Raw genomic sequence first — 72,089 nt, 5'->3', positions numbered from 1 at the left:
CTGTCCCAAGCATTTCTTCAGCAAGAGGGGGAAAAGGTCACCAATAAAAGCAAATCTGAAATTTTATGATAGCAAAGTTACACTACACAAATCAGCAACCACAGGATTTTGCCCAAGAAGACAGCAGAGCTGCATCAGGTCAAAATCCAATATCCCAGGCCTACGCAGCACATGCTAGCCAGTATGGCCAAGGGTATCTGAGACACAAGGAGCAGTTATAGTTGAAGGGTGTGGGAGTAAGCAGGAGAAACACAGAATTAAAATAAAAAGCATTTCTAACAGATGAAAGAGCAAAGATCTTCTCACTGCAAACCATAGACTGTTTATCTCCTTATAATAGAGGACTAATCAGATTTTGAGGAACCTGACCTCACCACAGCGACTAGAATGAACACAGCAATGAAGCACACTTGGTTTTGCACGTTGCTTTTTCAGAAAGCTGACTTTGGCTTCTGCTCAGTTGCCAAGGTATGGGAATTCAAGCATATCACATTTTACTGTATCAGAGCAGTTAATTAATGAGGCTGAAAACAGATGTTGGAAGACCTTCAACACAGTACTAAAGCAAGCTGCAAGGATCTACGGGAGCTACTCCTAAACCTGCAGTTTGCAGAGGGAGAGCTTTGCATCTTGGAACAGTAGCACCACAGCTCCAACATTACTAGAACTAACAACAGAGAAAGGGATATCCCATAAAGCCAAAGTCTACAGCAGCCATCAAGCAAAGGACGTCTTTAAAACACTACTACTTGAATAAAATTATGCGCTGGAGAACAGTTCGTGTGAAATGGCGATTTACAGCTTTGCCATTCGCTTCACATAACAGTTCTGTGACATTTTTAAGGGTGCAATAATGTACAATGATCTTTTTGAGATGCAATCCACATATATTCAAGCTCATCTGTGGCTTTTAAATCTCACTTGCAGGGAGGAGAGGCAGTAGTGAGCTGCACAGTTACAAGCACAGAGTAACCATAGGCATTTTCCAAGATGTAGCTGTTTGCAGGCAGGGGGAAGCTTTGGGCTGTGCTCCTATGGAGCTACAAGGAGGACACTTCTGGAGCAAAGCCTCTGGCAGTGGTAGAAGCTATCTGGACAGAGAGAGGCACATTTGAAACACACCATGTTTATAAAGTCCATTTCTTACCAACTTTAATACTGTTTGACATGTCCCTCAGCTCCATCAGTGTGTTTGCCTCCACAAATACCTCTGCAAAGGTTTTAAAATAAATTCTGACCCCTTGGAATTTGCTGAGAATGCTTTAGCAAAGAAACCAATGATGTTGCTGCATGACAATTAAATTTTAAAAAAAGGGCTAAGAAGGTCTGCAGAGCTGACTGTTGATCCATTTCTTCTTTGACTGCAGTTTTTGGATTTTTGCCACTGAATCTGAAGAAGACCAGAGCTCAGCCATTTGACTTCTGAACACTCTACCTTAAGTTTACCATCATTCCCTCCTCAATTCTGGTGCAGAGGATAAACATCTCTTTTAAATCAGCACCAGACAGTTCTCTAAAATCGGAAATTAATTAAATTCTTGCAAGTAGTATGCTTTCCCCTGAAAACAATGAATTTACAATTTACTTTGTTTCTTTTTTCTTTCCTCTTATAGTTAACCTTTTTCTTTCATGCTCCCAAACCAACAGGCTGAGTTTTCCCCATGGGCTATTGATGGTATTAAAGTGGACTGTTCAGCAGCTGTGCCCTACTGCCTGCCCTATTGATTGGTTTCTCACATGGCACTTAGGTTTATTGATATTTTGGATTCATTTTGTCCTGATTTTTGTCAATCTTCACATTTTCACAGTCAGGTTCCATTTTGCTTGAGGAATGTATGCAATTAGTCCAGCTCTTAAAAGCCAAGTTCTTTTACTAATGATTTAGCCAGTGGCTTTATCTGCCCAGCTTCTTTTCCTTTTGTAGTGTTACTTCGGTGGTTTTTTTTTTTTCGTTCATGTATTAAGATAGGAACCGTGTATTTTCTGCTGATTTCTGAATACAGGCAGCTTGGTAGCAAACTATCTCCAAACTAGTTTTTGTTCTTTTTGTGGATCTCAGTCTTCCATTCTTGTTTCACAATGTTTTAGAACTATTTTTACATTTGTTAGACATTTTAACATCCATGAATTTTGAAATCCTTTGCTGGCATTAACTGACATAGCATTAATGTTGTTACAAAGTAATGGTGCTTTACTTCAGCCAAAGATTAGTTTCTTTTCCTTTAAGAAAACTAGAAAATAAATGTATTTAAGTTTGAACTGTTACTCATTTAAAATTCTTACTGAAGAGCAGAAAACAGATCCAATGAAAATATTTGTCCCTAAGATTTCAGGGACTGTTGAAATTGTGCAGTCTCTGGAACATCATCAAAAGACAAAGTACGAAATGGGTTTACTGATCACTGATAAATATTATGTCATAAAATGTTTCCAAGTTTCGCACATGTTGATTATTAAAATTATCCAAAATCAATGGAAAAGATTATATACTTATTTTCACTATTCATATGATGTTCTATCTGGCTTGGTTTGGAAGAATTAAGATACTGTTTATCTTAAAGTTTGTTTTCTCAATATAAGAATTGACCTCATTTATAAGCCTTATTTTCCATTCCTTTTATGACCTTTTTCCAGGATGCTACTTCAAGTACTATATTTCTTTACATTTTTCATATAACCTTGCTGTTCAGTTTTATGAGACTATACCTACTGTTCATTTACAAATTTATGGTAAAAAGGTGCTTTGTAATATCAAAGTTTTTAAATCAGTATGAATGTCACTTGTAGATTAAAGCAAAACAAAACCAACTCTACCTTTCTACTATATTAAATGTCTGCAAAAGGATACGTTACTTTAAATTCACTCAAGGAACAGGGGAAACCACAACAGTGCCAATGCGTAACCAAGACATAAGAATCATTTTCTCATGTTCTTAATAAAATTTGTAATCAAATCTAATTTACAACAGACAAATAATAACCTGCCTCACTGCAGGCTTTGTTAGAAAGCGTCTTGGTACTTCACAGAGAGGTTCACTGCAAAAAGGAAGGCCTTATTTTCTTAAGTAAGATCAGAAACCTCAGTGTAACTTTTCTAATTTTGAATACTGATGGAGCAAAATCCCCCATGAAGTTAATGGAAATTTTACCTCTGACTTGGTCAGATATTAATCCTAGTATCTGCAACATTTCAGGGTCTGAGGAAGAAGAACCAAGAATTTTTTATTTATGAAAGATAATCTTGAAGAAACTAAAGACTTTGTAATTTGCACCATAGAGTCATTAAACATATTTTTAAAAGCCCTACATTTAAGCAAGATTATAAATTAGGGAAAACATCAGCCTTTATAACAGCACACAAAGGTTTTCACTTGAAAAGAAGAGATTTACAACAGCCTATGTGCACACTCACTTAGTAGGAATTAATACTCTTATACTAGAGTTGGCCACAACAAAAAAAAAAAAAAATAGAGGTTTAGTAATGTCAAGATTTTTTTTTTTTAATCTTGCAGCTTTTACAAATATGTCTTCATTTCAAATAAGTGTTTAGGTACATAATCATATTATTTTCACTATCATCCTCCACATTTCTTACAAAACTCTTCATCTGCTTTTAAAGTAAACAAATTCTTCAGCGTAGGCACTGCTCAATATCTGGCATAATGAAACCCTAATTGTAAAGGAGGCCTCTGGGCTCTCCTGTAAAACAAATTAAAATATATTTCAGAAAGTAACTTATCTTCAGGTGTTCCTCAAAAGTAAAGGACAGTAATACAATTTCTTTAAAAAAAGATACACGTTTCTGGAAAATAGGTCCATCTATAAGTTACATTGAGTTGCTTCGATTTTTAGCTGAGTTGGAACCAAGACCGTGTCTGCCTTTTGTTTACACAGCAGTATTAGAACAGGAGGATAAATGAGGGGTTCTTGGCTGGCTGAGGATTATAGAAATAACAGAAAGACCTCATAAAAACAGATAGCATCCTGCTTCATATTTGCAGCTCCAAAAAGCTAAAGTTTGGCAGGCACACACTATGGTTCAAGCTTCCTTATTTGGGAAGAAAAAAGCAGTAATACTAAAAAGGTTGAGAGAGAAGCAGAGTTCTCTGAAAAGACTTAAATTCAGATAAGCTAAACTAGGCATATATTAACCGGGCAAGCATCAGACTGATGGTTTGATAACCACTACTATTTCCAACAGAAGGTTTTGGACTCTGAAATTGTTTCCAGTCAATTTTTATTAGACAGCAATATTTAATTTCTGAACAAAGAGTGTTCAATCTTCCTTCCCCTTTGAAGCCTGGAGTGTTATGGCTGCACACAAACAGGGAATTAGAGAACCTCCTGTTCCCTTTGGTCAGCAGCATCTCACTTGCAAGCCAGGAAGGAGGCAGTGCCAGCTGCTGGTCAATAAGCAGCTGCATTTTTCTGGCAAGCTCTACACTCTAAAAATGCACCTAATGTGCAAACAATAAGGGCCAGTGTTCAATCTGTGTCAGGCTGGAAAACTACCTGCCATTTAATAAAATCAGGTCCTCAGAGAAACCATGAGATTGAAAAGGGCCTCTAAAAAGTCATCTGGAGTGTTTCTTTGCCATGAGGTAACATCGGTTATACCCATGCCATTCCTGACCAACAGTTGCTTAATCTGTTCTCGAAGGCCTCCCATGACAGATGATCTCCAGGGCTGTCTACTCCAGTGACTCACCACCCTGTTAGGTTTCCTAAAGTCTAATCCAAGTCGTCTTTGCTGCAGTTTCAGCCCATAGGACTTATTGTCCTCCTACCCCATGCAAATGTGGGGAAAAGTCACCTTCTGCCATTGCAGTAGCCCTTTAATAGACAATGACTATATTGGTGATCCCAGTATTCTCTAGACTAAGCAGTTTCAACTCCTTTGACCTTTTTTTCATAGCTCACAATTTCTAGACTCGTGGTCATTTTTGTTGCCCTCATCTGGAACCCCTCAATGGGCACACTTCTACTTGAGGTGCAAAAACCCCAAACCTGACACACTATTCTAGTCAAGACGTTATCATGCTTAGCAGAAGAGGAATACCTCTCCTGTCTTACATGGTCTAGTCTTGCTGTTATGGCCCAGTGTGAAAAGTCCCTTTTTGCAGCAACAGTTGCAACAAAACAGTATTAATACAAACCAGTCCTCTTCAGACAACAGGAACAGCATATGAACTCAGACACACACAGTTGTATACAAACATATAGGTGCTACATTCTCACACTACCAGGAGACATCTGTAGTAAAAATACTCCATATTCACTTTTCCAACCCAAGTCTTCCCACTGGTCACAAGACACATCTATTAGCCAGCTGCAAGGATGCCACCCTGGGATCTGATCCAATCTATTCTAGTAGTAGCTCAAATACTGTAAACACTGCATGGCATTACAATGAAGACAAGGCTTCACTGCATGTGGGAGCCGACATTTTCAGGAACAACTTGTCTTTTGCATAATTATATGCTTATGAATATAAATCTTTTGTGGGTCAACTCAACTTTCTACATTTGAGATCTCTAATTGAGTTCCAGGTGGATTTTGTAAAATTCTCACCAAATGATTAAAAAAATCCCAAATCAAATACATCTTTTCTGGTAAGAGCATCTTAGACATTAAAACCTAAACTCAAATGGAAATTGAAGATAAAGATATTCCTCAAAAATCCTCCCTACTGCAAATATTTCTGTAGTTGTCATGGGAGTCATGGAATTTAGAAAGCTTGGAAAAAAAGATAGTGTATCATATTTAGACTATATTCTGTTGTGCTCAAGAGGATCTACAGGGATGCCAACACCTTGCAGATCTCAGATACATTGCAAAATACCGTATCTTCACAATATAACCATTGGCTTCTTATCGCCACATTTCTTTGCTACAGCCCCACTATCTCTTGTTTGGTGTCTTCAGGAGATACAGGGAGGCTGAAAAGGATCAGCAAAGCTCTGGAAAATCTCTGAAGCTGGGAGACTGGGTAAGACAGACCAGGTTCTTGCAGCAGTTTATTTATGTAAGTTTGGCTGCTGGGAGCAGCTTGCACACAAACAACAGGAGTGACTTAAGCCCTGACTACTTTTTATATTCATATGACATTCAAGAAAAGCTAGAACTTGAAGACCGATTTCCCCACTCCCCCTCACCCCCCAGAGCAGAAGATGTCCTGAAGAGACAAATAGCCCATGGAGTGTCCCTTTTGGAGTCCACAGTCCTTCTGGTTAAGCTGGACTTGCTGAAGTAGCTGGTGGAAAGAACCAGTTAAATCTGCCCCTAAATTCCAGTTAACTCAACCTGTGGTTTTGGTTCAGCAAAAAAATCTCTAAGTGTTACTGTAGAAAATGGTAGCAACAAAAGAAAAATCTGGAACAGATTTTCTGAAGCGTTTCTAACGCATCTAACCTTTTCTTCCATAAAACTGGTAAGCATATTTCTTACACACAAAGAAACAAGCATATGCATACAAATTTTTATATGTAACTTGAAGGAGAAAAGAAATATGTAGTTCCCTAATTGTTTTCAAAAGCCACAAATGATCCTAAATACCTTTATAAACAGATCTGACTGAATGCCTTCGTAAGGTCAAAGTTCAGTTGTGTACCCAAGCAAATTTACTGTGTCATAAAACTTGAGATCAAAAAGTATTTAGAATGATAAACCAGAAGATTAGAAAGAAGAGTAAGGATTACAGCTCATGATAAAGGGTATAGTAATGCATCAAATGGAAGAGTCCAGCATTTATTTATTTCTAAAGAGCCTGGAAGCAATTATTAATTCTGAAGAGTTGTGGTTTTAATGAATGTGGAAAATTACCACATGTCAAAAAGGTCCAAATCCATGATTTAAGGATATTAATTAAACCAATCATTTGATTAGAATTGCTTTAAGCAAAAGCCTAAGCAGGAAATATTTGAGAAAAGCAAATGTAGAATCTGTAAAGTAAAAAAAAAAAAAAGAAAGAAAGAAAGAAAGGGAAAAAAAAAAAAAAGTTGCACTGTGAAACATGCCTTACTAATAAACAAATAGAACAGTAGAGGTCTGGAGAAGCTCCCGCCAGTAAGTTACATCATTTACTGCCATGTTTGACTAAATTTCAAACGGACTTTCAGTGCAGAATGTTCTTTGTATAACACTAGCAAGCCAATCGTGGGCTCCAAATAAAAGGAAAGGATTCATCATTTACCATGCCTTCTGCAGCTTTCTTTTCATTACAACAAAAGGCTGTTTCAATTAGAGCTGTGCAGATTCTCTGTGCTGAGTTTGGTTCAAAGTGGGTTTATGCAATGCCAGCACCTCCAGGGATTAGCTTCCCTGCAGGCCAAAGCTCTCCCTGTGCTGGGACTGCAATTTGTTTTGGGTCAAGCTGTGCTTGCCATCTCTCCCCTTGGCTCTCTTGAGTGTGCTAGATCTCTGTGATGGGCCTGATCTGACCTCTTTTCAGCAAGTTAAACTCTGCAGCCTACCACCCTTCAGACTGGATCTTGAGGCTCTTGCACGACACCAGAAACGCACCCCCTTGGCAGCTCTTTTCGCCCCTCTCCTGATGGGGCCCTGCAGTTCCGCTACATGTGTTTGGTTCTGTGGTTAACCACGCTCTCCTATCTTCCACCTTCTCCATTTTCCAGCCACGTTAACAGAAGACACCCAAATGCAATTGTTACCCTCCCGGTCCTTCTTAATAGAAAAGTTAAAGGGATCCTAACAGTTTCTCTTATATAGACAGACACATTGACTCAAATATATCCAGCCTGTTTAGAAAAGCACATACAATACACCAAAGCTTTGCATACCTCATGATATCTCCTGCAGCACAGACAAATGAGCTGACTCAGGCATGAAATGGATTGGAAGAGGAATGCAGACTCGAAGCAAATATGTAGAGATTTGAAACCATAACACTGTGCATTGTTAGCAGTCATCTTCATTCTTGGAATTAATTCAATATACTTGCCTCAGCCTAGGAGCCAAGACGTGACACTATTAATATATTGCATTTCCTAATAGCCAGAAAGCATAAAATACTTTCAACAAATTGATTTAATGCCCAAATCTCACTTACAATTAAGTACAGTATTCTATAGCTGACTGGCAAAAATTAAATAGGATCCAACCTAGACAGCAAATGCCTGTAAACAGCTAAGTACTTAGAGAGCAACAAGGTAGTAATTCTGCCCATTGCTGTTTAAATACAATAAACATAGCTGAAGGAAATGCACAAGATGGCAAGCTTTATCAGGGAGCTCACAACTGTCAAGTAGGCACTAAAAATTTCTGTTCAATACTCTGAATAACACAGGCACCTCTAGAGAGTATTTCCAAAAAATCAAACTACTTTGCCATAAGTATGTTGGTCTGTAAATATAACAGTATAAAGTATTATGAGACACCTATTACATTATGTCAGACTCTGACAGCTAGATCTAATAGGCTGCAAGAGCTAACATTGTTTATGTTCTTGTATATAATATCTTTTCCACCAAAACCAAACCTTCTTCACTTTCTATTGTTAATAATGTAAAGTATTTAACAAACTTCATGCCCAGCACCAAAGCTCACACCAATGCATTCAAAGATATATTGTGTTGTATAAGACTACTGAGACTATTTTCTTTTTTCGCTTATTTTGGGATCTCATAGCACACCCTATATTTAGGCTAAATCTTTCAGTCTTAAAAGCTTCCTCTGAGCTTTGCCTGAGAAGGTCCAACATTATTTTCATTAAGCACTTGAAATTGTTTGCAAAGGATGAGTAGAAGGCACCATTTTTGGAGATGAGTGATGTGCCTAAAACAATGATCTCCCCTGCCACATGCATTCCACAGAAAGATGCTGGTAACATCTCAGAATAAAAAGATGGCCCTAACTATGGGAAGGAGCTGGACTCGCACCACTGTGGCATGCTGCAGCTGCAGCCCCAGCACTCAAGACTGCCAAGGAATTCTTTTTTTTCTCTTCTAAAATACCTAGCAGCTCAAAGAGAATTTCTAAAAGTAATTTCCACTGTCTAGGAGGTTAAACCAAAAGCTGAGAAATAGTAGATTTACAATTACCTATATGTCCTTATAGAAATATGTTATGATACTGTCTGATTAGAGGACTATGCACAAATTTTCTCAGCAAGATGTTTGTCACATAAGGAGAGTAGGATTGATGCATAAATTGGCAAATTGAGATAGCAAGAGCAGTTCTGGAGTTGGAATTCCTGAACTTTTGAGGGCTCAGTTTGCAAACTAAGTAGTATTTAAAAAAAAAAGTCCCACACTGCTGCTAATCTACAGTATCATTTTAGTAACATCAGTGCTATTCCAGTAGTGCAAAATTCAATGTTAAAGCAAACATGACTATTTAAAATATATTGTACATAATTAAAGACCTAGGTTGATATTTATATGACCCCATGCAGCATTATCCTGGTTTAGATGTTATTTTCCCCCAGTCATGGTCCTTACTACTTAAGGGATGGTGATGCCCACAGATTGGCAGCATGGGGCATCTTTGTTAACAGTGTTTGCAAAATTGCTTGTGGAAGACATGGGAAATATTCATGAATAAGACTTCTACAGTTCATTTGTAGGTCTTCTTTAGATACGGAGATACGCTAGTTTATCCTTCTTGCTTGTTTATCTTTGGGTTTAGTAGGCAAGATGGGAACTATGGCACTTATTCTGCATGTATCAGCTGGAAGTGGGCTATAGCTTGGACCCAAGGGGAAATTGTCATGGAACTCAGAGAGTTCCTCAGCAAACCTTCCTGTTTGCTTCAGTACTTTATTCCACCCAGAACTAGGAGGTTAGAAACAAAAGGGGCCTGTTGCAGAACACATACAGAGGAAACACATTATTGTTAAAAAAAGAAGTTATAATGAGAAAGTAGCAGCAACATGCTTGCAGGTTCTATCTAAAACTCTAAGATGCTTTAAGGTACTTTAAGACATACACTGAAAGACAACACACAGAAAGCTATTCCCATTCCAACAAAATGCTGCGGCCAAACTATTAAATAGATATACTGAACCTTGAAGAAAAGCAGTGATTAAAGCATCAAGGGAAATTATTTACACCAGCATTTTGCAATGGAAAAATATTCTGAACAAAAAAAGAGCTGAACTGAAGAAAAATGAAGAGTTTAAGAACGGCACTTAAATTTGCTTGATCCTGACTCTTCTCAGCTATATTCAGAATTGAGAGAGAATGACAATTCATACTCTTCCATACTAAAAACAACTGAAAATATCCCATTCCCCCATCTCTGGAAAATGACCAAGTCTTTCCCTTTAAAGGGCTAAAGACATTTAGGAAGAGACAGTCTTTCTTACAGCAAAGTCCTAATTGAAAGAACATGGCATGACCTGAAGCAAAATGTTAATTAAAACCACTCTGCATTTCTTTTCCAAGCAAAGTCCTTTTGTCTGACTTTTATAGATTAATTTGACACACTCTCTTCCCTTGCCTGGAAAGTTCTGGGGTTTTTTTGTTTATACTGTACAAAGCATGAAATTATTGTCCTTAATGCTTTGTTCTTTCCAATTGCATGAAATTTAGCAACATTTTGAAAAATATTTGTAAGATGATGAAGGCCAGAGTTGACATATGAAAAACATATGGATACGTCCATTTGCATAATGGACAAAAACCATACCCAGTATACATGAAAACTGGCACTGTAGTGGCTAATTCATATTTTGTTCTCAATGTACCTGTACTGTCAGTTAACACAACACACCTGCATGCTTCTGATGGAAAATCAGATGCAGAAGCACTACTTGTATAAACCCCTCCATCATCATCCAACAAAAATATGTTCCACTGCTTGCAACACACAAGAAAGTCAGCTTTATTTTGCAAGGCTTTAAAGAAAACTTAACTCTAAATTTAGTGTTCTAATACTACTCCCTTTCTCTCTTAGGCCATATAGCCTCTTTTCTCTCCTTTTCAACTGCAGATTGGGAGTCTGAAAGGATGTCATACCCTAACAGGCAATGCCACTGAAAATGAGATCCATTCTAACCCTGTTTTCTTCTAACCTCTCAGGTTCAAACAGAAGATTACCATTGTTTAGAGCACAGAACATTATCTCCTTACTCTCTGCCATCCAGAAAGCTTCCCTGTGTCTAATTTCAAGGGCACTTTCAAACAAGTCAGCAGTAAAAACATCCAAAATACATAAATTGCAAAGAGATATTCTTTTTTTTCCTGGAGGACAAGGTGGTGAGACTTGAACAGACCATTTTATACTCAGTAAAACTTCTATGCTTTCCCTTTTAATACATTGCCGACCAAAAGAAACACAGACTGAAAAGACCAAGTGATTGAGGTATTAACCCCAAATTTCCAGGAATATAACAAAACCACAGCAATAACAAAACTAAAAAATATCTGAGGAGAAAGGAATATGCTCTTGCACAATCTTATTAGATTTACTAGATTATCAAAGATATTTCTAAACATAAATTACATAGCATAGAAAAAAATCAAGTGGCTGAAGAAAGAGCATGCACCTTACCACTTCTATCTCTCCAGGAGGGAAAAAAAAAGTGCTTCTCCCATGATCCATCCTGAGCCCAGGTAGCAGCAATCACCTCCCAGGTAGTGCCTTCAGCTGAGGCAGGGGGAATGCAGTAGCTTAAATAAGAATCTGGTAGTAAATTAAATGTTTCTCTGTGGAGGAAAAAAGGGAGTTGGGGGAGGATCAAGGAGTTACCATCTAGGAAAACCTTTGCTTGGAGAGTTTAGAGTTTGGCTAATGGATTATCTTTAAAATACTTTGATATACTTAAATAGCTTTTAAATAAATGAAAGCTGTAAAATGCTTATTGTGCTTACACTGCTTGGCTAGAAATTGCACTAGTTTGCATATTTTGAATAAAAATGACATGAATGGTTACCTCTGAGGAATTAATTTCTCAGGCTTAATCTAAACTAGTTAAAATGGAGAAAATAACTAACCTACTTGTGAATGTTTTGTCACACCTATCACTGTGAATTCTGGTTCATCTATAGTTTACTGCCATGATATAATAGAAAGAATCCAGAGTAAAACATTTTCTTGGGCTATCCCTGTTTTCAATTTTGGCTCAGAAAAATGAATATGAGTTTAATTGAACATGTCCCTTATAATTTCTCCCTTCATAAAAATTCCAAAATTAATCATAACATTTCGAAATCAAATAGCATTCTGAAGTGCGGATATGTAATCAAGTAGTTGAGATGTAAGTTAAGAATGGAAGCAATTTTAATTTTACAAATGACAGAAGTGAATTAATAACTAAGAAAGAGACATGGAAATCTGTAATTATTTTTTTTTTCTCTTCAGACTGAATAATTTCCAAGACCTAAATAGAATTTCTTACCATATTTACTTTCAGCTGTTCCTTTCTTAAGTCTTCTACATATATCCTAACTAAGAGTTACTATTAGTCTGGTTAAATTATGTTTTATCCTTAGGCAAAATTTTTGGAGGCCTAATTTTTTGGAGATAATTAGTAGACAGAACATCTATCATAGTCATTAGAGAAAAGTTTCACCAGAATCTCTGTTAAGTCTAACTGATTTTTGGCCAGAGTGATGGTAACAATTATGAAAGCATTTTTTATGTCAGGGATTTTACTCAGGGTGACCAAAAATACTTAGATTCCCTGCTCAGGACACCTTCTGTCCTCCTTTTACATCCTTGAAAACAAAAGCTTTATTGAAAATGGGACCATTAGCAATCTGCTTGTGAATGAACTTCATTTGTATTTTGCTGGGTTAACTATTACAACAGCTTCTTCCCCGTACCATCATTCACGATACTTAGCACCAGGTCAGTTCTTTGCCTCCCTGCCTTTTTTTTTTTTTTTTTTTTTACAAGGAAAGAGGAAGCTGGAGGGACAATCTTCTATTGTTGTCCTACAGTCGATCTCTTTCTTGCTTATTCCACAACTCCAAGAAGTGAAACGTAATGAGAAAGTATAAAGATAAAAATTATTTAAAAGTTAGATACTATTAAAAAAAAAATGGAGTAAATACAAATTATTTCCTAAGCTATTAGCATTCCCATCTAACATCAAATTACAACAGCCTTTTTACAAAACAAATCTGCAAACTGTGCCATTTTTCCATAATTAATTTGCAACTAATCATTTCTAAACACCACACAGATTTTCTGTTCTGAGCCTGTGAAATGGCTGGAAAAACACTTTAATTTTCAGAAAGAAAACTCACCTTATAAAATTAAACAGTTAATGTATCTTTTGGGGGCATGAATCAGGCAGCATGACATAGAGCAGTTTATATGCTATATGGAATGTTATCTAGTGGCATAACCAAGTAATCCAACCAGTTACACTCAGCAAATGTACGTGTGCAACAGAGAGGTGCCAGACTGTACAGGAAGGTAACCCAAGAGTCAGCAAACTGCTCCCTGGAAGGCCTTTAAATCTCTGTTAAATATCTCAGCTGAGCTCTGCCTGCAGCTTGGGAAACTTTAAAATGGTCTTCTCCCCTCCTTCCTAAAGCCCCTAAACCTTAACACTGTGTAAGATAAAAAGGATCCTGGGCTCCAAAAAATGCCATCTGTGACATCTTAGAATATATGAATGGCCATACAATTTCAGATCAAGAGTCCACCTCACCCAGTATAATCTCTCAGCCTCCAAGCAGAAGCAGTTTAGGGCATTTTCTGAGCTTCCTGTGGTTTGCCTTCTCAGTTACCCCAACAGGTATCTCTTCCAAGTACCTGTTCAGTCTCCCTTAAAATCCGTGTTGTGGAAGTAAAAGGCATGCATTTTTTTGACAGAGTCCCACAGGACTACTAGCTGCTTGTTTTATCTAGTCAAGCATTTTTATAAAGTACAGCAATCTCTTTAATGCGGGGCTCAATATAGTACCTTGTCTGTAGGGCTGAAAGGCCAACAGACTGACAAGAGTGCCTTTACCTTCACCTTATATACATCAATGACTTAAAAATCTGTTCCTTCTTTCATGCTCTAATTGTCCCCTTCCAGTTGTGCGCTTCCATCCCTTTGCTCTGTTGTGACACCGTATCTTCAAACTCAACGAAACATTAATCCAGCCCATCCTCTTCACTCTTGTCACAAAGTCACTTAAAAATTCACTTTGGTCTTTAATCTTTGAGGTTGCTTTTTTTCTTTTTCTTTCTTCTTTCCTCCAAATCCCACATTTGGATCGTTTCCAAATCCTAATGTTTTTCCCTCCAAAAAGCTCCAGACCTCTACACTGTATCACTGTAAGTAAAACTTGATATCCAAAGTGCCGTGATTATGCAGCTTCATTGATGCAAATTCCTCTTGTCTGGCTTTCTTAACATCAGTGCTACTTGGTCCAGTACGAATAAAACAGAGCCACAAAGATGGTAGGAAGGGAGAACAGATAAACCACAGGAGCCACAGGTAGATTTGGAGGCCAAACATAAGGAAAACTCCTATTCAGCCCAGATACCCTGGGCTCTAACGTATGGCCAGCACAGATGGAGTCTTCAGGGACTGTTGCTGCCAAACTCCCATAGAGACTATATAATAGGAAATTTTCAGAGGCTTGTGATACAGCCGAGTTTCTGCAGATTCCTGACCCCAGGCTCTCCAGCTTCTCAAAAAGATTGTTATAAGATTTTTTTTTAACCATTGGTTAAACAATATGTTTTCCCTTAAATTTCTGCTTTGCCTACTGAAACTTTCCCCCCAAAATTAGCCTAAGGCTGATGCTAGCCATGGAAAACTCAGGTCCAATTTTTTCAAGTTATACACTACCATAAAAAAGGTCTCATAAAGGAATGCGTTAGGTAACTTTAATGACAGCCACCTCTGCCAGCTTCACCTGTAACAACTTTTAACATCTTCTGTTTTCTCAGCAGAGAACCACCTTGGTTTGTATTGTGTGACGTTCTACAAATGGTTCATGCACACACTTCTAAATTAACTACAAGCCAAGGTTTCAGTGCAAGTCTTTTCTGATCTATTGCTAAACAGTTTCTAAATCAAAATAAAATCAGTGAGTTTGTTGTAAATGCATTTTTAACTGAGCCTCATTGGTTGCACTCAGTTACTGAGGGCCCTTAGAATCATAGAAACATAGAATAGTTTGGGTTGAAAGGGATCTTTAAAGGTCAACTAGCCCAACCTGTGGGCTATATCAGCCCTGCAATGAGCAGAGATATCTTCAACTAGATCAGGTTGCTCAGAGCCCCATCCAACCTGACCTTGAATGTTTCCAGGGATGGGGCATCTACCACCTATCTGGGCAACCTGTTCCTGTGTTTCACCACCCTCATTGTAAAAAATTTCTACCTTATATCTGGTCTAATTCTACCCTCTTTTAGTTTAAAGCTGTTACCCCTTGTTCTGTCGCAACAGGCCCTGCTAAAACGTTTGTCCCATCTTTCTTATAAGCCTCCTTTAAGCACTGAAAGGCCCCAATAAGATCTCCCTAGAGCCTTCTCTTCTCCAGGCTGAACAACCCCAACTCTCTCAGCCTGTTCTCATAGAAGAGGTGTTCCATCCCTCTGATCATTTTTATGGCCATCCTCTGGACCCGCTCCAACAGGTCCATGTCTTTCCTGTGCCGAGGGGTCCAGAGCTGGATGCAGTACTCCAGGTGGGGTCTCACCAGAGCAGAGCAGAGGGGCAGAATCACCTCCTTCAACCTGCTGGCCACACTTCTTTTGATGCAGCCCAGGATATGGTTGGCTTTCTGGGCTGCGAGCCCACATTCCCTGCTCATGTCCAGCTTTTCATCCACCAGTAGCCCCAACTCCATCTCCACAGGGCTGCTCTCAATCCTTTCATTCCCCAGCCTGTATTGATACAGGGGGTTGCCCCATTCCAGGTGCAGGACCTTGCACTTGTTGAACCTCATGAGGTTCATGTGGGCCCACTTCTCAAGTTTGTCCAGGTCCCTCTGGATGGCATCCTGTCCCTCAGGTGTGTCAACCACACCACTCAGCTTGGTGTCATCTGCAAATTTGCTGAGGGTGCACTTGATCGCACTATGTCACTGATGAAGTGAAGTATTGGGACAGTATTTCTCCCAGTATGGACACCTGAGGGACACCACTCATCACTGATCTCCATCTGGACATTGAGCTGTTGACCACTACCCACTGGATGCGACCATCCAATCAATTTCTCATCTACCAAACAGTCCATCCATCAATCCTTAGAATAGTATACTACAGCAGTATCTGTTTTCCTCTAATTTCCATAGGGACTCTTGAACTCAAGAAATTTTAAACATTAAGAGGAGTATTGAGGGTACTTTGTTTAGGGTTTTTTCCTCCATTTGCAACAGATTCAAGGGATTCAAGCATTTCTCTTGGACACTGAATATAATTATAACTAATCATTTCCTTCTTTCTCCTTGGAGCAACATTCATTGACTTCTCTTCATTTAGGGTAGCTGGCTGACACAATTCAAATTTAATTACTCTTTCTGCATGATAAACTCCAGTCCTGTGAGCAAATATGTCTCGTTTTCAAGTTTGGCTAGACAGCAGCAGTGTAATAAAGACCTTTCCACCCCTGGTGCAGCCTGTAGCCTTTGAAATGTTTCCTAGATGACAAAACAGCCTCCACTACCATAGAACTTTCTTATACCATTCTTATTAAATAAACACCTAATGCCTAAAAACCTGTAAACTAATCAACTGGCTGCCAACTATAATGACTTCTCCTGTCGGAATTGCTTGACATGCAACCACAACAGGTAAATGGCAAAGTTTATGGTGACTTTCAAATTAAGGTTTACTAGGCAAGGATGAGAATTGTCACAGTCATTCTAAAAACATTGTAGTTTTTCTCCCACTGAGTAAAAAATTCCGGTCTGAATGGTTGTAGTAATCTAATTTGTATAATCACTGGATACAAATATCCAGGCAACAAATTCTGACAGGGTAGCTTGTGCTGTATAAATTCACACCTTGGCTTACTATGCACTACTTCCCTGTCCAGATTCAAACTAATACAGCAGTATTAAAGAAGAACAGAATTCTTCTTTTAATTTTTACTTCTCAATAGCATCTCCAAATGGGAATTTCTATACTCCAATTCATCTTTGGATAGCCCTTAGCAACTGAGCAAAATATAGAGCTTTGCAGTATCGGGGCTGTCACTTTCAGTACACCTCAAAAATACTCAGACCGTCTTCCAGAAGAAGGAGGCCAAGCAAAGACAAGGGGCATCTCTAGTCAGTCACATTTTCAAGCTGTTAGGAGGCAATTAAAATATTCTGATCATAGGCCGCCAAAGCACAAGCACTAACAGTTGCAACTCCCTTAGGAAAACAGGTCAGAAGCAGAAGATTTCTCAGACAAGAGGCCAAGAGCAGTGTTTGACAGATATGTTCAGTCTGCAGGAGTCGGATGAAGGCAAGTAAGAGAAACAGTTTATGCCCTGTAAAACTGGCAACTTAGCCATGCTTTTCCTTCCAAGAGTTTTAACCCATGAACCCCAGTAGCTGTTCACCTCTTTCTTGCTCAAACTGAGGTAGGTATCAGGCAGGTATCAAACACGTGCCAACTGCAGTTTCTTTCAATGAGGGCTACAAGTGATCAGCACATCTCTATTAATATAGATTTTGACTTAAAACACCAAAGTAAAGAAGCAAGTGCTGGTAACATAAAAAATAAACTGACAATTTTAATGACAAATAAATTACCCCCCCCCAAAAAGAATAAAATTGGCAAAAATATTTCAAATATAATTAGTACTGTAAAATGAAGCAAACACTGCATTTTAACTTCACTGCTCAGGTAGGGCCCAGTTTTGAGCTGGACCTGTTTTATGCATCCCTTTTATTTCCTAAGTGAGTGAATTTTGCATCCACTTTTTCTAGGAAATGCTAAGCAGGAGTGCAGGAAGGTTGGATAAATGATCAGTCTTGTTCAAGTTCTCTTGCACCAGTGAAGGCTGTGGCTATTAGCACCGGTTAGTTCAGCTTTCACGTACCAGGAACCTTTTAACAGAATCATATTTAACATAAAAGCACCATGATCCTTGCTGCGATACTACCAAAGAAGTAGTAGACACCAGGGGTGCAGTTGTTACAACGTGCTTACAAGGACAGATAATCCCTTGATATTTAATTATAATGCTTTGAATCAAGGCTGGCTGGCTGGCTGACTGTGAGAATATAAGCCAAATTCTCAAACATCACAAAAGCTGTTGGCTGACAGCATTCAGGGTTCTTATTTTGTTGGGTTTTTTTTTAACTAACCTGAACAACGTGTCAGAGAATTCTCCAGTTACTTACTTAAACAGGCAACATTCAGAAGAAGTTGTACACCACCACACACAGAATTCGCCTTCATTGCTTATTTAAACCAGGAACTCGGAAGAAACTGCACATTGCTTTTAATCAGTCAAGATACAGCTCTGAGAGAGCACCATGGAAATAGAAAAAGGCAAAATAGAGTGTATTTGCATATATCACATGAAATTAGGCTATGTTGCAGCATGTAGTGTACGCATACGCATTGAATGTCAGCCGAGTTACATTTTTCTCAAGGTGACATTGGTGCTTGTCTTGCCAAATTTGATACAACTGACAAGTGTTTTCATGTAAGGGGGATCTATCCCTCCCATCACCTTGTCAAGCTGAGTGAAGGCAAACTCCAGCATATTCCTTCCTCCAGTGATGAGGTGGTTTCCGAGTCATTAAAAGTCACAGTCACACAGCAGCAATGTGCCATGCATACTAGATGAACTCAGTCAAGGCTGTCGTCCTTGGGTCTGGAGAAGGCTCCAGCTCCCAGTTCTCTCAGCTCCCATGCAGACCCAGCCCTGGCACCTGGCTAAACTCTGGACTTCTGTTTTTTTAATGTACCTCCCAAATTTCCTTGAGAACTGTAAGTAGCACTTTGGCCAGTCTCAATGCTGCTTGCTTTCTTATTAGACAAGTATCTAACAGCTCTTTTTTACCCAGAGTATTCCCAAACATAAGAGAGTGATCAATGCTATCCTGTTGTTAGTTTTCCTGCAGCTGCCTCCATAACGATATTGTTTTTCCTAGCGATGGTGGTAAACAACTTAAAACGAAAAATATGCTTCTTATAAAACACCTTATCTATCTTAGATTTTAATTTTTCACAGCAGAAGACTGACATGTATCATGGGCATGCTTACAGAGTGGCACAGAAAATATGAAAGCAAAATTACTGTAAAGCATTTTTATGAAAGAAAAATAAACCAAAATACAGTCCATTTTAAAAGAGGTGTGGAGAGATGCTGTTATTGGTCTTTGCTTCAGTTATATAATCTTACCGGGCTGAAACTTTTGGCTTGGAGCCAAGTTCCTTAGTATTATTATGTGATGATCGTAAGTATGATTGAGAATTCCAGCTAGATAGCATCATGCTGTTTCCTGTGCCCAGAGAGGCGTTACTTAACTGGATTATGCGTAAAGTGCATATTCTAAACTAATGGAGCAAATTTATTTCCCTTTAAATAGCTATTCGATTAACAACTTTGCTTGTTTTCAGGTTTAAGGCAGTGTAAGTCTGCACAATATATAGTAATATTAAATATTAATATAATAGTAATATTAAAGGTACCCTTAACAAAACATTAAAGCCAAGCAAAGTGTTAAACCATAGACTCAAGGGGGATTCCAAATATTATAGTGTCTCCCTTCTAGATGGAAAACAGGAAAATTGATATTACCAAATTTCATGTTATTTTTATTATTGAGTATCTAAAAGTAGCCAAGGCTCAGATTTTTTAGTGAAAGTGAATATATAAACTATTTATATGTTCATATAGTGGTGTGTGACAGAAACCTTTACTGACAGACTACCCTGATTCCAGGGTTTTCATCTGTTGGCTCTATCTTGTAAAAACAGTAGTTTTAAAAACTATATTCTCTAACTTCTAAGAAAAATAGAAAAAACACACAAAATATCTTAGTGCTTCTAAACTATTTGAGCAATAAAGCCTAAGAACACACAAGCGATGTAAATTCTACCTATAACAAAATATAAGACACTTTTTTTTGGTAAAGTGTGTACTTGGGCTCTTTTCTCATTTTTGTAGTTTTAGAAACGTTTTCCTCTGCTGATACTGGTAAGATTCACACTACCAAGAAAAATGATACGGCTATACTCAGAAGCAGAGATTACCACATAGACAAAACAACGAAAGTGCAAAAAAGGTTAATTGCTCCATATAGTTATCTAATTTCTTCCAAATATACTCTGGAAAATAATCTCAGTAAACTTTTAAAATGGATTAGTAGAATCACATTAAACTGCACGGCGCATATGTGTTTATCCTTATCATAATTGACTTCCACAATTAAGTGAATAAAGCTATTTTATTTCTGAATAAGAATATCTACACTGTATTTGAATGTCACTGAGTTAGTTCCCTTTATTGCATCTAGTTTTCTTGAGTTCTCACACGTAAGAAAGATATTTGGTTTTAAAAAAAATATATATAAAAGCAAGCATGTGATTTTTAAAATAAACTGTCCTTTGAATAACACATTTTCAATTAACATACCCTAAGTTAAAGCACAGAGTTTAAGAATGTTGAATTGAAGTCTTGACAAATCTCTACTTGAATTCGTCTGTATACCTCAGATGGTCTTAATTAATACACAATTTGTTGATGTGTAAGATGTTAAATTATTCTGTTAACCAGAAAAAAAAGGACATGCTATTGTGCATTTGCAAATGTCAACTTTTAAAATAATGAACCCATGTTTCTGAATTTCAGCTTGTTTTTCACTCCAGTTTGAGAACGATGAAACGATCCTACTTCAAGATTTATAACAACAGCTGCGTGAGTTACGAAAGCACAGAAGTGTCATTTGGAGTACATGAAGCCTACAACTTTGCCTCACTCTAACTTCAAAACAGCTGACCATAATTTGGACAAATTTTTCTGAAGACTGGACATTGTAGCTGAGGCCAGACGTAGAAAGTATCAGGCAAAACTCTATCTCAGAAACTTATGAGCAGATATATCACTCAGTTAGAATGAATAAGTTAGAAAGACTTCAATGTTCGTGACAAACTGATAAAGCAGCTGGATTTTAATGGAAATTTCAAAGGTAAAAATCACATACTATCATACGGAAATAAAATTTGCTACACCATGACTCCACCATCTGGAAGGAGTCATGTTACACCAGCTTCTCCTGTTTCTTTTCTTTTTTTCATCAGAGCAATATCAAACCATTTTGACAGCATTCTTACATCAGGACAAAAAAAAAAAGCATTTATTGTGTTCTCCAATTTGGCACTGTTTGGTGTAATTTAATGTGCTTCATGAGACTGCATATTCATGAAGACTCACAAACTTCAGCATTTGTACCCCATCCTAGAAATATCTTCTGATTTATTCTACCAAACACCTTTGTGCCTGCACTTTCTCCTATGTCAAGGTGCACATCATACTTTAAGAGCAAGGTTAATGAAATCAATAATGAATCGATTTCTAGTCAACATCTAAAAGCATAAAACCAAAGAAAGAACCACAATAGCCAAAGAACAACGTGAGTGGGTGGCAGATATGCAGCCAAACAATTTAGTTCTGGGGTCTGGACAAGCAGCTAGGATGCAAACAAGAGAAGTGAATAAAAGGTGCAGAGTCCATGTTCATGGCTGATGTGAAAGGAAACAGGCCTAAAATGAAATTAAGGTAAAACCTGGTCATCCCTTATGGTAGCAGGGAGAATTCCACTTTCTATTATCAAATTGATATTGGGAATCAACAGAAAATATCCCCATGAATACACAAATCAGCTCTAGCTTATGCATCTTTCCAGCTTTGTTAATGTTAATTAAGTAAACATGGCAATTAGACATAGATGTTTTTGTTTTATTAAGTGTTTGTTTTTTGAAATACTTTTATACTAGAGAATAGCAAATGTCATACAGTAATGCAGCTTTTTGTCCTGTGAGTAGGATAAACCATTATTGATTTTCTTAATTCTATAACAATTACTTTCACAATTATGTCTACCAACTTTTGATTTATAATTTATCAACAACTAAATAAGAGGTTTTCAAATTTGTGCTACATTGGTTAGATTGAATGCAAACCACACGGTAGTGTTATGATTTACTTATTAAGTGACTAACTCTTACAGTCAGGTTTCTCATAGAAATACTAGTTACTGATGAATTCAAAATTCATTTTCCACAATAATTCACTGAACTTCCAGTTTATTTGTCCTATGAATGTTCCTGCCAGTAAGTGTCTAGACAATATCAGAAAGCAACAGAAAAGTAGAGGGAGTGGAAACACAGCTAACCAGCATTTGGTTCTTTACGTCAGAGAGTCTTTCAGAAATACTTTTTACCTGTAATCAGAGCTGCCAACTCTCATATTTCCATTGAGATTTATAAAATTCTGTGCACAAACACCACAGCTCTTGAAATCAAATGCATACCCAGGAATGTCCTCTTTCATTTAAAATGAAAGTCCTCTTCAGCAAACTGAAGTTCAAAACCAAAAGACAAACAAAAATAAAAGACATCTTATCTTTAACATCTTAGGAAGTTAAGCCAAACCAAAGATTTTAATGAGGAGGGGTAAAGGTGTTAGTCTTCAGCACAATCATGGTTGTCACAGCTGTGATTGGGATAGCCATACATTAATACTCAGGTAAACCAAAAGTATGTAAGTACAGCTTAAAACCAGCTGCAGCTGCAGTAGAAGCGGGAATCAATTAAAAACTCTACAAATTATTTATATTAACCTGACATGCCAAAAATTGTTGAATTGCAAAAGTCATGGGTGGTAAATGGGAAAACCACAAGATAATGAAAAATAAGGGAATAAGATGTACAAAATGCACAAACTGTGTGGATTTATGAGAACAAAGAGACCATTTACCAAAAGTTAGATGTACAAGTTAAAGCAGATTACAGTCATCCTCAGCAATTGGCATGTAAATAGCAAAAACTTCCAGGTCTTCCATATCTTAGCCATAAGACACTCTTTACCTAAGAAATAATTAGTTCAATATAAGAAACACAAATGTGTTTGTCCTCTGTATAAGCCATGCCTGCTTTTGTTTGTAACTATTTCCTGAACAATGCCTTCCCTGTTCCATTTTCTGGGTTCTGAAATAAAGTCCATTATTTGTGTCTGACTTGTCCCAGTTCTTTTATTTACTAGAGTATGATTAGCGAACAGCAGGATCAGAGTTTGATATGCTGTTTGGATTGGGTGCCTATCTTTGACTGCAAACTCAGAATCATCGACATTGTGTAAAGATCCTGCACAACATTTACTCTTTCTTTTGGAGTTAAAATACATCTGCTCTCACCGAGTAAGACTCCAGATTGCAATATGCCTGATCTCCTATGAGTCTACACCAGTGTGCTAGCTTGTAGGACATAAATGAACATTACCTATTGACATGTACAAATTTAGAGACCTTCATAGTATGAAAATTCTTTCTGCACACTGTGGCCCAGATTCCAGCTCTCAGTTAGAAAGGTGCAGCTTGTCTCATGTGTTTTAAATTCTTCAGTGGGGCGGAGTTACCATTCCAAGCTGAAGCAGCCCCTGCCAATTTCAGTTCAGCTGCAGCCCATAAGGAGAAGGTTATCCTAGGATGAAGTATTCCTAAGTGATATGAATCCACTAGCTAAGAAGAATAGAGATATGGTGTTTTCTTTGCATTGTATACAAGTACTACATGTGTAACCAAATTTAAATTTCTCAAAGGCCCCTCAAAGTAGCAAAAATATTAATTTAATTTATGTGGGGATGCTCCTTACTTTTTCCACAAATAAATGGTGTCAGCCAAGCATTTTTAACAGACACCAAAAGATTAAAAGACTAGGACAATAATTCTAGGATAGAAAAATTTGCCGTGACTTCAGGCTTTGAGAAAGTATTAACCTCCACCAACTGAACTTGTTGCCTCTCAAAATCAAGAAAAACATCACATCACATATTTCAATATGACATGTTTAAGAAATAAAAAAAGAGAGAAACAGTTAAGATTGTTATCTGAGTCTTATGTGAAGTTCACAAATACTATCTGATCAATAGTTTTCAAAATAAGGTCAAGACTAGGGTTGGATACAAGTTAATCTACCACTTGCTAAGCTAAATAAAAAGCTAAGTACTTAAACAAACACTAAAGGAAGAACAGAACTGCTTTGCACATGATGTTATGCCATTGCACTCTTGCAAAAAATGGCCTGATGTAATACTACAAAGTCTTTAAACAAACAGGAATAGCCCAAATGTAACTAGCCATGTATCTCCTCTCAAACTAATAGACTAATTCAAGACTTGTCTCACAGAACTGTGTTTTTCTTTCTTAATTTCAGATTCTTATTATTCAGAAACACATGGGCTTATATCAGAGCGTGTACTGGCCTGAGTTGTGTTCCCAGCTGTGTCTGCTGGAGATTGACCAAATTACTGTCCCGATGTAGACACTTTTTTCTCTTCTTATCTTATTCTACCTTTTTAAACCTACCTATTTAAATTGTGAGCTCTTCTTTGCAATGACTACCACGCCTCCAGTGGGTTTGTAGAGCAGCAGCACAACAGGGTCTGAACCTAATTTGAGTATCCTATGTTAGCATACTAAACATGTTTTAAAAGCACTTCAAACAATGCATCTTAGAAAAGATCCAAAAGGCTGAAAAGGTACGGATGAATATTTATGATAAATACAGAAAACTCCTTAGGAGACCTGGTGAAACACTGTGCTTGTTCATTTCAAAGGGCCCAGAGCAAGCTGATTTGATTCATGATTTCAAATGGTTCAGCACTCGCAGTGGTAGCGCTTTGTCTAATAATTCCAAAAGCTGCTTATTAGTCCAGCTTTGTACTGAAATGTCACAGCTCTTCTGGTAGAAGTATATGCATGAGCACAGAAGAAAAACGCTGGACCATTTTAGGAAGTTGGATAATGATTACTGCAGTATAGAAAGCCTTCTAAAAACAAACCAAACAAGAAAGCATAGAATTTAGCCACAATGAAGAGATCACAGCCAATTTGTAAACAATACTTCAAAACATGATGAAAATCTGTTTTGGTTTTTTTAAGCATTTCAGGCAGTATAAAAATGAATATCCAATATTTTGCTGCTATGACCTTCTCAGCCATCTATCAGCACACATACCCTCACAAAGACAGTTAATCACATGTTGAAGAGATCAGTGTTAATTTCAAGCTTTCAGCCAAGGGTGAAACTCCTCACAGTTCCATTGTTTCCATGGACATAAATAGCATAAAATCATATCATAAGAAAAGTTACTACAAGTGTATGTTACTCAACAAATGCTAACATGACATTATTAGGTACTGGACTACATGGCAGTACTTGGTGACATTGTTTATAGGTGTCATTTAGTACGATAAACAATTGAGATGTGATTTTATTTTTTTTTATTAGTCTGTGAAATGGAAAAGGTATAAATTGGTTAAATCTGTGATGAAAAAGCAAGACATGAAAAAAACTTACAAAAAGCCTTAAATACCTGTAAAACAACTTTTTCACCTGTAAATAAATCTTTAACCACAATAACTATTTTATTTTCCATTTGTAGGGATTATTGAAAATGAACTTTACAAGATATCCTAAATTAAGTGAAAAGTAAAATTACCACTGGGCTGGTATCTTCTGCAGTATCACCAGTAAGAATATGCAACAGGATCTTTCTAGTTCATTTTTATTACACTGTGGATTTTTCACCAGAGATTTGTAAAGTCACTGTTTTTCTCTTCTATGGCTCTGCTATGACCCCCAAAAAGTTCAAAGAAAGATTCAGACATCAAGGATAAAATTTTTGGTTCTTTTTAAATCTCAGTTTCAAAAATTAACGCAGCCCACATTCTTAGAAGAATTAATGGAAAGTACCAAATATCTTTAAAGATCTGGCCTTTATTTTCTTCAGAATCTCAGTCTTATTGAAAGTCTTAAGTACTTCTGATATTTTTTCCCCAGAAAAACCTCAGTATGTTTGGCTGAGATGCTCAGTAATACGCTAGTAAAGAAACAATAGATTTTTAAGCATTATACCTACACTACTTTGGTCTTCAAAACTGTTTTGTGTATATTAGCAGTCTTTTTATATTCATTTTAGCTAAACCTACCATCATCAATTAATAGTTAAAATAGAATTAGTGTAGACAGTGATGAATGCATACAGGTATAAAGACATAACTTGGGAGAAGCTTATACATATTTGCAATCAGTAGTAAAACATGAAAGAATAAATTCTTTCCTCATTCTTTCTCTTGGTAAATCCTCATCCGCAAAATGCTTCAATATTTCAGATACAACTTCTTCACCCTAACCTTCTTTTTGACAAAGATTATTTGAACTAGGATATGGGTTTTTACAAGCTATGACCAAATACTCACATTTTTTTAATATACAGACTTATACCAAACCTCACTTAATTTGCATAATTCTAAACATTTTTTTCCAAATTCTTGCTTTCAGCGGAGGAGCTAAAAGGTAGGAAAAGAAACAGCTGGTTTCAAGGGTATGAGAAATAGGAACAAAATTCAGTTTTGTGAACAGTACATTACTCATTTCAAAAGAGTAATAAAGAATTTGAAAAGAGTGTGACAGTGTCCTTCTGACATGATAAAAAGGTAGCCAGGTTCTGGGAGAAGGGGGCACTGCTCTGTGCAACAAGACAGTACTTTTCCCATCACAGCTCTCCAATCACAAGCCTCCTTAGGCCTGCAGCAAAATGCTTCTTGGAGCTTGTTTCGCACTGAATTGGATACAAGTGTTTTCATAAGCTAAATTTGCTTTGTTGTCTGTGCAGTTCTAAAGTTGCTGGTCCTGCTGCCAATAAAACAAAATATAATGAGAGGTCTCTAGAGATTTTAGAGAGCTGGAGGCTCCAGAAAGAAAGAAGGAAGCACTGTTGCTATTTCACAGAAAGAAAACAGTGGTATGGAGAATGAAGTGACTTCTCAAAAAGCACTTAGCTAGTGGTAAAACTAGAAATATGATGAAGTAAATACCCATGCAGAACAAATGTAGGGGGAAAAAAAAAAAAAAAGAGTAAAATAGAGACAAGGATAATCTCTTTCCCCCTCACCCTCCATTATAAAATAACATCCACTTCTAAAATCTTTAGATATTGTAGGGATGCTTGGGGAAACCTGAAGAGTAAATTCAATCCCTTCAGTCATTTCAGTAACTCATCAGTCTTATGGTAGGTCTGCCAGTTCAGCTTGCTCCTAACCTACTGCATTCCTACCATGATGTTGAATTGGCTATTGTAGTAGTCTAAACAAAACATTCTTCCAGTCGCCTTCCTTGGCTTATGGCCCCATGATTTATTATGCTATAGCAAGCGGTGTTAAGAAGGCAAACAGATCAACTTAATTCTGTCTTGTTTAAATTGGCCCTTGAAATGGGCAACACTTAAAAATTCAGCACTTAGCACTTAACGAAATATTTTATTCTATGGTTTGACCCTTATCTCTACAAACTTCTTTATTTATACAGACAGCTCCAAACTTATAAGAGAGAAGATGTTTTCTAAGGGCTAACATAGGATTCTTGCAGAAAGATAGCAGTAAGTTTGGCTGACAAATCAACATCTAGTAGGCCTGACATGCCAGACTGACTACTTGAATGGGCCCACAAAATTACCTGACTCCCAAAGGGCCTTCCCAAGAAGGGTCAGCTCAGCCATTCAAAACATGGCATTCCCAGTTCCCAGGCACTTTCTCCCATATGTGCTAGAAGTGTCACATGTTTAGAATCAACAGCTGAATTTCTGGTACAACGAAGAATCATCTGTTTGCAAGCTGAAGCCAGGAAATACATTTTGTCTTCTCCATGCCCAAAGGGGTTAGATGGTTCGCCACAGCAAAGACTTGTCTAGCCTGGAGTTGTCTGGGCCAAGAAGGAAATTCGGCAAACAAGAGAGAAATGTCGAGGTAGAAGAGTGGGAGGACTGGTTTGTGAATGTCAGTGTCTTGCAGGGCTTGTGGTTCCACTTGGCTGACTTCAGCTCTCAGGAGAAGAGGGGTCGGCGGCGCTGGCGGTGAAGGCTGGATTCCAGAAGCAGCATTACAGTTTACCTCCCAACTAGACTGGATAGTAGCCAATGCAGTGCTGCATCAGACTCTTTCATGTTGAGGACACCATGGGAGAATAATCCCAAATTTTCTCCTTTTTAAACTTGAACTGCAGCCACAGAGGTTTTTTGTGTTTCATTTTACGTTGTTTCCCAGAGTCAATACATAATCATAGAATAATATAGGTTGGAATGGAACTCTAGATGTTAACTGGTAAAACCTGTATGAAGTCCCATATGAAGTTCTTGCAAGAGAAATCCTTCTCCAACTTGCTCCTTCCTTTGACAGCCCCTTTGCAGCCCCAGTCCCGCTGCAGCTCTCTAGGCTCTGTCTCTCTACCAACCCCAAGCCTAAACCTAAGCAATGACTGAGCCATACAGGAAGTCCTGTAGCCCTCCCCGACATGAAGAATTTCTGAAGGGAGAAGTCTACTTGCAGACTGCCAATTTCTCTGGCAGCATCTTTACATCCCCACTTCACCTACAGCTCTACACTTAGTCTCTCGCCCAACCCCAGCCCTAGGCCCGTAATGTGCTGAGCCTTAGCCCAAGTTCCACAACCTAGTCCTGCATGAAGAAGTTCTCAGGCGACAACTTTTTTGGCAGTCTCCCTCCTACTTTGGCAGCCTATTTGCAGCCTCAGTCTACCTGCAGCCCTAAGCTTTGCCTCTTCTCAGTTCACCACCCTAATCCTAGGCATTGGCATGGACTAAAATTTAGGTCAAGCCACAGCCTAGTCCCACAGCATTCCCACTACAAATGATGCCAGAAGATTAATCTCTCTGCCATCCCCAGTCCTAAGCATAATCCTTGACCTTAGGTCAAGGTATGGGCTGAGCCTTAACCCAAGGTCCCCGTCCCTGCCTCACATGATGAATTTCTGCAGGGAGAAGTCTTTCTGCAGCTTGTCTTTTCCTTTGGCAGCTGTATTGCAGTCTCACTCCAACTACAACAGTAGGCTTTGTTTCTCTCCCATCCTTAGTCCTAACCCCAGCCTTTAGCATTGGTTTAGTTTTAGCCTAAGATGCCCACCTCCAGCCTTGTCCCACATGAACTTTTCAGGAGATGACTCTCTGGCAGCATCACCCTTCCTTTGGTAGTCCTTTACTACTTGAAGCAGGATCATATATACACTGTTCAAATTTACTTCAACTACTGTTTGAAAAGAATTTGGTGTGATATTTTAAGAAAGTGTAACCAATCCTATATTGCCATTCATAATATATCAGGATATTAATCCCACATTTGCTTAGTGGATTTGCAAAGTTCCAGGGAGCTTACTGTACCATTATTAGTCCCTTAAATACCAGCTTTTGCTTAAATAGTGTCTACACAGTCTAGGAGAATGCTGTTAGTCATTATCTTTTCAATAATAGTGCTTTGGTCAGAGGTAAGATTTTTCCTGAACAAAGACCTCAAGATATTCAAGGTCACTAGGTTATATTTTTTTCACTCATCCTTATTCTTTCTAACTTTTGGTAGAAATGGAACTCTAGAAAATAATGTGGTGATAATCATCAAAATAATTAGTCAAAACTTTTACTCTTTAAATAGTTGTGAAATATAATAGATGCTCTTTTGGTATAAAATCAGCTCAGCTCAAGTGAAGCCAATGAAGTTATAAACATATGCTGGCTGAGGAACTGACGTTGTTAAAATGTTATGCAGTTTCATAAAATATACGTAATAGTCTGTTACAAAGGCACTTTGAGATGCATTTCTCAGGGGGTTGCAGAGCCCTTTTGCACCTATGGATGAAAGAGATACAGCAGGGTGATTAAATTTCATTCTGTATTTTGACTCAGTGTCCTGGTTTCAGCTGAGATAGAGTTAATTTTCTTTCTAGTAGCTGGTATAGTGCTATGTTTCAGATTTAGTATGAGAAGAATGTTGATAACACACTGATGTTTTCAGTTGTTGCTAAGTAGTGTTTATACTAAGTCAAGAATTTTTCAGCTTCTCATGCCCAGCCAGCAAGAAGGCTGGAGGGGCACAAGAAGTTGGGAGAGGACACAGCCGGGGCAGCTGACCCAAACTGGCCAAAGGGATATTCCGTACTATGTGACGTCATGCCCAGTATATAAACTGGGGGGAGCTGGCCATGGGCAGTAGATTGCTGCTTAGGAACTAACTGGGCATCGCTCAGCGAGTGGTGAGCAATTGCACTGTGCATCACTTGTTTTGTATATTCTAATTCTTTTATCATTATTATTGTCATTTTATTATTGTTATTATTATCATTATTATTCTTTTCTTCCTTTCTGTCCTATTAAACTATCTTTATCTCAACCCTGAGTTTTACTTTTTTTTCAATTCTCTCCCCCATCCCACTGGGTTGGGGGGAGTGAGCAAGTAGCTGTATGGTGCTTAATTCCTGGCTGGGGTTAAACCACAACACTCTGTTTTGTTAAACATTACAATTTTTTACGGTTTAAACTAGTTGCTCTATACCAAAGTCCATGTTTGATAGTAATCAGCCTAGACTGTCAAATCTAGTTTAATTTCCAAGAAGGCTGGGATGCCCAGAATCACTGTTGGCTAGATCCCATCTGAATTCCTCATATGCACTTCCGCAGAAAATTTAATTCCAGGCTCCCAGCTCCCACTGTTCCCCGACCCCTAGCCACAAGTTCCCCGCTCCCACCCACACACTGTCATTGACATTCAGTCAAAATGGCAGGGAGAACAGTTTCAGATTGACCAGTGAGGAAAATGTTGTTCATCTTGGTGAAGAATTGTGTTGAAGAAAAGAAAATTTAAAATATTCAATGGTCTGAAGAGCACTGCATACTTTTAAAGGAAAACAGCAGGTGTTTTTTCATTTAACAAGAATGAAATATGTTCCCCTTCAAGATGAAAACAGTCTCTGAAAACTTATAAGCCCATTCTAGTTGAAAAGGAAAAGTAAAATAAATCAAACAAAATAGCCTCAGGTAGTTATTCAACATGTAAAATTTTAGTCCAAAGAATTTTCAAGTTCAGCAAATTTATAAACAATTTGAAACAGTTTAATTTAAGAAGAAATATCAGGCAACCTGGACAGTCAGCAGTACAGGCAGTAGAGCCAGCACGGTCCTTCAGGTTTTCATTTTTGCACTGAACGTGAATGAAATTTGTAGGAACCATTATTTGCATTTCTTGATTTTTGTATATGGACCCTATTACAACCACATCTGAACCAAATTATTTTTATCTTGTTTACAGTAGTGCAAAGACAACTATCTCAAACCCATTTCACTACTGCCAATACTTTGTAAAATCAGTAATTGAAGGGAAGAGTCTTCATTATCTCACCTAGTGAAAAACTGTTTCCTAGTTGAAATGGTTTTCACCTCTTCCAGTATACTGCAGCATGTCATATTTATATTCAGTAATGTTGAAATCAGGACAGTAAGCCATCTGCAAGGAAGAGAGTAAAGATTACTGTATGCTGAAGGAATTTAAGCTGCCACGCAACCCATTCTTCCAAATTTCTCTGAAAGTCTCCTTGACAGGTGTTGGAGACAGTTTATTACTTTTAAGGGGAGAAACATTTTCTTATTTTCTGTAATTTCTTGTTTTCTGTAATGATATTAATCTAAAAATGTCAAAGACATCTGTGTGCATTGTAATGGGCATACTTCCACTTAGGTCAGTGGACCCATGAGTCAGAAAGTTAACAAGAGGTTGAAGGCAGACTTTGTCGATGGTTTGGAGATCACACTTGAGCAGGTGCCTCAGCTGGACACACGGCCCCAGTGTGAACCTGTAGGCTGTGCAACCGAGACTGTGTCACACCACGTCACCTCACACCCTTCCCCGGGGCAGGTTACAGCACCAGCCCTCAACTAGCTCCCTCGCTGGTGATCCGCGGTGCACCTTCTCTCCACGCGTGCTGGCGTGTGCCTCGTACAACCAGGCCTGATACGTTGTGTCCAGCACATGGGCTCCCATGGAAGCAAAAAGGCATAACCTCATGACAGAAGTGGGGGATTGATTTATTTTTGCTGCCAGTAAAGTGGGGAAGCTATAATCCAGACAGTCTTATTCTTGCCTGGATTTGAAATTTTGTTCCACCTTTTTTTTCTTCGAATTTCATGTTTTCTCTAAAAGGTTACTCTCATGGTGCTCTGATTCTTATGTAGCTTCAGGACCACAGGTTTCAGGAGCGCAGGTAGCGTTTATGACACTTGAGGTGTCTACAGTAAGCAGAAAGAACCTTATTCCAAAAATAAACAGACAGTCACACAAAAGGAGCAGAATCATCAACACCTGTCTTCATCTCAGATCTTTAAAAGACACATGTTTTTGGTCTTGAATACCACTGGGGTCAGATCACTGAATGCCTTGAAAAGGGAGACTGAGACTTTGAACTTTGGTCACCAAGACTGTATGTAAAGCCAGAGTAGAGAACAAAGAGGAGGTACGTGTGCCTGTGTAGTGCCAGTAACCTATGCTGATGGGCTACGGGACTCTCTATTACTCAGTTTATTAGCTCACATTAAGGATACCGTACTCAGACACATTTTGTTATATTCTGCTTAAATGGTAATGAATACACATAAAGTTGATTCTAGGCCAAGACCAGCTACAGTGGGGTGCAATGCTCAAAGCAGCTGGAGGGATTAGAAACTGTTAGTCACGGACACTGCTCTGTGAGAGTTCGAACCGAGGTCTTAATCGGTCTTAATCTACTACGTTCTGCATAAACCAGCTACAAGAGAAAGACAATGGTAAGTCAAAGAGAGATGGAGAGAAACTTTAGTCCAGGAAGAAATCAGTGACAGATTTTGGAGTGGAAGCGAGCTCTCGTCACTCTCATCTTTAAGCCTTATTTACTGGACCACCCTGGTTGCGAACACAGCTGCTGTCAATGTATTTAGGACATAAACAGCACTTAGGGGACATTGTCATGCCATGGCTTATCTCTAAGCTCTTTACAAGGATAGTAGCCACTTTGCAAATGCAGCCCAGTAGCCTTTTTGCTAGGAACATGGAAAGTTTGTGGAGGCAAAAGGCATTAACACAGATTGGCACATAATACGTTCACTTTTTCCAGTAATTTGACAAATACATCTAATGCTTTCCCAATGTAAAAAACACCTCAACTCAGCAGCTGAAGGAGAGATGCTTTGAGGTCTAGCTTTTTCAGCATTTTTTGTAAACAGCTTTACAGTCTTGGATAAAAAAAAACCTTTGTACATACCAAGTATTTTGTTTATTTTTGCATTTCTTCATCGTATCTTTTTCAGCAAATGTTGTTAGGTCACAGGTGACATGCAATGGTAGCATTAGGCAGATGCCTTGCACATTTGCATGAATAACTTATTGTAGGCTTTTATTAATCCAAAAATGTTCCCTAAAGCTTAAAAACTGGATAAAAGAACTGACCTGTGTATTTTAAATTATTCAAAATTACCAAAGAGCAAACAAATTCTCTTTATCATTATCACAGAAGAGTTGATAAACCTCATGTGTAAATAAATAACATTTGTATAGAAAAATATTTAGTTGGACTTGGTTTTAGAATTAAGTCTAAACTGAAAACTCACAATGTACAAATAATGAAGATAATTCAAATCCAAATGTAACCCTACATACAAACTGTATAAATAGCTACTTTTCAACAGAAAGAAAAATTAAGCTCTTGAAATTAAATATCCTGTCTTTCAGTATATTCCAGTCTAAATATTGTTTTAGATCTCATAGTTTGAGCATTTATAACACATAACAAAGTCAAAGCACTTGAGTACATCATAGCTTTCCAGATTTTGCATGGAAAGGAAACAGCTGCTCCTTGAGGAATTCTGCTACGCACCCCCCCCCCCCAAAAAAAAAAAATCTGTAAATAAAATTACTTTCAGTAAGACCCATCAAACATTGGACAACCATCACCACTTCTATTGCTTGGATGAAGGTATATGACTACTCCTATGGCAATAAGACCGTTTGAGAAAAGTGGCTGATATTAGGGGGTCAGAAAATGGGTTTATTAGTTTTAACATATAATAATAATAATAATAATAAAAATGTATTTATGTAAAGACATATTGATTCATAATTTGACATACTTTTTAAAAAAGTCTCTAATGGTGTTCTAGAAGTCCCAGAGCTATTTGATCTAGCAGACCCCAAGCAAGTCAGCCAACGTAACTAACTGAAACCCCTCCGAATCTAACACTCCCCAGACCCACTTTCCGATACCAGAGACTGTCAGCAGGGCTGGCTGAGCAGAAGGCTGCATTCGCCCAGCTCTCTCGCTTCCAGGACCTAGATTAGGCATCTCCACTAGGTACTGTTTCTCTCCGTGTCCATCTTGAAACTTTTGTGTACTGTCTGCCTCTTAAAGCTCTTTTGTCATGTTTGATACTGACACAAGCTAACTACTTATGTCTACGCAATCACTATAACTGAATTTCCATTTATATAATTTATATTCATGAAAGAAATTCTTTTACATGCTGCCTAGGCATTTTTAACGTGTGAAAACTTACCCCTTCCAAAGTTCTTCTGGTATTTTCAACCTGGTTTAATTTTTGACACAAGCGATTTCTATTTAGTCGTCTTTTACTAATCTCTTAAAATTACTGCAGGAATCGTGTGTCATCCCATCAATGTATTTTGCAGCAGAGGGTGTTCTGTATAGAAGGAGCAGGCAGTAAGGAAACATTTAATTATCATAGATATATGTAGGGCTGAGGAATGACTATTGCTGTTTAGTCTGATGACTCTCAAAGGAAAACATTCACCGGAGAAACAGAATTATTTTTTTATTATTATTTATTTTATGATACACTATTTCCTGGCCTTTATCTAGCCATTAACTACTTGCCTCCCTCTTTATTCTCCTGTGTTGCAAATCTAATGATCACATTACATTTGATTAAGTCCAGAAATACGTATTTTTTTCGCCTCATTCTTGTAATCTCTGAAAACACATAAAGTATTTCAGGTATAATCTGTTTATCTGAGCTTGAGCTTCTGTTTGGTATCTCACCATTCTGTAGCAACTTGCTCCCTAAGTATATTCAGAATCTGATTTTCAATTAATTTAATGCTCAGCTGTTTGCAGATCCTCATATGCTTTTTTCTTAAAACCAGAAGCAACGAACCTCATTCATATGCCTGCTAGTACACATAGCCATAATGTGCTATCAAAAATGATAGATTTAGTATGTGGTATACAAATACAGGATTAGTCATGGAAAAGAGAGACAAGTAACTCAAGCAATAATGAACTTTAGTGCTCATGAAAAGAAAACCAGATTTTACATTTTCTGACCAACAATAATACGTGGTTCCTACAAGAACACAAAATCCCCTCCAACAACAAGAATCTCTCATCCTCTTCTGCTCTAAATGTAAATGGAAGAGCAAAAGGGAGTAGGCATTTTTGTTCATCCATGGATACCTTTGTCACATAACCAAGCAGTCAACTGGTTGTCTTTCAGGAACAGTATTTTAAGAACTTGAAGGATGATAGCAACAACCTAGCTGTTGAAACTGCAACAATGATGTGCCCTTCAGACACATTACAAGTGTCTTTTTGAACAGCAGCAGAAAGAGAAAAAGGCATCAGCCTTTCTTCTGACTGAAGTTATGTTGTGACTGTATGCATACACCCATCTGTCCACTCCTGGGTTCTTCAATAATGTGGCCTTTGGCATTTGGCTTCACAACAACATATACTACCATTTCACTGAATAAAGTGTTTCTTTGATAGTTGCATGAAGATTTGATTGTTTGTTTGTTAAGACCCTTATGTCTTGATCCAATCCAGTTTATACAAAAGAATTGGGCACTACATTTGCTCTTTTCATACTAGTCAGTGACATTTTCTGTAACTTTGCTTACTTAAGTTAATGTGAGTTGGTCAGCAGTATGTGCAGGTCAGCAGAATTACCTGCATCTTTTCTTCTTGAAGGTGAATTTCTAAAATGCAGAGTTTAGAATCTGGATAATGTTTCAGCAAGAAACAAAAAATGAGCCAAATTTTGGAATTATAGAGAAGTTTTTGAAAAGTTATTTGAAATGTGGAAGGATGGCTAAGAAAAAGAGCAAGTGTCAGATGAAGAATCAGCTGGGTCAGATCTAATCAAGATTTAAGCATAGGGAATTTTCTGCTTAGCACAAGCAGTGCTATGTATCTGCATACCATTTGATATGCGAAAAACTTTGCCAGCACTAAATTATGTCACAGGTAGAGCTGTGTGAATAACTCATGAAGAAGTTATGTATTGAGTTACACTGGCTTTCCAGCTCAAAGAATATCTACAAGCAGTGTATGATCTCTTACCATGTCTCTGTTCAGATTAATTTTTCCTTTGAGTCAATTAAAAATGTGATTATTTCAAAATTCATCTAAATGAAGTTAACTGCATGCTGATGCTCAACTTCTTTATTTGTCCCTGGCCAGACAAGCACCCAAGAACAGTTTGGATGAACACATTGCACTTTCCATTTACACCAACTCATTTATTGAGATGCTAAACTGTTCCCAGGCTTACATAAAGTCTATGTCTGATCAGAGTCCAACCTGGATGTCACCTAGGTAGGGCCCATACATGCCACAATAATAAAGATTGATTTAAAGTCAAGTCAGTATTTCCAGGAAATTACCTGCTGCAAAAAACTCAGGTATCTACTCTTGAAGCAACCTCAGAAAGGTGGTGGAGAAGAAACTGACCCACAAAAAAGGGACACACCATGCTAATATAACTAGACTTACAGAGGAAAATCTAAGATTGAACTAGAAATTTAAACCACGTCTTCATTCTAAGCAGTTATATTGGGGAAGAAAAGAGTCACAAAACCAGAACTACATAGGAGCAATGTGCCAGATGATATAACTATATACCGGAAGGCAAACCCCAATATTGTTAAAGGATATTGCTGAAACCATCAGACAAGAATGTCATCAGTACAGAAAGGGAGAACTCTCATCCCTGCTGGAGAATACTGCATATTATGGCTTTCTAGCTTGACCTGTGGTGACAGCATACACCAAACAGTATCTTTTTAGAGATAATATGTTTCTCATGAGTCTGAAGTGATTTAGGAGCCTAAGTCCCCATAAGAAGTCCTAATCACCTTAACACTTCACAACTTCTATTAAACGGGGAAAAAAGATAAGAATGTCAATAATGCTTTGGCTATCCAGTCATGTTAGACTCCTGTGTTTAGCAAAGTGTAATAAATGTGTTCTTCACTTTCTATTGGTCAAGAGCAGAAGTATAGTGAAAAATGGAAAAATATTAAAACTTCAGACTTATATGATGGATCCCATAGCTCAAGGATATCATATTAAATGTTGAATGTGGGAAGTAAAACTACGAAACTAGGCTATTCATGCATGATCCATACGCTAAAATCTAGTCTCATAAATATTTGTCCAAAACTTTGGAATAATGAACACATTTGAAAAATTAATTATTCACTTCAAGACAGTTTCCACCTAGAAAAACACAGGTAAATTCAAGAAAACATTCACTGCGATTAATGTGACTAATTCTAGTAGGGAGTAATGACTGTTTCTTTTCTGTCTTGCATAGGTCAGGATTTGCTGGAAAAATTTACATTTCATTCAGAGCCTTTAATTTCTACAGCAAATCATATTTTATACTATGTTTCTCTATTCCAGTCAAAACTGGTCTGCTTGTCACTGAAACCTCCCAATGTGCATCAAATTCACAGTTACTACACATGGGTTTTCATATTGCTGAGTTCAAAAACTCATCCAGCTCTCAATCGTGCCACTTATGATTTTTTAGCAATATTTTGCTAATTACTTTTAGGCTAATTAATGCTGTGTATTGGCCTCTCTCTGTGTGCCCTGGAGCCATATGCTATTTTAGTACAGAGGGTGTTTTGCTAGTCATTTGGTTCCCTACCTGGAACCATGACGGATGCTAGGAAAAAGGCTTGAGCCTCTGGTGTTTCCCTGCAGGGTTTGAATCCCTACCGTAAACTTTAGGCTGAAGCCCAGTTTGAATTTAGAAAAACATGCTGAATCATTGGCAGGTTTGGTGCAGCTTGTTTCTGTCACACAGTAAGGGACTGTTTTTGTTGAATCTTGAAAGAAAAACTTTCCTGTTCCCAGTGGCTTGCTACAGGATACTGAGCGCTCATGTCAGGACACTCATTTTTCAACACCTTAAAACTGTAAATTATATCTGAAAATATAGAATGCAATTAAAGTGAATATTGCAGAGTCTCTTGCTGCTGTTAGTCACTGTTTCTGGCAAGTGTCATCATTTGTGACATAAGAAACACCATGGGAGCCCAATGTCAGAGGTGGCATATCGGCTTCCATCCTGTCAGAAGAAATTTAATATTTAAAGATGCAGTCAGAATACTGATCCTGGAATAACACCAGTGAATCACAATGAAGAATCAGGCCCTTAATATTTAATCTAACATGCAACATTTAAATACAAAGTCTTTTCTTCTCACAGGACCAGAACAGACAGTCTCTATCTCTGGAATCTTATATAGTTGGAAATTCAGATGTCACCCAGATTCACTTCTTTGTTTTTCGCTAATCTGAGTATCAGACTCAGCAGACATCAGTAATCACCTCAAACCAGGTTCCTGGGCTAGACACCAGAGATGACAGAATAAGTAATGCAATTGTCCCACCACCCTCATAGAAGCAGAGACACAGCTGCCCAGCAAAGTGTGGCACACTTACCAGGATGGTCTTTGTTAAGGAAGGAATGAGACCAGCAGGAGATGGACAACAGTTAACGGATACACTGGGAGTCACTCATGGGCTGCCCATATGGGATCCTTTGGGTCAGCCTGGCACTGACAGTACTGTCTTTCCACTCAAGCGTTACACTCACTTCTGCACATGCTCACTTACACTGTTCCTCCACATATCAATTGTACTTAAAAAGGCCTTTTATTCTGAAATACAGTTGATAAGTGCTGAAAATGACTCCCGCTGTACAGTGGTGTCAAGAAGGATTATGCAAACCCACCAACACAACCTCAGGTCCTAGGCATAGACTTCCATTTAACAGTTCCAGGAGCAAACATCAAATGGAGACTGTACGTGCTCCCTGTCTCTTCTCTTGCCGTAACTTTCTAAGCATCATGGAGGAGCTCTCTCGTTAAGTATGGCCTCACCTCCGGACCACATTCCTTTCACCAGTCCACAAGACCTTGGGTTTGGCAGCCAACAGAGCAAAGGCCACGTCTCTGTTTTCAGTCTAGTCTAATATTTTGTGTGCTGTTTGTTGCTATGTATCTAGGCACGGCAATGCAACCCTGCTCCCACTCATTGATAATAGCTTCTGTAACTCCCGGTCTCCGCACATTTAACCTTAGCCACTAGTTACAGAGACAAAACCAAGATGCTAGAATAGTAAATAATACACTTAATGTTTGTTACTGTATACCTCCTCTGAATTTCAGCAAACTATTCTGTAATGTGAGAAACACGCAGTAAAAAGCAACACAACAACTTCAAATTGCAATCTACGTACATCTGAAATGATAACACACCACAGCATTAAGTTCTGCAGAGTCTGTTACTGGTTTAAATAGCACACATCAATAGATGTAGGTCTCACTGCCAGTGGGCTGTTAAGACTGGTTTAAATCCAACACATAGCACTAATTTTACTGGAATCCAGTGATGATAACATGACTCTGTTACCTTCTTTTAAAAAAATAAAATCTTATGAGGTTAGGAATAGGGAAATGGTAAATGACCAAATTAACTTCTAAAACATTATTACCTCTGACATGCAGGGATCCACTTTTGAATACTATTTTCCATCCTATGATCTGAGGCCAGCAGAGTAATAGCAAGGATGCTATGCTGCCTTGCATGGCACTGCAGCTGCAAATTGAAGCACTAAAACAGTGACCCACAGCCAGCCTTAATCCCATGGAAAGTGGCATGGTCTGAACAGGGAGGAAAAAAAGAAAATATACTGTGGCACTAAAGAAGGGATGGCTCAGTGAATGGATATGTAGAAGTTGATGGGTGATTTAAGATCTGTACTTGACGACAGGAAGTTTAAGTTTCGTGTTGTAGACACAGGGTCTCTCATATAGCAGAAATAAGACAATGAAGAGAATACTAACAGCCAGTTCACATGGACTTAAAGGGTAAGAAATATCTTGTAGAGAAGGAAAATAAGAAGGGGAATTACATTATAGAAGTAGAGGAAGAGGAGAGAGCAGATGAGACACAGGAAAATGCAGAAGGCTATGCAAATCACCCTGAGCTTGTGGTTTGGCCCAGAAGCACAAATGAATAGCTCTCAAAATGAAGATGTTCTTCAAGCATGGGAAAGCAGAAATCTGTTTAGCAATCTTCTGTAGGCAAGAACATTACTGTAACAGTGAAGTGACTGTCTTAAGGCTGTTGTTAGCACTTTACTGTATGTGAAATCAAATATTTTTCCGAATTTTCTCTGGATAAGCATTTAAAATCATACAAATTGTCTTTTATTGGAGATCCTCACCTTTTGCAAGGCTTGCTGCATCATTCCTGTATGCATTTCTAGCTTGTTTTTGAACAATTATAGATTTGGAGCCTCATTTCTTACACTTTGGAGTTTCCTGCTCAGCCCATAGTTCATAATACTAATGGGACTTTTTTTCCCCTAATTACATGGCCTAAAGTTTTCTTTTCCTTTAGGTCATATATTTATCGTTTCCTGTCCAAAATGAATTATAATTCATCACAGCTACTAGCATTTTTGTTCAGCAGTTGGCTTGGGCTTTTTTTTTTTTTTTCCATTGGACAAGCTGCAGGAACAGTTGTCTTTGAATCATATTTATTAAAATTGTATAATGGAAGTAATTTGCATTCCTGTTATGTCTACCATTGGCCTGATCCAGCAATGGACCCTCTAGGAACTGGTGAATTTTTTAAACTGTCCCTGAGGTAATGTGGATTTGCAGAGACCTCATGCTTCACACAAAAGAAGTCAAGGGTCTGGCAAAACCAGTAATTTTTTCTCAACCCAAAAGCCATAAGAAAACATAGTTCTATAACCTGCTTAATTCATTCAAAGTAATGCAAAGGGGAATGCTGTAGGCTGTCATTTATAATTTGGTTTATTTTCCAGAATATGCAAAAATGTCAACCGAACAGAAGTAGATGTGCCATAGAGATGCTGACAATATTTGCTGTTTATCATGGTATAGGTTAACAGAGCTAAAATGCCTAAAAATTAAAAAATCTCCAATGCCACATTTTTAGCACAATAATCCAATTAGATTGCTTAGACCTGATCAGGATAGGCTCCAAACACTGCAGGTGGAGGACAAGGTTCAGAATATACTTGTACTCAGTTTAGGACAATGTACCATGTTTAAGACATAATATACCTTCACAACTCCCTTACCACCTATACTGGCAAATTTCTTGCAGTACGTGAAGCACAGTGGTGGCCCAAAGCAGTTGCTCTCCTCACAGCTTTCTTATGTATAGAGAGGGCTAGTTTAAATTTAAATACTTGGGTCAAATGTTCATGCTAATTGAGTTTTAAATTGCCAGAATAGGCATGCTAAGATGGTTGAGAGTTTTCAGAAGTGCTGTACCTCCCACCTGAGCCATTCCACCAGAGGCTCGCTGCATAAGCCCGCATGAGAAGAGAATCTGGCCGGCAGAGTCTCACCTTGAAGAGCTGGGGTTCAGCAGCACCGTGTACAAAACGTACACTACTGGTGTCCCATTGCTGTCCAATAGTCTCTGACTGCAGTCTCAGTGCCTGCAACATCAGCAGATACCTTCTGTGTGGCTTAGAAAGAGCTGTGCGCTAAACCTTCTACTTCCTCTTTCTTCCTGCTCATATCATCCACTTATTTCTTTTTTTTTCATAAATCCATTATTTTTCCCTCTGCTCTTCAAATGCTATGCATTCAAATGTATTCAGACAACACAATCCACTGTTTCACCCTTCTCTGAAACCTTAAAATGGAATTTGATCCTCCACAGCATAAAAACAGAAAGGTCACATTTTCCATAAAGATGTTTTTGTAAAGGACAACTTAATTAGATCTCTTTGTATCTTCTTTCAACGATCTGCCTTTGGAATTGTAAGTTTAAAATGAACTCTGCTCCTTAATAAAACTGGAAAAGCAAAAGGTTTAAGAAATATCTATACAAACAAATTTTTCATTTCTTCATGTCCTTTCCCAAGACATATTTATTCTGAGCAAGCTGTTACAGGGGTAAAACTTTCCTAAAATTATCATTGGAGCATCACTTGGGCTTAAGAGGAAAGGTAATATGACAGCATTCATGGTAGCACGAGCTAAAGCATTGAAACTGTAGTAGAGAAAAAGTCTAAAATTTGTACAGTAGGAAAACTTTGTTATGAATAAACAATAAAAATCCCTGTGTGGGATAAAATTGCATTATTGAAGGAAATACCAGATCTGTTACCAATAAAGTATAGTGTATTGAAAATGCACAGCTGTTGTTGGAAATTCATAGTATGTTGAAGTTAATGATCAAAACCTGAATAATTTATATATTAATAAGGAATAATTACTATTAATTGGCAATTGACATATATAAAATAAATTCTAACTATGTGATAAAATAATTAAATCAAATAATTACATAATTAAATAATGTATGAGAAATTAAATAATTTTAAATTGATCAATTCATTAATAAGTAGTTTAAAACAACAAGGACCTAAGTAATGAAATTCAGTAAGTTTTTACTTTAACAAGCATTAAAAACCACGTTTGACTTTCATTCCCATTTCTTTAGACATACAGTGAAATTCTAGGTGTAACCAATGGATTCTTTAAACTTCTTTATGTTAGAGTGGCCTTTAAAGCAAGCTGCAGTGTTGTGTTAAGATTAATTTTGTGGACAGACACATGACAGTGTGACTTTTTGTGGTTTACAGTAAGCCAACAATACCAAAGTTATCAAGATTAATGCAGGGACCTAACAGCTATTTGTCCAAGCCCTTTTGTGATATCTAAAACAGCTTAATAAGCTGAATTTTTAAAAAGGAAATGAGAGTTGTTGCAACAGAGAAAAAATAATCCATTAGCATCTTGGTTCAGTTTCTGCCTCAAATTTGACACTTAATTGCCTGCTAACTCCAAAGGGAAATCTTAATTCTAAAGAATAATGTGCATTACATCATTCATATTTACACATGTGTTTATTCTAAGAATACTCATTCAAGATGTGCTAGTTATTTCTTCCTTCTGTTCTTCAGGGACATGCATTCCCCAAATAATACTGAATTTATCTATTGATTGAAAACTGGCAGAAACGTCTTACTTTGCTGCTATGAATATCCTTTTATCCCCAGAGTGAAGACAAAAACGGGAGGCAGGTTGCATCACATTTGCCACAGAGTGAGCAAGAACAGAGCAGAAAATTTGACAACCTCCCTCAGTTTAACAGCTCTATGATAACTACCTGTAGATGTGCTTTCCTTGTTGCAAACCTGCGGTGATTTGAAGTTGCTTACCTGGAACTGATTAAATATCTTATTACTATTTTAAATAATCTTTCATCCTTCACACTAATGCTTCTGCTCCTCTCAAAAAAAGGATAAAATGCCATTAAAGTAAGTCATCTGCTGTGGTTATAACACAGTGCATGCAAGGAACTGTTTTATTTCAGTCAGGTGGCTAGGGACACAACTCTTTAGCAATTACAAAAAGCAAAACGGAAAATGTTTGTGTTATTTAAAGAGCAAAATGTGGAAGTAGCAGTCTCAAATAAAATCAGTATGTCATAAGATTCCATCCTCTCAGTTGTCTGGTTGGTGTTTTAAAATATGCACTTTTAAGTTCAGAGAGGTCATCTCAAGAACTAAAGCATATGCTGTCATTGCATCAGAATAAAAGGACTTAAAAAAAAAAAAACAAAAACATTCCTGCACTCTAAAACCCTGATCTAATACAACACAGCATTGTATTAGATCCAGAATCCTCTCAGTTTCAGGTAAATACCATACATGTACATTCATATTATTAAATCAATTAGGTCCTTCAGAACCAAAAGTTACTTGCTATGTTGCGCAGTTGGCTTTATCATCTATTGCTGCTACAGTATTGAATTACTTCATTAAGACAAATCAGCAAGTTTTAGCACTGAAAGGATCACTGGGCAAATGAACAGTCTGCAATAAGCAGCTTTTGCCAACGCCCCCCCCCCCCCCCCCCCAAAAAAAAAGGAAACTTTCACATTTAGACTGCTAACTGCTGAAAAGAAACCTGCCCACTCCAGCAAGTGTAGTGGCTCAAAACAATAGTGATGCTGAACTAGAACAGTGTATAATTATATTACAGCAATTTTCTCAAATCTTAGTGGCAAAGGTAAAAAAAAAAAGATCTGTTCTATGAGAAACACCAAAAACTAGAATAAAATAGTTTTGGGCTACAGGATAGAAGTGATAGCAGAAGACTTTTTCTCTATTAGTTTGTGTGTGAAAACATTAGTTTGAGATTTAAGGCACATTTTAGAAGCTTCATTTTTCTCCCTTTCCAGCATAGAAAAGGTAAGTATGACCATCAGATAATATATACCATATCCTGGAAAACAACCAGAAATATAAGTGGGTGTTTGGTGAAAACAATTTTGTATAAATAATTAAGTTTTACTTGCTAAAATCATAGTTCTAACCTTTCATAAAACAAATCATAAAGTAGGGCTTTGTTTTTTAGAAAAGAATCAAAAGGATACCATGAAAGGAAGTTCTTTAGTTTCAGTACTCATATTCTTAATTATGGCTAACAATTTGGAAAAAAATCCTTTGTAATTAAACTACAGCTATTAAAGAAATGGGATGTCTTCATAATAACAGAAACTCTTTTTGATTGACTTGTAACATTCATAAACAGCTCTCTGATTTTTTTTTTTAAGTCTGCTGTTCACCATTACTCAATTGCAGAAAATAGTCACAGCCTGCTTAATTCACAGGATATTGACTAATCATGAATATCTCCACATTCTTTTTGCAGCTAATCACAAGAAGATGTCAATATGATGTTTAAATCAAGGCAGCAAATAAGTCCAGTCAATCCTAGCCAAGAGCAAAGTTAAAATATTTTGAAATCTGAAATTTTTTTGTAATTTTTCAGATGTTTGATGCAATTTGTTCTCCTCAAAGTTACCAGAAAAATATTTTCATGCTGATAGCCAAAATTACCAACTGTTTTATAACGAACATATAGAAGACAGAGGGGTCTAACAGAGGTTGTAGAGGTGAGCTTAATTCTAGTATTTCATAATTTATGAGTGGCTTGAAAATGAAGAATTTAAAATTTGTTTTTTACTGTAATGCTTGTATGTTTAAATTTTGTATGTATATATAAAGTTGCTAAAGCTTCCTGCATTACCAAAAGCTAGTTTCTCCTTAGTAACAATGTCAATATAGTCTAAGCATGTAAACACAGCAAATAAACTCTGAAGGGAATGCAGGCAGATTTCCCATTACAGATCACAAGAGTCCCAAAGTATTTCCAAAAGCCAAAGAAAACAAATGGATGCAATGAAAAAAATTGACTAATTCTAACCACTTATTTCCAGATCCTAGCTTAATAAGTATGTTTGATGATGGATACAGAAAGGTAGCATTGTCATACTATCATATGCAACAGAACAAAAAACAGTATTCGAAACAGTCAGTATATATTTCCTGCCTTGTACTAATTTGGTGGTTTTGCACTGCTAAGTGCAGGATTCCATTTAGCAGTACAAGGAAAACATTCTCATGTCCTGCAACATTTCATCAAAATCTCATTTTCTTCCCACCCCCGCTCCCCCTCCATTTCTATCCAGCCATCTCACTCCACATAGCAACTGAATTCAAATTGTCCACAGAAGAAAGGTATCTGGCTCCATGCTAAATTATGGCACTCATTTGTTTTCTGTCTGGACTGAATTAGGGAGTGCATGTTATTAGTGCTCACAAAATCCCTCTGTTATCCCTCTTTGAACTCCTATTCTCTTACACTACGTCCATGATTGTACTACTTTGTCCTCCTCCCGGGTAAATGGTACTATGATAAAACCAATCTTGCCTTCTTTCTCTGATGAAGAAAAATCATGACATATATCATTCATGGATGAGAAACTCCCTCAGTGGACTGACCTGCCTCCATCTGCTTGAAATTAGAGAGCAGTCTATGTCATATCCTATGTGTTCAAAATGATCCCACTTACACCTCAGCGTCTGAGATGTCAAAACAAGTAGTCCGAATATTTGGCCTTCGGTTACCTTCAGAGACATTTCCCCCATTTGAGAGACAGGATACATGCGAATGTGTGCTTGTGTACACATATATGCACACACACACATGCAAGCACAAGAACAAGCACTTAGGCACACACAACCAGTATAGGTCTGTGCTGTTCACACTAGCCAAACACTATCCTGTATTTTCCAGTCAACGGCTATTCCCAGGAATTCTTTAAAAAAGGTTGCCATACAGAAGTCCTATAAAAAATGTATTTAGCTTCTGAATGGAGGTAGGGATTTCCAGCGAGTCCAGAAGATAGGAGAACTCTATTACATACAGGTGAAACTGCTCTACACAAATTACTAGGTATGCACAGGCTCACTGATAAATATCCTCCTATAAATACTACTTTCTAAACAAAAATTAATGCAGTTTCAAACCATGCCATTGTAGACAAAAGTCATATTGTCCTTAAAAAGAGCTAGTAAGTAATCTTTCTTTACAACACTTTTTTTTGCCCAGCAGTTTGTGAAAATAAAATATGAGTGATTCAAGCCCTAACACTTACAGGCACCAATGACTTAATTATTTAACAGTTCCTGGACTGCTGATATTTCCAGCCTGTGGATTTAGTTACAAGCTCAGACCTAGGGAATTGTGTTACTGAAAACAGATTATTAAATAATGAAATACAGGCTTTGAAAAGCCTCTGAGATGTTTACCTTTAGGAATAAGACCAGCATTAAGAGATTTCTAATAAAATATTGAATGAATTAAGGGACTTCCTTTTTCTGTATGCAGAGGTTACATTTAAATCCCCTCACTGCATAGCAGCCTTAGGCAACACAACCTGACTTGACATTCAGTTGCCTTGAAAAGGATGAAGAAGTCAGGTTTTTCTACATGAAAGGCAGGCAAGACTCTTCCTTCTACTCTTTACTTGTTCTCTAGGCTCCCCAGTTGAGTAGGGCTGTAGTGATTGAACTAAAAACCCTAGAAAGACTTTGCCTGACTTTCATTGGATTTTAAGTGCATGTGTGTTTATTTTCTGGCATTGAAGCTATAGCAAAGCTAACTTTTGTTTGTGAAGCTCATAACTGAAGCAGCCTTAAGCCATGTCAAGCCACACAAGTCTTTGTAAGAGCAAGAAGTCCTGGCCATCAGTAAGCACAAAAAGAGACTGAAGGCCTGCAGGGTCATTTGCTAAGTCAGACAACATTGGTGAAGGTCAAGAAAAACAGGTTGCTACTCTGAGTCTCTAAAAGCCCTCTCTGAGAAATAGGGGAAAAAAAAAAAAAAAAAAAAAAAAACACCAAGAATTTTGCAACTGCGTTCTTATAATTTCCTCCCTTCCAAACATTAATCTTCAAAAATCTTTTCAATGGTAAGAAACACTACAACCTAGTCTGTGTAAAACTTTGCCTGAGACCTGACTCTGTGATCCATTAGCAGCACTGCAAAGGTCACCGATTCTTTCATCTTAGCCACATCAAATATCAGTCATAGGTATACATCTTTTAGCATCTCAGCTTCAACTAACCATCCAGTTCTCTCCCTGAACCGCTCCCTTGTCAAATACTGGCAGCCAGCTCCTGTCACTGCACCTTTTCCTGACACACAAAGAAAGTATTTGGCTGGTATAGCTGTGTGATAAGGCATAAAAGGGTACATGTACACTCCCAGGTGCAGGCTGTCAAACACCAGCTCTGCTTTCTCCACCTCCCCCCAAACTCCCAAAGAGCGAGCTAAGTTTGGCTGGGAAGCTGGGCAACTGCCTTAGTGATAATGACTGTGACTGCAATAGGTGACACCGCTGGAATCTTCTGTGTTACTGACACAAAATATGACTTTGTCTCATGATAATGCCAACTATTGTGGTATTTGCAAAAACAGTAAGTGCAAAAGGATTTAGATATCTGCAGATAGGTATGGGGCTTTTCCTTCCCTTCCCAAGTCTCCTGCTTGAGAGAATTTGATCTCACTGGGAAGGGCTGTGAAGGGGCCTGTGACGCCTCCAGAAGGACTTGACTGTGGAGGTTACGTGAAATGTCAGTGAGACACAGAGACCCACTCCTTTTCACTTTCTCCCATACTGTCAGATCCTACGCCTCAGCACAGGCTCATTGCTCACTCCTTGCTTAGGACCTGCTTACCTCCGACAAAATATTCTGGCATTTTACTGGGCAAAAGGTGGAGAGCTGATGTTTGAGTCTGAAGGAAAGAGGAGTACAGCTTTCCTCCTGCCTATTTCCCTCCCGGGCTGGTGTGGAAAGTCTTCACTTCTACCCTATTATACTGCAGCACTGGGTGTTCTTATTCAAAGGCATAGACAGGTGTGACCCACACAGTTTTGATTTAAGGCCTAATTCAGAAGTTTCCATACTAAGGATGCAGGCACAGGATTTTGACCTGGCCCAACTCTTCTGCACAGACAAAAATATAAGACTTTTGAATCATTTCTGGCACAGACCATGAAGAGTTTAAACACAGCTTAAAACAGTTTTACACACTAAATCAGGGCTTAATACCTCTCTCCCTTGTGATGCCTCCATCTGTCATGGCCCAGACATTCTTTGAGTCTGTCTACAGGCTGCAACTCCCCTTGTTCCTACTGAGGCCAAACCGAATTTGACACTGACTGAATGGTAAAGCAAAATGGCTTCCCCAGAAGAAAGCAATAATTGTTCTTTCCTTGAAAGGTCTACAGTACATAGAGAAAAAGCTAAAACAAAGAGCTGCATGCATAAGTTTTTCCTTAACTATAACTCAACCTTGCCTAACATGGAGTGGGTAATTCCCCTCATGCTAGCTCATCCTCATCTGTGATAGGGGATCATATCAAAAGGCCTGGATTCTTCACTATTAGAAGACAGATAAGTAGGAAAAGCTCAAGGGAATCACTTTGTAAGAGGATACCTCTCTTGTACTAACACAAAGGAAAGCCAAAAAGACAGTAAGGAAAAAAAAAAAATTCAGACCCATTAGGGTCTAGAGATACATCCAACAAAACTTTGAAATCCAAGACTTGTCAGACTAGTCAACTTTCATTTTTATGGACATCTTGGTCACATCTTTTTCTGAATCCCTAATCTTCTTTTGTTTTCCCTGTAAGAAGTCATTCCCAATACTTGTTCCTGTACAGTTGCTACTCCCATGACATACTCCCTGTCAGAGATTGTCTCTGTACTCGTCACCTCAGCTGGTATGTAGGTTGTTTGGCACGGGATATGTGACTTACACAAGGGTCATTAATTCTTGATATATCCGCAAAGCTCTTGATCTTAGTCTTCGTCTTTTAAGCAAACTTTTAAAAAAGGAAAGGGAAAGGCAGGTTGCAACACTAATTTGTCTTTTTGTCTGCCAGCAACAAAGGAACCAATTGGCAAAACTCTGGGCCACCTCTGCATGCCTATGCAAGTGAGGGAGAGAGTGGAGAAACTCTTCCTAATTCTATTTCCAAGGGCTACAAAAGTTGCAATTATTATGGCTGGAGAGTGTCAAGGCTATTTAGGGTCCAGTGCAATTTCTTATTCAACAGTTTCCAAAAAAAGACATTGTCCTTTCTTAATCTTAGACAACACTAAGACACCTACATGCTATTTCTCTGGAAAAGCAGTGACATGTCATGGATATCTCTTTTGGATTATTTGTGCAATTACTTTTTTACAGATACATTCTTTACTGCACTGTAAGGAAGTAAGACAGTGTCCAAATAAGAGCAAATTGACATAGGTTGATTTCCCTTGCAGCTTATACAGACAGTCCTTGAGGTAAAGACTTTGCTGAAGCTCTGTTTAAATCAAACTAAAATGCAACTGTTAACCCTTCATAACTGTAAATGCAGGTTAAAAAGTCTTCTCATAAGTCAAATCCAATATAACTCTAATTGTTCGTGTTTTCTGCGGATCTAGTCCGATAGCTTCAATAGTTTCCAGAAGCTCACAGGAAACATCTGAAGTATAAACACACAGCATTTACTGTCACCAGAGCAGCATACTTCCATGTAACACAGATAGATGTAGAACATAATGTGACACCAAAGAGCAATTAAAAAATTACTTCCGCTTTCCCAGTACATCAGATTACCAGTGATGGGGAGGGGGGGATTCATGATGCATTTGTCAGAGAGAAATCCACACAGTTGAAGCATAACAGAAACCTTATCAAACAGATATACATAAAAGGCTTAGGATCTTTCCACTCATATGCTGTACCTGGAAAAAATGAGGCTTTGACTCAGAAAATAGTACATGTTATTCTGAAGCCCTAGTTTGTTGTTAGTAAAACATTTTTTTATTTATAAGGCCATTTCAATTGCTCATACACAATTTTTTTTCTTGGTCAGCTTTTTTCACCTAAAGGCATGATTTCCCTCTTTCCCTTTGTATCTGATTACAATGTCATAAATACCAGTATGCCTTCTTGAAGTAATTTAAAATACGAGAGGCACCGTTCCATACTTCACAGCATTTATCTCCAAGAACTGCAAAAGCAGGAAGTGACCTGCAAGTGTAATAAACAGATGACTTTATTTTTATTTTCTTTAATAATCTGGGCAGACAGTGTTCATGTCAGAATCACAGTTATGCACAATGAACCTTTCAACAATGGCCTAGTGCATCCAGATATGTCTGATAGTTGGGCCAAGATATTCTAGTGCTCTTCAATATTTATTTCAGGCTATGATTGACTGGTTGGTGGAGATTTCTGTCAAATATTTTCAGAGCTGGGTCTTTATTAATATAGATTAAATTGTCCAGTGTGTACAGATGGTAACAGGAGAGATGAGAAAAACAGCTCTTTTGATTTGGAGGGGAGACTGTCTTTCCTATTCTAGGGACTGTGGAGTGTGGCTCCATCTAGACTTCTATGAAGTACTGAGCTCCAAGGAACTTGGAAACATGCTATTTAATGTATGTGGCTTAAATTCTCACCCTTTACAGAATCAAAGAATGGTTGAGGTTGGAAAGGACCTCTGGAGGTCATCTGCTCCACACCCCCTTCTCAAGCAGGGCCATCTAGAGCCAGTTGCCCAGGACCATGTCCAGATGGCTTTTGAGTACCTTCAAGGTGGGATACTCCACAACCTTGCTGGGCAATAAGCACCAGTGCTCAGTAGCCCTCACAGTAAAAGTGGTTTTGGCTGTTCAGACAGCACATCCTGTGTTTCAGTTTGTGTCCACTGCCTCTTGTCCTGGCATTGAGCACCACTGAAAAGAGCCTGACTCCATCTTCTTTGCAACCTCCTTTCAGGTATTTATATACATTGATAGGATCCCCCCTGAGCCTTCTCTTCTCTGAGCTGAACAGTCCCAGCTCTCTCAGCCTTTCCTCATATGAGTGTCCCTGAATCACCTTAGTGGCCGTTTGCTGGACTCTCTCCAGTAGTTCCATCTCTCTTGTACTAGAGAACTGCACATAGCATTCCAGGTGTGGCCTCACTGGTGCGGAGTAGAGGGGAAGTATCACCACACTCCTAATAACGTAGCCCACCAAACAAACACACAATACACACCAAACATATCATTATGAAGACATATGGGGGACAACTTCCACAACAAAATTAGCAGTGTTTTGCTCTTTGTAATAACAACATCTGAGTTTCAGTTTTGCTGACAACCTAAGTATCCTACATTTGATCACAGCTGATGCCAGATGCAGAGCCAGACTGTGACAGTGGTAATGGACAGGTGGATACTGAGAACAATCCACACAAAGTCTACTCAGGGACCAAGCAGTTACACAAATGGATGGGACACTTTTTCTACCCTGACGTCAGGGAGGAATTGTCCCCTCCAGCATCCCCAAAGAAAAAGATGGTAGCACGGTGGGAAAGAATAAGAGTATCTAGGAAGTTAATACTCTATATTCCCTGAAGTGGGGTAGCTTTGGGCAGCTTTCTACTATGCAGAGAAATAAAGTTCTTTCCTGCTTAAGGTGAAATTTCCCCCTAAGCTACCTAGGGGCTGATATAGTACTGCACTGGCCAGAATCCAGACTATAAATAATTTGCCTTAGTCTACACCTTAAAAACTTCATTAACTATGACCTTTCAAAATAAATTAAGCTTGACTTACCTTGAAAAATCCACTTTCTGTTGTCCTAATCATTTTCATAACATTATCACCTTAAAAAAACCTAAAAAGGTATCATGTTATTTAGAAAGCAGATAGGAAACAATGAGCCTGCATCTTTTAAATACATGTGAGATTTTTCTCCCTTCTGACTGATTTTTAAACTGTCCTTATTTTCAAATATTACAAGGCTTTTATTTTGTTCATTTTCTAGTAATCTTCTTTGGAAGTAGTAAATAGAAACTGTAGGTTTCTTAGTAGACATCTCCTCCATAAATAAACCTTGCTTCCTGCCATTTCTTGTGTTTGATTAGCTAGAAATAATTGCGCTCAGACTTTTGTGGTCCATTATGGCCCTCTGCTCCCCAGACCTCCCCTTGGCCAGACTTACAAAGGGCAAGAAATTGGCTCTTACACTTGCTGACATGTGGCTGGTGAAATCCATAGGGAAGGCATGTAGTGGTGAAGAGCATATTAATCAAAGATAATAGCAAAATACAACTGTCCCTCATTACAAGGACAACTGAACAATTCTCCCTGACTTTCAAGCAGACTGGGTTCTCTTGCTTTTATCAAAGACAATAAACAGACTTCATTATAAATATAAATGCAAAGGGCGAGGTTCCACAACACAAGCTTAAATCAGAAGAGATTGTGTTCTAGTCAATGCAGTCAAGCTGGTACATTGGCATGAAAACTAACTAGCAAATAGTAGGCAATGAACACGAATTTTGACAACACAGCCACATTTTGTTCTCTAGAAACTGGCCTGATCTTTCAAGTAATGCAAGCAGGATTTGATACCAGATACACATATATTGCCAAATTACAATCATGGGGTTTGGAACTTCCAGAAATGTATCTGTGCACAATTCTACAGAAAGAGCTTTACATGAGCACCTCTCCTTTCTCTTTCAACCCTCTTTTCTGTTTCTTGCAAGCATGAAGAAATCTTCATTTGCCTAGTCTTAGAGACTTCAGTTAATATCACAGCTAAGAATTTTAAAAGCTACAAAGAAGTTTCCACAATGCATTTGAGACTAAACTACAACACTGGTTTTAGTCTACAGATCAGCTAGTCCCATGGACTTTTTTCAGTTTCCATTTGATCCAAGTGTCCTGATCTCAGAGGGGATCACTTCTGTTGTTCCAGTTAAACTATTTAGCATTGAACGAGGTCCAAGCAATACAAAATACCACAGGAACATTAATTACTAGAGAATAAAACTTTAAATGATTACATGAACTCACTGAAGTACTCCTACAACTGAATAAACCTTTGCAACTTCTGTTTGAGGAGCACAGCTGTCCCTGATTTTTTTTTTAACCTCTGCAGAATTTGAGTCCTAGAAGGAAAGAAGATCGGGAGAGGGAGAAGGGGCAAGTTGTTTGTTTGCTATACCCATGCTATCAAAAATTAGACAACCTGTACCTTTTTTTTTTTCATAGAAGAAAAACATTCATCTGGGAAGACAGTTCCCATAGAAATCAAGCTCTGTTTGCATGACCATTTCTCCCGGAATATTCTGTCAGGAGGGATGGCAGTGCGGGATCAGCTGGAAGCTATCAAAGAAATTCACCAAACCAGATCAGCTCTGTTTCTTTTCCTTACCCTTCTTCAGCAGATTTTTCCCCTTTTGGGGGTACCATGACATAAGGGATACACAAAACTTCATTTGTGTAATGTCTTCAGCATAGATCACTAGCAGTGTTTAACTACCTTGCTTCATTGTTTCCCTGTCTGAGAACATGGGGCTTTAATTAGCACAAAGACAGATTTACATGATAGTCAGTTGAGAGGGGGCACAATCGCAGCATTTCATATAGTAGTCTAAACCAGTGGAAATACTCAAAATGCCTCTCAGAAAGTACAAAAAAGAAAGAGACTAAACTCTACTTATTTTCTAACCATTTAGCATCACTGTTCAATGATTTTTTTACTACATACAGGTTTTAAATGCAACTACATTTGCAATTTGTTACTGTGTATTAGTAATATTATAAACCTGTATGAACTTTATTCCCAGACTGATGGACTTTAATCCTATAATCCTGCCAAGAAAAACATTTCACATTCACTGCAGTAAACAAGAGCTCTACAAATGTAGAAGGAAGTCACTTACCAGATGTTACTATTTGTCTTACAAGTCTGTCTTTGACTTTTGCTTATTTTCTCTTGACCTTGTAGGCTTCTCCCATACACACTTGGCACAGAAAAACAAATGTGAAACCTCTGAAAGCCAGTTGTTATCCAGCTAAAGAGTTCCTTGAGATCTAATACGTATACCTTTTAGTGTGTCAAAAGAACTACTCATACCATTTGACCACCACAAAAGGATCACTATATAATGTTCCTGACTTTTCTGAAACTATGCCATATACCTTCACACTTAACTTGCAGCTTTTGCAAGGTTATTCAAGCCACTGAACAAATAAACCAAATAAAATCCAAGCTAAGAAATGCAGTTAAATTACCTCATTCAAAATCACAGAAAAGGAAGATTAGATGATCTGTGTCTATTTACGACAATATATCCTTGCTATTATTAATGAAAGAGTCTTGAACAACAATATCAGTAATTCAACAACTGAAATGAATATAAGTATTTCTATTTCAGACTTTTAAAACAACATTCTCCCTTTCCCTCCTAAATAAACAGACTACTGGTGGTTATAAAGCTACACAGCGTTTGAAATGCACGTAGTCACTTATTAATACATTTGTTCACATACATACAAGCATTCAGCACAAATTCCTGCTGCAATAGCTAAACCTGAGGGTTGTGTGTGGATCACTATTGCTAGATGTGTTTCACTGAACTAAGAACCTTCCTCTCACCCATCACAGGTGGAACGAGCATGTACTGCCACTGAAGCTATTGAACTTCCAGAACCACTGACAAGTTTCCAAATAATTAAATAATTTTAAAATAATTAAAAACTAGTGTCCAGAGTAATAGTCTGAAAGCAGCTGTCATAGAGGAAGAAAATACAGAACAAGCAACTTGCGAAAAGCACTTTCTTCTACACCATCATTTCAGATTTGCCTGGGTTCTGCTTTCACCAGCTGCATTTTAGCAGCTCCAGAAGAACATGGGAGACATGCTGCTGTTTAAGCTGTGCATGCAGAAGATGGGATTTAGCCATGTACTTTTAGCACTTTTTCTTCTGTTATCACACCGCTTTCTTTTCTCCCAAATGCCTACTAAACATGTTTAATAGCATGGGAAAAGAGAGCTGAAACAGAAAGGAGGAAACATCTGGAGCCCCAGCTCTCTGTGTGCAACAGTATTAAAAGGACAACATTTCTCTCCATGGTTTCTGTGAACAATGGGCAACTGGTCCAGAGTTGTGCTTCTGAGATGGATGGGAGGAAATCTTACACCAGATTTCTTGCTGCTAGTTGACAGTAGAGGAATGGCCCTCAAGAGAAGCATTGCCACGCTCAAATTGAGTTGAGGCATAGTCCCAGCCCTTTGGTTTTGGCCAATCCTAGCAAAAAAGGTGGAACTGAAAAGGAAGCAAAAACCTGAGCCTGAAACTGAAATCAGCCCAGGCAACAAACAGGACGCAGCTGTACGAAAGGAATAGACTAATTCAGGAAAAATCCTCTGACCAGGACTGTAACCATGGGGCCACTCACTGAACAAAGCAGCAGAGACTGAGATTTCACGTGTATCGCATCCAAGAACAGACCACCACTAGAAGCAAAAACATCCTGGTTGGGACTAACACAGCAAGTCAGCTGGGGCTGCAAAACATACCAGGGGAGATTTAAGTCTGTAGGTATGTGAGGCTGTGTATAACCACAATACACTTGATGTGTTTGATTCATAGTAGAGAATCCAGAATGCTCCTTCACTCTGCTTGAGGTTTTGTTTCTGCTCAAACAAGTGTGTACATTTTTATCTCAATGCAGCAGGTATGTCTGTGATGACTGCTTCTCCTCAGAAGTTATGGAAAAAGGCATTTGAACCTAGAATGGCCTGGCATAAAGAATTAAACATCATGTTCCCTAGGAAGATATTGGAAAGGAGATTAATTTTACGAATTCAGGTAAGATGAAGAATGGTGATGTGGCCATAGTTAAGGCAAATAACTTAGCTTCAATTCAGCCAAATACATGAATCAACATTAAGTCCTTGGATTTGTCCTTCACTGAAACTCTTACACCACTGTTAGTACACTCCAGAAATACTCTGTTAGGGCAAACAAGTATTTTGAAATATTGTGACATTTTAATCACATCAGTCCTGCTCAGTCTGCCTGACAACCTGAATAGTCATTTTATCTTAAATACACATACTTAAAAAACTGGAAGGGAGGAATTTAAAATATATTATAGAACCAAGTAACAGCTAGAGTTCATATTTAAAATATCTTTGAAATAAATGCACTCTTTTCCTTAATAATGAATAACCTTATTTGGGTTACACCTGTTTTCCCATAAATACATTGCTAATCAAAGAAAAATAACCAGAAAACCACATGGAAATGACCAAGATAATTGCAGTTGCTTGAGATATGACCAACAAAATCAGCATCCATTTTACACATGCACACACGCACATACATACTTTTGTTCCACCTTAGGTCTTTAAAATTCTGTCTTCTACTATTTAGAAACAGGTAATACATGTACATTTTGCAAGAGTATAGAGTTGTAAGTAGATCAAAGACAAACACTAATAAAGGAAAAAAAAAAAAAAGAAAAATTAATAGTTATCATATGGCTCCCAGAAACTACAAACAAACAGAAGCAAAACAAACTCACTGATAAAACAAAAGTGAAGTCAGAGAATTTGTATTTTTTCTCCTGCAGCATCCTGGGAACAGATTTTAGAACTGTGCACATGAGTAACTTGAATATACATGTCACATGGATAGAAGCATTAGCAAAACAATCCTTGGTTACTTTTCCTGTTGAACTGTCTCTTTATGCTTGCACAACATCTGTATGACAAGCTTGCAAATAATAAGCTGCCTGTTGGGGGAAAAGTGGCAAGAGACACTTAGGTCAGAAATAGAGGAAAGTCACATGTAGAGTGAGTGACAATTAAAGGTTTTAAATAGCATCTTGGAAAATTAATTTAGAAAACTTGATGTTCAAGAATTGTTTTATACAGTCTTAAGTTGTTCTAGAAATATTTTGATGCATGTAGATTCTGAAAAGAAAACAGCTGGGGAGGGAAGAAAAAGGCAATTAAAAGCAAAACTTCTGGAAGGGAGAATATGTTTTGGGGTAAGGTTTTGCTCCCTCTGTTTTCTTTCCAAAGCCATCAGAAACACAAAGCCTACTTTTCCACTCATGTCTTTCTAAAGAGTAGATGAGTTAAGCATCAAGTTAGAAGATACATGAACATTAAACATATGTAAAATCAAAAGGGGCATATAATCATAGTAAAAATAAAAGGCCCTTTCACTTTAGTTTCACATCACCTATTACTTGTCAATACATTGATTTTGACTGTAAATTCTCAGAGAAGAATATTGTCCCAGTGTTTCAGTCTTGTATAACCAATAACAATAATAATCTGCTAAAATACAATACCAGGAATAACTATGGCTGTTGTATAATACCAATTAGGTATTAGTACCTCCTTTTCACTAAGATGTTGTAAATATTTGGTATGTATGGAAATAATCTGTGATGGATAAATTCTGAAAATGTAGTTGCTTAACTTACTCTCTAAGTTTGGATGCTTATCAGAACATTTTCAAACTACTTGAAGGGGAAACCCCAGCTGTCTTCGTACGAGGCAGCTAAAACCTACATGACACACAACTACAGTTGTATAATATGCTCTTGTATTGATTCAGTAGTTGGAGTAGCTGCCACTGTCCTTTCTGCATTGTATTTTCCTTACAATGTATTTAAGCTCCAAACGCATATATTTTGCAACACCTGAACTTTGCTTAATCAAGGTTGTCCTATCTCACCATTGATCTGGGTAACAGAAAGTCAGTTTTAAGCACCCCGTTTTACTCTTGCTCCCATTGAAAAGCTCCATAACTGCAATCGAAGATTGAGTTCTTGTATGATATTTTGCATAAATTTTGTTTAAAAAAGCAAGCAAACAAAAATACCCCAATGGCTTGTAACTAAAACCAAAGGAATTTGCACAGCAGATAAAGAACAAACATCAGAAACACAAAGTGTGAACTCCGTGTTGCTTCTGCCTTACAAATAGGCTCATGTTTTTCTCTGTCAAGTTCACTGCTGCTTTTGTGGAGTGTCGTTCAGGGTATTTCAGTTATATAATGGCAAGTATCACAACTCACGCATCGAGTTGTGCCAAAAGACAGGAAGGAGGAAGAGAAGACAGGGAGACTGAAGTCTGCTTATTTAAAAAAAACCAAACAAAACAAAACAAAAAAACCCCACCAAAAAGCCCACAGAAAGGGAGAAGTTTGCTTTGAAAGTCACGGAAAAACACTGAGATCCTCAGCAGTTCAGCTAACTCATTTACTTTAAAGGCAGCAATATTTTTTTTAAAAGAGACTACAAGAAACAAGTGAAAACAGTAAGAATGATGCTGTGGCCTGGGGTAAGTAGTAGCACATAGAGCAAATATTCTGCAGACCGCTCTGAAACAGACGTCTTCTGCAGGTGAATATGGGAGACTGTTTCTTAATGTTCCAGCTAACTTTCCACTTGTTTGTTCTGACAAAATCATGGGCAAAAAGCATGGTTATGATCTTCAAAAGTAGTTAGGAAGATAGCTATAGTGTCATATGCCTAATCTTTTTAACACAATTATGTGTGAGCAGGATATGTTCCTGCTTGAACGCCACGTCCTACTCATTCTTTTATCTACAGTCTTTGCTACTGAGTGCTGCCTAATAATCAGAGACTGAACACAGACCCAAGAGAGTTGGATAATTGTGTATTTGAAGAGAACACAGCTTCAGGCCCTTTGGGGAGTAAAAAAGCAAGCTTGGTGTGAATGTAGCCATTTTATTTAGAAAACAGAACAACGTAAAAACAGTATGGCACACATTTGAATGACTCAAAACATCTAGAGGTTGTTGTCAAAATAGAACTGTAAACAGAAATCCTAACTGAACAGACATATTTCCACGGAATCAACTAGGCTGTATGCAACCATGCGGCCAGCATGCTTCAAAATTCATTGCACGGTCCTATTCTTTCACCACATTTGGAATTGACCTTGAGTATAACATAAGAGGCCCCAGCCTCCACACCAGCTTTGTATAAACTAGCATGCAGGAAGAAATGGCTCACGCACTGGGGTAAGGATGTGGCCACAACTTGCATATGGACCCATCTTTTCTGTGTTCCACAGCATACACAAAATCATAAAGCCACTGCTTGATGCTATACTATTAATCTATCAATCCTTTTTGCAGCCAGGGATACGCAAAATGATTATTTAGTTTGCTGACTGGAGGAAGAGTGGAGGATTGGTAAAGAGGACAGTTTGCTGATTTGGATTTCTCAGGACTGCTCAGTAATTTAGGTATCTGCAAGCAGCATGTGGCTTTTTTGAAGTCATATGTTAAGTCATACATCTAAGAAAAAAGTGAATATACAAAAAAAAGTTGTCTTGAAAAACCATGACACTGGACAGGACTAGAAAGTTTGAGGATAATTAGCTAGCCATGAAGTGCCTGGTGTACTGGTGGGACCAAAAAGGACAAATGTAATCAATAGCTACCTATGCAAGGGAATCTAGAGCATCAACAAGAAATTATTATATCTCAGTATTTGGCAGAGGTATCATGCTAGCAGAATACCATGTCCAGATATGATGTCCAGACTCTAAGGAGGGTCCTAATAACATGAAGACAGTTTTGAAAAGGGGAATAGGAGTAACCAATGATCAGAAGAAGTATGGGCAATAATGTTAAATCCTAGGAGTGCAACCTGTCTAGCCTAACCAAAGCCAGTTAAAGGGGCAACTTAGTCCATCCTGTGAGTACTGGCCAGGAAATAGAAATATGATAGAAAGTATTTCAGTCTCAAAGTTATAAAGATACTATGAATAGGACTCAAAACAGACAATTTCAAGCCAGAAATAAAGCATGTTTTGTTGGTTTGTTTGGTTCTTAAACACTCAGGATAGGCTTTTGTTGGAATAACTTTTTTTTTTTTTTTTTTTTTAATCAAACATAGATGGTTTTCTAAAAGACATGCTCTATTTCAACATGGAATTAGTTTCTATTAACCTGAAGCACTCAGCAATGTGAAAAGTACCCGAACACAAACTCCTTATGAACGCAAGCAGAGGAGGAGCCTTAACCTCCTGGATACTGGGGAAATTTTCCCTCCTGAAAAAAATGATCACTATCTTTTAGCAGATGTGCCCAGGCCTCAGTACTGGAAGCTAGGCTCCATTTCTGCATCAGACAAGGAAAACAGTAAACAGAAAGTCTCTTCCCTTTCCCCGTTGATTTGAGAAGTACATCAAGTCATTACAATGGCTTCACTGAAGATTTTCATAAGGTATAGCTATGCAAACCATAATGTAGTTGCAATGACCAGCATTTGACTGTGCTTCAGTGAAGTTTGAAACAAATGTTTTGAAGGATGCATCTGAAAATTCTCAAAGCAGGTCTGGCTGCGCCCTTCCGCATAGCCCAACAGATACAAAACTGACTGTATGCTACTACTGCGCTGTTGTTAAATTGCCAAAAGTGGTGCTTGCCAAAAATTCCCCCTTCTTCAAAACTTAGGGGAATTAAAAGGACAGGATTAGATTTAGATCCAGATGACAGCCCAAACTGAGTTGGGAACAATGTGGAACCAAAAAAGCTGACTGGTAGTTGGAGAACTGTTACAGGACAGTCTGTTCTACTCTGCAGGACATCTTTGGCCAAAACAAAATGCTTCTGCCATCTCTTCCCTCTTTTCCTCTGTACTTACAGAAGTCCAAAGATAAACCGGCTGTTGTTTTAAAATGAATTATTTCAGTGGGAAGTTTCAAAGTTTTATGTCCATAAATTCATTCTTTATGTAGTTTAAGAGAGGTAGGTATTCAAACTGAATGATGACATCACATAAATACAAGTACACTAGTGCTCGAGTCAAGGTTTTTATCCACCTTGCCTTGCATTGTACTGTAGGAGAAAGTGCATTCTGGAGTGAGAAAGGGGGGCGGGCAGGGAATCTTACTTCTATCAAAACATGCTCATAAATCAGAGGCACAGATGGCTTTACTATTTAAAAAACAATCAAAAGATTAAACAAGTGATAATAGTCTACTAAGCACAACAGTTTTGTATTCGCTGCAGTGCCACTTTAGAAAATTATCTTGTCCAGACTTAACTACAAACATGCACAGTAAAGGATAACAGGACTGATCTTAACTGTTCTTTTGCAGTTATAGAACTAGGTTTAGTTAAATGAAGGTTAAGGAAAGGGTTGAAAGAAAAACTGAGGAAAGAGACAACATGGGCAGAAAGAGAACCTAGGAGAATGGCTGGCAGGTAGATGGCATGGTCTAAGCAGTTGCTGTTGTGAAAGCCTGCCAAGAAGGGAGCGGGAGTTTGGCCCCAGCAACATGCCACCAGGATGTCAAGGAATGGCAGACCTGAGGCTAAAGTCAAATGAGCTTGCTGAAAGTTGTATGGAGGGCTTCCTCTGTATGAGCAAAGGGTTTTCAGTCTTCTGGAAGCAATGAAACTTTTTGATCTTCGAGATCAAATCAGACCACATTACTGAAGGGTCACTGAAGCAACTCGTTAGAGCCATTGGCTGTACTTTTCTTGAGCCACAATTAAAGCTCATGTTTTGCAAGCTGGTGCTGATGATTTAAGAGGAACAAAATGACAAAGTAGACTTTAGAAAGATGGACAATATATTTTTATAACTTTTGAAATCCAGCTGTCTTATAGAAAGTTCATTTCGTTTAGCTGGCTAATTTTCAGTAGGAACTTCCAGGGTTTCTCTGGATTTTCTGACAACTATATTTTTCTCACAAAACATTCTCCCTCTTATTCTTTTCCAAGAAGCTTTAATTACAATGGTGGTGTGGCAAAATACTAGTTGAACATGATTCGTCTTAGAGATGTGTAAGGTAATGAAGAACTATGAAGTGTCCACCTGCAGGACTATTCACAGCAGATGTTCTCTTACCCTAAATTTAAAGTTAAGTATTTTGATGGTTTGCAAATGAATACAACATGTAATAGTTAAAAAGTTGGTTTTCCTACTGGGCACTTGGCCAACCCTTAGGAAAGCAGTCATGGATTCCCACTAAAGCACAGAGCATCTCTTGAGAATAGAGGTCTATCCATCATGAGCTCATATGAATTTTATGTTCCAGTTCTCAGAAAAGTATTTTTCTTTCCTTGCTCATTGTCTACCCATTTACTACATCAGAACAAAATCTCATTGTTTTATTTGCTAATAATCACAATTTTGGATTTAAAATAAACATTGTGTTTCAACTAAAATTTGTATTTAAGTTCCTTTCTGAAGTACAGGAAGAAAAAGATGACAAAGAACAAAGAACTGAAGGAAAGTTTCATGTACTGATGTTCATATAGTAAATAAAAGCCATCACTTGGAAAAGCAGATGCTAATGTTAAGCAAGTCAACAACCTCACTAAAGTTGCTATCTGCCCTTTCCTTTCTTCTAGAATGAATTCTAAATGATTGACTGTAAATACATGAGACTGATCAGGTTTGCTTTGAATCATTTGCTTTTTCCTTCGAATGAAACAAATTCATTTGAGCTACCTGGTATTGCTTCCCGAGTAGGATATACTTGAGAAGCGATTCTGTTCTGCAAGTCAGTGAGAAAAATGTTCCCTAAGTGATAATTGTTTCCTGGAATGTTTGGGCTGATAAACAACTTCAATGTACTTGAACCAATTTCCTATCCTAAATGATGTATTAGTCTCAAGGAAAAAAAAAAAGAAAAAAAAAAAAAATTCTGATAAGGCTTCCACTAGCTGTGACAAAGGAAACAAGATTTTTCTTGTTACCATTTGGAAATAATATAAAGGTGTGCAAGAACTATCACACAAATACCCTGTACAATTTTTGGCCAGACTCTTCACCTCTCCAGTCTTGTCTGTTCTTGTATGAAATGACATTACTGTCTTTATCATTAGCTGTCAAAGTATTCATACGATCTGTTTTACCAGAATACCTGCAGATTAGACAAACACTAATTATCCTGTAAAGAGAAAAACATTACTACTGTCATTGACCAGATGAGGTAAAAATTGGTTAAAGGACAGATTCAAAGAGAAGATGCAGGTGTCTGAAGGACAGTTTAAGCAGAATTTAGACAGCTAAATTGAGGTCCAGCTTACAGAATGCTTTGTCACACAAGAGATGTAAGCATTGGTAAGTATTTATGTTTTGCTAGTAATCTTACTTAGGTACATATCCAGAGGCACCAATATCTTGAATAGCTTCCATGTTGGAGTAACACTCTCAGGCCTCAAGAAGTTTAAAATTCACAGTCTCTACCCCCATCTCAGAAACCACAGTCTAGCAGATGTGTTCACAGTTCAGCAGTCAACAATAAAAAGATGAGTAGCCTGGGGACACCTCCATGAAAACTATATTCCTGAATGATGATTAAAAGTAGCGATCAGCAGGTACAAAAAAAAAAAATATTATTGTGAAAGGTCCCTTATTGTTGAGCCAAAAAAAGTAAACTTGTACAGTACAGCTAGATTGTTTAATTCAACCTTTGTGAGCTCTACTATCATTCTGCTTAAACTAGCATAAATTAAAACTTCTGATAATGGACACATACAAGTGTAAAAGTGACATAAATATGCAAGAACTATAACAATAATGTTGAATCAAGCAAGGATCCAAACTGAAAACTGGCCTTTTGAATCACTGTTCTCTGCATGTCATTCATTACACCTGAATGCAATTAGTAAAGTGGAGGTAAATCAGAACCAAATCCTGGGCTATATGCAGACAAATTAGAAAAAAATTGGACCATAAAAGTGTATTTGCTTTGTCCACAAACTCTGGAATAGCAGTCATTAAACATTCAATATTTACCCCAAATTACCACATAATACAGTGATACGCTACTCAGAATGCAGGAGTGTCATATTGCAGCTATAATTAGGTTTTTTTAAAAATCAGATATCATTATTTATAAATCACTAATGAATGATAATCTGAGGGAAATTCCTCTCCTCTAAGAATAGGCAGGAGTAAGTGGGTAGGGATCTGTGTGATACACTTCTGGGTACTTGCTCACATACCCATAACAGGGCTGAAGCGTGTTCTGGGTTTACATGATAAGTAACAGCTCCTCTTCTAGCACTTGCCACATTGCACCTGCTAAATATAGAGTGGGACAAAAGGATAGTTCAAAGAGAAAAGATAAGAGGGTAAAGCTGTAACTGCTGTCTCTCAAAATGCACGTTGATATATGTATTTTCTGTACCTAACTGGGCACAATTCCTGCCACCCACCTTCAGTTGGAAATTATTTTGTGTTTACTTTCTTCCTCATCCTTTCCTTCATCCATCTGTTTTTCTGTTCTTGGTATCTCTCTTGAGGTATTTCTTGAACCCTTTTCCCTCCAAGGCTGCTCCTATTTCTTCCTCTATGACAAAAGTGGTAAATTTCAGCTTGTTGCTGAGGCACAGAGATGGGAAAGGGGCCTGGGAGTGAAGATGATATAAGGAAAATTTCACATTGCAAGGTTTTCTGTTCCTGAAAAGGCCGTGGATAGGAGAGAATACAGGAGCTGTGATTATTTCTTTTAAGAGAAGTTATCTGCACAGCTATAACCCATACATTCAACCTTTACATCAGCAGCAATGGCAAGGGCAAGAGATAGAGATTAGTTTTTCAGTCTGATTATCTTGTTTCCTTACACATAAGTAAGTTAGATTGTTTGCTAGTCCCTATAAACTACTGCCTTAGGCAGCCAGTTGCTATGTGTATTCTTTGGGACAGTCTATGACTGACTGAACCTAGAACACATCCCTTCCTTTCTTCTATTCTCTATCAAGGTGTCAGTTGTTAAACTACCCTAAGAGCATCTGCAGTGAAGACAAACTGCTTTTAAGCCCTCTGACTTTGACACCCTTATTCACAGCCAACCAGTATAGAGGGAAACCTGTTTAGCAGGTTTCTACCACATACCACTACTCTAAGATATTAGCAAGGCCTGTGGATACTTACACAGGAGGCACCAATGAAGTGAACCCCCTCATCAGTTCTTCCGTTCTTGTGGATCACAGTTCACAATCAGGCAGAACTTCTAATTCTTGTACCTTACATATATCCCTTTTCTAACTAGCCATAGATCAAGCTTCTACTTTGAGGTCACACATGAAGGTCCCAGCCAAAAGCTTTCTCAGCTGACCCATCCTGGCATCAGCCATTGACTTGGTCTGCCACCCATTTTGAAAATCCAAATATCCTCTACTCCTTCCAGCCCATGCACCAAAACCCCAGCCAAGTTCTCAAAGCAGTCTGGAGAACCTCCTAGAACTGGCCAACAAAATAGTCAGAAACTACTTAATTCCTTCAAGTGCACTTCTTGACTAGCAGCCCTATCCAGACACAGTCGCAAAGACCTCTCCAAAGATGCATCTTCATAAAAAAAAGGCTAAAATCCATATTTAGCTCTACTTTCTCTTACTTCTTACATGAAGTGTGGTATCCTTCCCCCATGCAGTCAAGAAGTCATGTGAAAAACTTGTTTACAACCCTCTGCATGCTTTGTACACCATTATCCACAACCACCCTGCATACCAGACCTTACAAACTACTTATACCATGCTCTTTCCCTCCACAAGCCATGACTGTATGACCCTCTCATGACCTGGAACTAAAAAAGGTCCCATCCAGCCTACACAGACACCTGACAGATTGTATTGTTAAGGGAAGGAAAGTTGAAACAATCTCCAATCATTTGTAGGACGAAACCCAACCCATAATCCCCAATTTTCAACTACACTTTAGACTCTCATCCAGATTGGACAAAACCAGGAAGCATTCATTCACCCTTGACTTCCCTGCCACTCTTCCTGTACAACAGGGCTTCCTGGGAGCTGCTAAGCTGTACTTGAGAGAGTTAGCAACAGCTTCTCTGACTATTACTTCTTTAGAGTTAGGGGGTTTTAAGTATTAGGCCTAGGGTTCAGGCTAGCATGGGCTGCAAGGACTGATTAGATTTTGGCAGAAGAAGGAATGGGGGAGTAGTGGCATAAGAACAAGACTTCTTATTACTTCCTAGTCAGTAACAGTTGTTGATTGCATGCCTGAAATATAGGGCTGCACATTGGTTTGGGCTTAGACTGAGTATTGATGTCAAATCATTAGGGAATGGGTGGTAAAAATCAAAAAGATCTGTCAGGGTAGGTGTAGTCAGCACCTCCACAGGTTTCGCAGCCATTTCCCTGCTATTTTCCCACAAGGGGCTCGAAGGAGCCCTGTTTTACAATTAAGGTTGTGTTAAATTGTCAGGGACCTAATCTCTGGTATCGGGGTCAATCGCAGGAAACAGCACCTTGTCTCCCATACCAGCACATCCACATTTCCTCATAACCAGGCATGTCCTGCCTGTGCTAAGCTACATCAAAATTCAGAAGTCAGCATACATTATCAGCCACTAGGTATCTGAACACAAACTTGAAAGACAATTCTTATCTCAGCCCTAAGCCTGGCCTCATGACTCTTGCTGTCTCTAAAACTAAAGTTTGCAAGATCAAGACTCAAGTATACTAGCTGTTCTACAGAGAATAAAGCTGCTCCTGACCTGAAAACTAACAGAAAGCTCATACCAAAAATGCCAGAGGCACATCACTGTTCTTCTATGCTTTTATTCCTAGCATCTACAAAGAAGCCCACAAAAATGTTTTTGTCATAAGTTAGGTTAAAAAGAGACATCAAGGGGAGAATAATAATCAAAAGGAATGGTCACAAGCAAGAAGCTGTGAAAACAAAGAATATTTTCACCTCTGTAGCTAGAGCCGATTGAAGGGTAAGATCAAACTCGTTCAGTCAATCACATGGTATCACTACACTAAAGCTTAGATCCAGTATGCCAAGAAAAAAAAGTGACAAATTGGGTATACTTGCTTACAGTATATGTAATCATGCAACATCAATAATTAGATTACAAAAAAAGTGCTCTGTTATTAGGAGCTGTTCCTTTAGCTCATGTTTGTTCTGAGGTTTCCCAGCTGTGGGTGCAAAGTATTCTTTCAACTTAAGAAATTAAATCAGAGCAAAATTTATTCTTAAAACACTGGGCACCCATGACCATTTCTTAACATTAGATAATTTCATGAAAATTTCAGTGTTAAGAGTTCTTTCTTTTGAATTTTTGAAAGTGATCCTACAAATACTGCATGAAAGCAAAACATACTTATTTGCTGTCTTTCCTAATCAGTGTTTTCAGCAAACTATTAAAAATCAGGTATTCTTATTACTTTGTTTACCTGGAGATGGTTCTTTGAATATTTTTGCTTCTTAGCTTATATCTGGCAGTCAACAGAAAAAATGTCCCATGCCAGAAGCAGACCTATAATTAGCCTTGTGCCCTGCAAATCTTCAATTTGAGAACATAGTCCTTAGATTATTCAGTTTAGAAACAAAGTGGGAAGTGAGGAATTAGATTTTTAGAAGTTTGTATCCACACTTTTAATCCTGCCGCTCACACAGAATTAAATCCCATAATACCCCAAAGAAAGTAGAAAAGAACAAATCCGAGAAAAAGTTTTGAAAGTAGCTTCTGATTGTAGACTCACTGGAAACCATATTTATCTGATTTTTCAGATGAGATGCATGTATCCTGCAGCAGAAGCCCTCTCAGTGAGACACAAAACATCCTCAGGATTCATCCCTCAGGAAATAACATTTGCATTTGAGAATGCTTATTAATGTCTTCTCCTTAGTCACACATCAAGCTGCAATAAAAACTATTCCTGCAATGGTGTTAACTAGTAGACACTGCTTTCTTCCTGCAAGTTCATTTTATGTTATCTAGATGTAAGAAGATTTATGAAGTTGAGATCATAATAAATAATATGAAAAGTAATTTATAAGATGCCAGGAGAGTTTGGGGGGTGGGAAGATTCCTTCACACAAATACACGACTATCAGAAACCCCTGCTTAAAATTCTTACATGAGAGTTAACCTGCATTATCTCTGCAGATCCATTTCTGAGAGTTAGTACTTACAAAATAAAATAAATCTCATTAGTATTTACTCCTATAAAAGCAGGCTTGGTGAAAATGTTCCAGCTAGTTAGGCAGCCAAAATTTCATTGCAGTGAGAAGGGATGATCACACACACATTCAAGGACAAATCTCATGAAACTCATGTTTGACAGGAAATTGTACAGGAAGCTAATTTAGAGAGATCAAAATGAGGGTGGTATGTTCCCAGGACCCAGGGCAAGTCAGAAATCTTGCAGCTGAATTTTGTACATATGGTAATTTGATCAGAGTGGATATAGCAGGGAAGGGAAAGAAACAGTTGATTGAAAATGTAGAAAAAAGAAAAATCAGCATGGGAACAAGAATTCAGTATCTCTGTAAATAAGCCAGATCGCAAAGCCCCCAAATCAAAACAAAAGCTACTTTATTGTAGTAGGGTCAGAAATACCATAATTTAGGATACATGCCTCAGACACTGGGCACTTAAACTGTAGGATTTGAAGTTGCTATGCATGTGTTTTCATTTATCTTCTAGACAGTGTACTAAATGCACTCCTGCCTTAACACCGCAAACTAAAAAATGGAGCATAAGAGCAAAACACAGGGAGAAATGAGCAGATTTGAAGGTAACGATGCACTTTGAAGCATAGTTTGAAGTACATATTTATGTGTCCAGCATCAGATGATTATAAAATGCTTGTATCTTTTATATGTGTATTAGAAACAGAGAATATGACTCTGCTACGTCCTCTGTATTTCCAGAACATTGATAGAGAGGAATTTCAAAAGTCTGTAGGAAATGTATGTGGGCTGCAGCCTGCAGATCCCACAACCACTGTACATATCCTTTCAACCAGCCATCTGGTGATTTGTGGTAGCATGAACTTTGATCATAAGTCAAAACAGTTTAATAACATGAAGTACAGCAGTGTCCAAGTAATCCAAGTAAGAGCAGAGAGCAAAGCATTAATTTGAGCTATAACACTGACTTTCTCTGGGAAAATTCACAACTTAACGTCCTTCTGGATGACTAAAGGAATAAAATCTGGTATTTAATTTTCTGGTTTATATCAAAACCCACACCTTATTTTTGATCTTTTAACCAACTGAACCTTATAGTGGCTAAATCATAATCTGTTTGAATGATTTTTCCTTTATTGTCAATAAACACAGGCGACTCAGCTAATACCAGTACGTGAACTGGAAGTAATTTGAACTTACACGCATTCATTCTTTTAAGAGGCACAAAATCCAACATTGCATCTATGCTTCTGTATATTTGTATTAAAAGAGACATGTCTTCGGTTTCTTTGGGGAGAATCCCATAAGCTGAACAGGAAAGAGGAGGAGCAATGAATGGGAAAACACAAGAAAAGTTAGATGTTTCCCACACAGCTATAGGATTTCCCTAGGGCTTTACACAACCTAGGCCAAATTCTGCACTCAGTTACTTTTGTACACCTGACTGATTTCTGGAGAGTTGTGGATGCAGGGGAACAAAACTTGGCACCCTGTTTTTTATCACGGGAAAAATTAGAGAAAGGTAATTCTAAAAACCAACTTAAAAGCCATTTTCTTCTAAAATAAAACAACTGCAAGTGGCAATGTACAAAGAATGAACTATAGCTTATGTAATTCTTCAAAGACATTTTTAAAACTTTCTGACAAAAACCCCTGAGGAATCTATAAAAAAAACCCAAACTATTGGAATCTGAATTTAAAGCAAAGTAAGTCAGAAATCCGAAGGACAAAACAGAAGCGGACAGTACAGCTTAAAGAAGCCCACGAGGTCATGGACCTATAATGATTAAAATAAAAGTCCAGTGTGCATTTCTAGGCCAAACAGAGAGCGTGAACCTCTACCCAAGACTGACCACGCAAGACAGTCCCATCATCAAGGCTGAAGGGTGTCACAGATTTCAGCAGTATGTACCAATGGGAAGACCCAGATAACAAGGCAAAAGTGTGAGAAGAGGCAGGCTAAAGTCACTTTCTTCCACTCTGCTGGATGATTCCCCCATTTCTGCATTCCTGTAAAATATGTGATACTTCTCATTCTTGATGATTATTATGTGGTCAGACACTTCATCCACTTTGTCCTACATTTTCTAATGTCATTGAACTGATTTGGCTGAAAACGGGAGAAAATCAGTTCTGTGCATATTTTGTTTTTCATTTTCTTGGGCTTCTGCTGTAAGTGAAATAAGAAGAAATAAACTACTTCAGTTTGCCTCATGTAAAAATGAACAGCCACCCTTCTCCACATTGTGAGCAGCAGCACACAGTTCTCCCACGATCTGCCAGCATTACAAGATGAACTGTAGATGACTATTCATTAAAGTGCTCCTTAATTCAGAATCTTTGGAAAGGCTTAAATGGTCTGCACATGCACTGACCAGCTTCTAGAAAATTAGAGAAGGCTGAAAGAAGGAAAAAAGAAAGTGTCTAAGATGAGGGGTTTCAATGTATTTAAGGTGCACCTGCATTTGCTTTGTTCTCTGTTTCATTCTGGGGCCCTATTTCCCAGTGATTAATATTAATACTGGTTCATAATCACATTCACTCTGAATTGAACTGAACTTAGTAACAGGCATGGACCAGAAGCTAAACTGGACAGAGTCTACATAGTGCATACAACAGGGGCATGAGCTATATCAAACGTGTGTCCCTCTCACACTCCTTCCAAGATAATCCATCAGGCTTCTCATGCCTTATGGCTCCCATACCACTGCTTTGATATAACAAGGCAAAAGCACAAATCTGACAGACCAAAAGCAGTCCTCCTACTTTGGTTACTGCTTCTCTTCCTTCCCTGATATGGGAAATTTGGGGATTTCGCCTAGTGATAGCCTGCACGTGTGGTTTAGCTGCCAGAAGAATGCCATAGGAACAGCGTGAGGAAGTGATCTGACAACAAGCCATAGCAGCAAGCACCGCTCTTATGAGTTTATAAAACTGAAAGCAGCATACTTAAAAGCCCATATCCTGGATCACTGCCATGGTGCAGTTCCACACATGCTCAGATTATGCACTGGGTTTTTGACCAAGAAACGACAGTACAGCCCTCATCCTACCCTTTTATTGGAAACTCCCAAATGTGTCTACAGAGGCTGAGGCCTGGGTTCTTTTCCAGTGTCTTTGGTTATAAAGACAGCACAGAATCAATGAAAAAAGGTCTTCCTACCAGCCCAGAACACCACCAAACTTTATCCTTTTTCCCCAAGGCATCAAAAGTACTCTCTCAAGTGTAGTCATGAACCTTGATATTCGTCTTTATTTGTTCAAATATGTTTGTGGAGAGTGAAAAGACAACATGGGTTCTCCTCTTCCCTGTGCTTTTCTACATGTCCTGTACCACCTACACACAAGGGCAGGAACACGTTAGTCAAATGACTCCCATGAACTATGTTTACAAATCAGCCAAGTAACTTTTCTACATGAGGAACAATTGCAGTATGACTCACTGATGGCTAATCACAGCACACTATTGCACCAATAACTACTACATGAGCATCTCCAAAGGAAAACTGACCCTTCCAGCACCTGGCCTTGTGTGTAACCACACATAATTGTCACCCTGCCCACATGGCACCTCTTTCAAAATGGCATTGCACTTGGAATACAATCACATCCTACATTCTTGTAATGAGCATTAGCAGACACAATATCCCTGCTTGCTTTTTATCCAGAGTTGCTA

Source organism: Aquila chrysaetos, chromosome 1, assembly GCF_900496995.4.
Source record: "Aquila chrysaetos chrysaetos chromosome 1, bAquChr1.4, whole genome shotgun sequence".
Lineage (NCBI taxonomy): Eukaryota > Metazoa > Chordata > Aves > Accipitriformes > Accipitridae > Aquila > Aquila chrysaetos.
This window is presented reverse-complemented; position numbering follows the sequence as displayed.